Consider the following 72,089-nt stretch of genomic DNA (forward strand, 5'->3'; position numbering starts at 1 on the left):
AAGAGGAAGCTACGACGAGCACAGCGAAGGCGATCTCCTTCAGACTCAGACAAGTTCTCTAATGCGGAGGATGTGAGTTACCGACGGAGGTCAAGGACCCCCCCAAGTGAAACCTTTACCTACGAAAAGGAATCACGCCTTGTGCGGAAGTATGAGAGCACATCTAGTAAGGGTTCGGGAAACAACGCCATGAAGAAGGCGTTGGATCAGGTTTCAAGGTCCCCCTTCACGTATAGAATTGAAGGGGCTGAGCTGCCTCGACGGTTCAATCAACCAGCATTCGCCATCTACAGCGGTCGATTAGACCCGGTAGAGCATGTGAGTCAATTTAACCAAAAGATGGCGATCTACTAGCAAAATGAGGCCCTTATGTGTAAAATCTTCCCGTCCAGCTTGGGATCAATGGCGATGAGGTGGTTCAACGGCCTGAAGACAAATTCCATAAGCTCTTACAAGCAGCTCACACGGGATTTCTGCTCTCGCTTTATCACCAACACCAGAGTCCCCAGGCCCCTCGGTTCGCTATTGTCCTTGTCCATGCACGAGGGAGAAACTCTGAAAGCATACTTCGATAGATACTGGGAAGTATATAATGACCTGGATGATAACCACGATGCTGTCGCTATCAGCACATTCAAAAGCGGCCTCCCCACCGACCATGGCTTAAGGAAATCCCTCACTGGTAAACCGGTTGCCAACGTTGATCAGTTGAGGGATAGGATAGACAAGTACAAAAGAGTGGAGGAAGATCAGCTGCAAGGGAGGGGGAAGGAGAAGGTTATCCACCCCAAAGCAAATGATTTCAGGTCGGAACGGCACAATCATGGTCAGCCGAGGAGAGATTTTTCGCGACAGGCTGGGCAGAGTAACCCGCAAACAGTGAATGCCATATTCAGAGAGCCCGTACAACAGGTACTGGAGAAAGTAAGAGATGAACCCTATTTTAGGTGGCCGGGAAAGATGGCTGGAGAACCTTCCAAACGTAACCAGAACCTGTACTGCCACTATCATCAAGACCATGGGCACACTACTGAGGACTGCAGGAATCTGTGGAATCATCTGGATCAGTTGGTCCGAGAAGGAAAGTTACGTCACCTGCTGCACCCGTCGAGTGGCCACACCGGCCAAGCAACACAAGAGCCTCGAAAGGACGTGACCTTAAGACCACCCACCGGAACGATACATGTCATCTTCGCTACACCAGGAAGAACGGGACCACCCATCCCCAGGGTGTTAGCTGTTGATCGGCTCCCCTCCGGGAGCAGGCAGAGGGAACACAAAAGGTCAAAAAAGGGAAGCTCTTTGATACTGGGGTTCTCGGATGAGGATAAAAGAGGAACTATTCAACCTCACGATGATGCCTTGGTGGTCACTCTGAGGATTGGGGGCTTTGACGTGAAAAGGGTGTTGGTGGATTCGGGAAGTGCAGTAGAGATAATGTACCCTGATCTATACAAGGGGCTGAACCTGAAACCAGAAGATTTGGCAGTTTATGACTCCCCCCTTCTTAGCTTCGAGGGAAGAATGGTTACGCCAAAAGGACAAATCCGACTACCCGTACAGACTGGGACGGAGGTGGTGGAAGTGAATTTTATCGTCGTCGACGTTTACTCACCCTACACCGCGATAGTCGCCAGGCCATGGATCCACGCCCTGGAAGCCGTAACCTCCACACTTCATCAGAAGGTGAAATACCCATCCAAAGGACAAGTGGAAGAGATCCGAGGAGATCAGGCCGTATCCAGGCAGTGTATGGTGGCCGCCGTCTTACATCGGCCCCATGCCGAGTCCTCGGCCCCTGAAAGTTTATAGCAATCAGCCGCCTCGGCAGAGCAAGACGACGACCTGGCCGAGGAGATAGGGTGTGAAAGTTTAGAAAAAATCGCTGTCAACGACGACCCGGAGAAGTTCTTTTTGGTCGGCTCGGAATTGCCCTCTCAAGAAAAGGAGGAACTGGTCGGATTTCTTAGAGAAAATGTCGACGTGTTCGCATGGGAAGCCTACGACGCCCCGGGCGTCGATCCTAGCCTTATTTGTCACCACCTGAACGTCAACCCCTCTTCCGCTCCGAAGAAGCAGCCACCCCGACGCCCTTCAAAGGAACATGCTAGTGCCGTAAAAGACGAAGTGGCAAAGCTAAAAAAAGCGGGGGCTATCAAAGAGGTCTTTTACCCAGAGTGGCTGGCAAACACTGTGGTGGTAAAGAAGAAGACAGGGAAATGGAGGGTCTGCATAGACTTCACGGACCTAAACAAGGCATGCCCAAAGGACCCATTCCCCCTACCCCGAATTGATCGATTGGTGGATGCAACCGTGGGGCACCCCCGAATGAGCTTCCTGGACGCCTTCCAAGGCTATCATCAGATACCCCTTGCGCTAGAGGACCAAGAGAAAACGGCTTTCATGACGCCCATCGGAAACTATCATTACAAGGTGATGCCGTTTGGGCTAAAGAATGCAGGCTCAACCTACCAAAGAATGATGACTCGGATGTTTGAACCACAACTGGGCAAAATCATTGAGGTTTATATAGATGATATGGTCGTCAAGAGTAAAAGGGCTTCCGAGCACGTGAAGGACCTCGGAACAATCTTCACCATATTAAGGGAGCACCGGTTGCGGCTGAATGCCTCCAAATGTTCATTCGGGGTCGGGTCTGGGAAATTCCTAGGGTATATGGTCACCCACAGGGGAATAGAAGTAAGTCCCGATCAAATCAAAGCCATTAACAGCCTACAGGCTCCTCGGAATCCGAAGGAAGTACAGAAGCTCACTGGTATGATTGCGGCATTGAACCGGTTCATATCGAGATCGGCGGATCGATGTCGGCCTTTCTACCTCCTGATAAACAAGTGGAAAGAGTTTGCATGGTCGGAGGATTGCGTTCAGGCTTTCCAGCAACTTAAAGACTACCTGTCCCGACCACCCATCATGTCCAGCCCTGAGGCGGATGAGGTGCTGTTTGCCTACATCGCCGTAGCTCCCCACGCTGTAAGCCTGGTACTGATACGGGATGATAATGGGGTGCAGGGACCGGTGTACTATGTGAGCAAATCACTACATGAGGCCGAGGTGCGATACCTACCTTTAGAAAAGGCAATTCTGGCAATAGTGCATGCAACCCGAAAACTTCCTCATTACTTTCAGGCGCACACGGTCATCGTTCTGACTCAGCTTCCCTTCCGAGCAGTGCTTCGAAGCGCTGACTATACAGGAAGGATCGCCATGTGGAGTGCGCTCTTGGGAGCCTTTGATATAAAATACATGCCCAGATCCTCCATCAAAGGGCAGGTCCTCGCAGACTTGGTAGCGGAGTTTGCTGAGTCCTCCATAGAAACAATAACCGAGAAGAGGGACATGGATGGGAAGTCAGTTGGTGCGATTTCAACAGGGAGGAACACACATTGGAAGGTCTACGTAGACGGCGCAGCCAACCAGAGAGGGTCAGGAGTTGGGATAGTTTTAATATCCCCGGACGGTGCTACCATTGAAAAATCATTAAGGCTCAGATTCTCGGCTACGAACAATGAAGCCGAATACGAAGCCTTACTTCAAGGGATGACGATGGTTCAGAGGTTGGGCGGAAGAATAATAGAAGCGTTCTCGGACTCCAGACTGGTAGTCGGACAGGTGATGGGTGAGCTGGAAGCCCGAGATACTAGGATGCAAGAGTATCTGGGACAAGTCAAGCGGCTGCAGACGAATTTTGAATCCTTCAATCTGACACACATTTCCAGGAGTGGCAACACCCATGTGGACTCGCTGGCCACTCTCGCCACGTCCTCGGCATATAGTCTGCCGCGAGTGATCCTGGTTGAAGATCTAGCCCAGGCAAGTCCCATCAGTAGAGGCCCTGCCAGAGTCCACCAGATCAGAAAGAGTCACAGCTGGATGGATCCCATAAAGAACTTCCTGCAAAACGACGTCTTGCCGGAAGAAAAGTTGGAAGCCGAGAAGATACGAAGGAATGCTCCTCGGTTTTGGCTGTCAGAGGACCACAAACTATATCGGTGCTCCTATTCTGGACCGTACCTACTCTGCGTACATCCAGAAGAATCCGAATCTCTGCTTGAGGAGTTACATGAGGGGATTTGTGGAAGTCATACCGGAGGGAGATCGCTGGCGCACAGGGCACTTACCTAGGGGTACTGGTGGCCAAACATGAAGAAAGAGGCCCAAGAATACACTAAGAAATGCGATCAGTGCCAAAGATTCGCCCCGAATATCCACCAACCCGGAGGAGTTCTCAACCCCCTCTCGAGTCCATGGCCGTTCGCACAATGGGGCCTTGATCTAGTTGGACCCTTCCCCAAGGCCGCAAGGAACAAGCGATACATAATAGTCGGAACGGACTACTTCACTAAATGGGTGGAGGCTGAACCATTGGCCAACATTAGGGACGTGGACGCCCAAAAATTCATCTGGAAGAACATCATCACCCGCTTCGGGACCCCGCGTACACTCATTTCCGACAATGGACTGCAGTTCGACAGTAAAAACTTTAGGGAGTATTGCCGCGAGTTTGGAATCATCAACCGATATTCCACCCCCGCCTACCCTCAGGGAAATGGACAGGTCGAAGCCGTGAACAAGGTCATAGTGAACGGACTGAAGAAGAGGTTGGACGAGGCAAAGGGGAGATGGGTAGAAGAACTCCCCCATGTCTTATGGACTTATCGGACGACGCCGCGACGATCGACCGGTGAAACCCCCTTCTCGATGACTTACGGGGTTGAGGCCGTGCTCCCGATTGAGAACAACTTTCCCACACTGAGGTCTAGATTGTTTACCCCAAGCGATGACGACGAGTTATTGGAACGGAGTCTGGACCTAGCCGAAGAAAGAAGGGGAAAAGCGATGATTCACGTGGCCTATTATCACCAGAAGCTGAGACAAGGGTATGATGCTAACGTCAAACCACGGCCTCTGGGGCCAGGTGATCTCGTAATGAGGAAGATTCTTGGCAGCGCAAAGAACCCCTCTTGGGGCAAGTTGGGGCCCAATTGGGAGGGACCATACCGTGTCACATCCGTGGCCGGAATAGGCGCCTACTACCTAGAAGATTTAGATGAAAAAGCTGTACCTCGACCATGGAATGTAAATAACCTCAGAAGATATTATTATTAATGAGAATGGCTTAGCACACGTTTTCTTTCATGATTATTCGCTGCTTGCTGGGCTACTGACAACTATTCCTAGTTTTAAACAGAATCCAAGTCCTGCATGGCTCCTCGGACCACAGACTTGGGGGAAATTATTACTCACATAAGTTTTAAACAGAACCCAAGTCCTGCATGACTCTTCGGACCACAGACTTGGGGGAAATTATTACTCACATAAGTTTTAAACAGAACCTAGTCCTGCATGGCTCCACGGACCACAGACTAAGGAGAAATTAATACTTAAGGCAACTATTCGTAGTTTTAAACAGAACCCAAGTCCTGCATGGCTCCTCGGACCACAGACTTGGGGGAAATTATTACTCACATAAGTTTTAAACAGAACCTAGTCCTGCATGGCTCCACGGACCACAGACTAAGGGGAAATTAATACTTAAGGCAACTATTCGTAGTTTTAAACAGAACCCAAGTCCTGCATGGCTCCTCGGACCACAGACTTGGGGGAAATTATTACTCACATAAGTTTTAAACAGAACCTAGTCCTGCATGGCTCCACGGACCACAGACTAAGGGGAAATTAATACTTAAGGCAACTATTCGTAGTTTTAAACAGAACCCAAGTCCTGCATGGCTCCTCGGACCACAGACTTGGGGGAAATTATTACTCACATAAGTTTTAAACAGAACCTAGTCCTGCATGGCTCCACGGACCACAGACTAAGGGGAAATTAATACTTAAGGCAACTATTCGTAGTTTTAAACAGAACCCAAGTCCTGCATGGCTCCTCGGACCACAGACTTGGGGGAAATTATTACTCACATAAGTTTTAAACAGAACCTAGTCCTGCATGGCTCCACGGACCACAGGCTAAGGGGAAATTAATACTTAAGGCAACTATTCGTAGTTTTAAACAGAACCCAAGTCCTGCATGGCTCCTCGGACCACAGACTTGGGGGAAATTATTGCTCACATAAGTTTTAAACAGAACCTAGTCCTGCATGGCTCCACGGACCACAGGCTAAGGGGAAATTAATACTTAAGGCAACTATTCGTAGTTTTAAACAGAACCCAAGTCCTGCATGGCTCTTCGGACCACAGACTTGGGGGAAATTATTACTCACATAAGTTTTAAACAGAACCTAGTCCTGCATGGCTCCACGGACCACAGGCTAAGGGGAAATTAATACTTAAGGCGACTATTCGTAGTTTTAAACAGAACCCAAGTCCTGCATGGCTCCTCGGACCACAGACTTGGGGGAAATTATTACTCACATAAGTTTTAAACAGAACCTAGTCCTGCATGGCTCCACGGACCACAGGCTAAGGGGAAATTAATACTTAAGGCAACTATTCGTAGTTTTAAACAGAACCCAAGTCCTGCATGGCTCCTCGGACCACAGACTTGGGGGAAATTATTACTCACATAAGTTTTAAACAGAACCTAGTCCTGCATGGCTCCACGGACCACAGACTAAGGGGAAATTAATACTTAAGACAACTATTCGTAGTTTTAAACAGAACCCAAGTCCTGCATGGCTCCTCGGACCACAGACTTGGGGGAAATTATTACTCACATAAGTTTTAAACAGAACCTAGTCCTGCATGGCTCCACGGACCACAGACTAAGGGGAAATTAATACTTAAGACAACTATTCATAGCTTTAAACAGAACCTAAGTCCTGCATGGCTCCTCGGGCCACAGACTTGGGGGAAATTATTGCTTATGGTAGATTGGGAGATCATTACTTAAAGGAAACCATTTTAATACGTGCGCGCAGTCTGGCACCATCGCAACCCTCAGATGCGCAGCCCAAAAACCCATTTTTATCTTGACCGTTTATCTGTATCTACATAGTTGCAAATGTTCAAAGAAGAGCGCTACTGACGTGCATCCATAGTAAGCAAAACGAAATTTTATATTAATATTCCGAGTACATTAGAAGGAGAAGTCCTTACAAAAAAGCGGGAAAATTGGACGACTCTCGGTCAAAAAAGGAAAGAGTACAAAGATCAAAAGCCTAGAAGGCTAAGCCTCAACAGGAGGATCTCGTTTCTGCTCGGGCTGAGGAGGCGGAACCTCGATGGTAGAGTCTACGACGGGATCATTCGCCATATCGGGCACAAGTACAGCATCAGGCGTCGCCAGATCCTGCTCAGAGGCAGCTTGGACACCATCAGGATGCGCTCGGATCTCTTTAGGATAGAAAATGCTCTCGGGCAGTCTCAGCGCCGAGTCAGCAGGAACTCCTGCAGCGTCGAGAGCACGAGACCATGAGATATCGCAATACTCCCGGCATACCTCGGGGATCTCTTCGGATAGCCTGGCCTCCGTCTCTTCGACCCCGAGCTGGCGTGCGGCACTCTTCTCAGACTCTGTGGCCTCTCGGATCAGTTGGGCCTCCTCTTTGGCCCGTCGCAGCTCATCCTCGACCCTTTGCAGAGCGGTCTTGAGATCCTGCACTGCCTGTTTCTCGGTGGCAAGGTTAATCTGGGTCGAGAACAGTTCCTTGCACTGGTCCTCCGCCTGGACCTCAGCACTCTTCAAACCAGCCTCTGCAGACTTGCGCCGGTTCTCCGACTCCTTGAACTTGTCCATGAGTTCAGTGTAATCGTGCTGGAGGGACCCCAAGGTTTTCTCCACCTCCGCTCGCGCCTGGTTCTCGACCTCAGCCCGACTACTGTTACTACGGCAAAATTCCTCAGCCACGAATACCTGCTGGGTAATCTACAAACGAAACAAGATTGCTGTAATCTAAGGTCAAATAAATTAATGAAACAGTAAAAGGATTACTTACCATCGCGAGATCCCTTTTAAGGGATAGGAAGATCTCGGGCTGAGAGAACCGCCTATAAGCCTCCATATCCCGAGGAAGGAGTAGGGGCTGCTCTAAGGCCTCGGCCATGTAGCCCGCCCGGCCCCGATTGTACTCTCGGATCGAAGCATTGTAGGGAATGGCCACCCCATCCAGCTCTAATCTGGGGCCCCATACACGCGGGATAGCACGTACATCCGCAAGAGTCTCCTCGTCCCGACTCTCCGAGGAGTTGCCCCTTCTGCTCCTTGGCGCGCGAGTAGTTTTTTGCTGCTTGGTCGGCTGGGCAACCACCTCGCCCTCCTCAAGAGTGTCGGCCGGCCTTTTCTTCTTCAAGTCTGGATTGACCTTAAGGCCAAGGTCTGAGGTGTCCGTAGGAGCCACAGGAGGGAGGGTCTTGCCCTATGGTGGAGTTGGCGCCTTCGAGGACTGTCCTTTCGACAACCGGCCTTTCCCTCGGGAGGCCATCAGCTCTTTTAGAGTTTTTCCTTTTTCTGCCATGGTCTCTATCTCCTCGTCCGAAGTATCGTCCGAGCAAATAACGATAGAAGGAACACCAACTGCAGAATGTCGGTCCCGCTCTCCTTCGGGATCAGAAAATTCCACCAGGGGGGTCTGTTGAACTTCCTCCTCAAAATAAAACTCGTCTATCTCTGCCTCAAGGGAAAGACGAGATGATTCAGCTCCCTCTTCGGCCTGAGTAGCAGCACCAGGCTCGTTTGGCGGAGGTAACTGCTCTGCTAAGTAGGGATTCCTAACACCGGGCAGCACAACTGGTGGCAGATCGTGTTCAGCTAGGAACTCGTCCCTGGACACGTCGATCCTAGCCAACCTCGGACTGCCCGCCCTTATAGCGTGACCGATAGCCTGGAAAGAGCTGCTCAGAGGTTGATAGCCCAGAACCAGATGGGCCGCACGCAACTGTCCGTCCTCGGAAACGTAAATCTCCGATCTAAGAAAGTAGTTCAACGCTGGCACGTTCACAAAGTTTAGCCGAGGAGCGACGTGAACTTTATCTGCAAGCAATCAAGGAAAGCGGGGTTAGTTCATAGAGTTTCCTGATTACAAAGAAAGCAAGAAAAATAAACCCTCAATACTAAATCCTTTCCCAAAAAATGATCGATCCTAAAAACGCCGCACCTGGGTTTCCTGCCCGAGTTGGACAATGAATACCGTCGAACCACTCCCCAGAGGCAATCAGGAAGTCATTCTTCACGGTCTTATTGGATATTGGGAGACAAGAGAACAACCTAACATCCTCGTTCCGGGATTTAAGATAATACCCCTCATCCCCGAGGCGGTGACATTCGTACAAATAGGCCACATCATGCCAAGTAAGGCCTAGATTCATCCGCTCGTCTAAGACATCTACACAGCCTAGTATCTTGAACATATTCGGGGCACATTGATACGGCGTCAACCTATGGTTGAACAAGTATTCTCTTGTGATCTTACGCATGGGAAGTGTCATCCCTCCCTCTATGAAAGCAATCATGGGGATAACGACTTCTCCCTCACGCCTATCTGTCAATATTCCTTCAAGAGGACAGTACCGTAGCCCAACCCCTGGGGGAATGTGATATTTAGCCCTAAAGGCCTCCATAGTGGCTGGAGTGTTTACTAACTTCTCAAATCTACCCATCTGGACTTACCCGGGGAACAAAAGTAAAGACTCAGAAAAAAAAAGTAGAGTCCGAGGAGGAAATTGAAACAGCAAGATGAACGAAATGTACTGGTACCTTCACAAAACGTTCAATGAGACGCCTGGGAATCTCTCGTGGACGAAACGCTTCACAAAAACGACTACGATGGCGTAACGGACGCAAGTGTTCGTGTATCTCTGGGGTTCGATGGAGTTCTCTGGAAGCCTCTAAGGTTTATGAAATGCAGATAAAAGAAGAAACTGAACCCCTATGACGTCTTATATAGCCAGGAGGAGAGAGAAAAGATCACTCCTACCTGAAAATACAAGAAAAAACGATAGCCGTTCGATCTACGCCACACCGTTGGATGAGGGAACATAACGCCTCCAGAAGTTAATGGCCGCGCCTCGTAAATTGCAGCGCGTCAGAAGTAACGATCCGCACGCGCGCCACACGCTCTCCTTATTTCCACCCTCTCCCAAACGTCAAAACCCCGTTTTTATCCTCGGACAGAGATAGAAACCGGAGTTTTGAGGGGCTATTGTGGGGCCCGGCCCAGAAATAATGGGCTATTCCAAATTCAGGCCCGTCCGAGGAGCGTCCTGTCCGAAGAGAAACCACGTATGAAGCATTACTCAATCCCAATAAACGCCAAGGAAACCTGTCCGAGGAGAAACTCCTCCTCGGACATCACGAAGCTCAGACAAAGAACTCTCCCCAGCCACTTCAGTTCACCCTCTCAACATATAAAATGAATAAAATCCAAAATATCCCATGGAGAGCTACCACCACATTAATTGCGCCCCAACCACCCTTTTGGCCGCATTAATGAGGAAATGACCCCTGAACAGTACCGCCTTGGCCTCTGCAACTCACATGGGGAGAGATGAAGGCGTCTGATGGGACAGCCACTCATGTAGGTGCTTAGATAGTCAACAAGTGTAGGGTTGAGATGAGAGAAGGGAACTATATAATGTAGTAGAGTCCCTTAGAGAAGGGGACGAAAAATTCTGTATGAGAACTGAAGAAATAAACTTATACGTGAGAGATCCATTTTCGTGTCTTTATTTTCTGCAACCATATTGCCCATGCGTCAGACTGAATAGACTCGCTGAGGCCAAGTTCTTTGACCCATCCTCTACAAATATTTATTGTGGGTTGCGCTTTGGGCCAGGGCCTGATCAATCGAATTTGGGCCAGGAAAATCGTGCAACTACAATAGGGAAGCATTTTCTTAATATAAAAGAAAAGAAAAAATGGCAAACCTCAAGAAAAGTGGGCCATAAACATTGGACATATGGAGGAAACAACAACAGCAAAATTGAATCTTCATTCTGTTGTGGGTCCAGACCATGTGAAAGCTAAATTAATAAGCATGGTTGCCAATTTTAAGGAAGAGTCCTATGTCAAGTCACGTTTGGAGTCTGAGAAAAGAAGTGAGGCGGCTGAAAAAGTGACAAAGAATAGCCAAGAGAGAGTAAAGCACTGCCGCCTTTGAGAGCAAAGAAAACAATGATATTTTCTTTAATCATGAAACATACACAAGAGAATTGATTTTTGTATTTTAAAACCGAAACCGAACTGGAATCAGAGAAACCACCCGAAACCCGAAATTTCGGTTGGTCAGTTATTCTTACACCCCTACACATTACAATCCTATATGTCATAGACCAGGGAAAATAAAATTACTATTTGCTTACATGTCTTTACGAGGAATAATTTATGAATAAGTTTACAATCAGTAATTCTCAGTGAGGCCACTACATTTAATTAACTTATCCAAAAAAAAAAAAGATACTACAATAAAATATATTAAAGTAATTCTCCTTATTTTATTCTGCAATATTGTTTCAATTCTTGTTTTCATCATGTTCATATTCAGTCATCACCATCACAAAAGCTTCACAAGGATTACAATTTGCTAAAATCATTGTATTCTGCATCATCAACATGTAATCAATATTCTCATTAAGCATTTGGATACTGAAAATATTGAACACTTTGGCAAGAGATTCAATACCCAGAAGGATCTCTAATGTCAATAGGGTGGCTAATTGGAGGTTGATTGGCCAAATACCGGCCTGCTGGGGAATTATAAATTGAGTGATGAAGTTTATTTTCATCAGTTTGACTTTTTGTTGAGCAGTTGATTCAGAGAAGAGTGAAGGTAAAGGTTACTTAGTGGCAACAATAATTCCTGAGTCCAATAATATATTATGCCAATTCTGTAGTCCATATTTGTCTCAAACATCCACAAAATAATTTATTTCCATTGGAAGAATCATATGTGATAGTCCACGAATGTATTGACCCCTTTGGTAAATTAATCAATTAATTAGCCAAGTAAATTAATTAGATTCAATTACATGCAATAAGCGTGATAACACAAACAAATCACCAACTAAGCTAACTGCAGCGGAAAATAAATTTGACACAAGTGATTTGTTTACGAATGGAAAAAACCATTGAGGCAAAACCCTACAGGGTGAATTTAAGGTCACCACTCTCGAGAATTCACTATTATCAAAACAAGCGGTTACAAGTAAAAGAATTCTAGTACTTAATACCAACCTATAGTTGAACCCTTACCCCAATACCCAATTAGACTTGTAATGTAGCGGCAATCTCTCCTTTCAATGCACGACTCTCAGTACATGATTAACCAATGATGCACGGATTCCAGTACGTGACTAACACACTAACTTGAGGAAGATGTTGGCTACAAAGTTCTTCAATTTATCCAACAATGAAGATCAATAAGCTCCTTGGTTACAAAACCCTTAGGGAAAAAAACGCAGTAGCTTATAAAGAGAATATGATGAATTAGGGCAAATTGTCTCCGGTTACAATATGCATATATTATCACTTTGCATCAAATTGCATCCCTATGACGGCCCTTAAAATAATCCTTATATATGTCTAGAGTTATGAGAAAAGAAACCCTACACAAATACTCATGGATATGCGTGAAATCAAATCTAAAAATTCTAATTTCATGATTCTCGATAGATACAGCTTCTGTCGAGCTTCAACATTAAACCTCGATAGATATGATTCTATCGAGACATCTGTTGAGCTTTAGTAAATAGCACTTCTTCACTTGTTTCTTGGTCAAACTTGCATGACTTCAATACTAAACTTGAACACTTGTTTCTTGAAATACTAAACTCATCCTAGATCTACCCAAATACAAGTAATGTGCATTTTATCAAAAGATTAGCCAAATTCCATAACATATGTCTCTAACAATCTCACATATGTCCCTAACAATCTCACATATGTCCTAACAATATGAACAAGTTTACAAATGGCCAACTTTAATCTGAAAGTCAATAATCTATTAAGACATTGATGATGATTACAGTAGACTCTGAGGACTTCATCAAATTGCACATTCATAAATCATAACTCAGTCATCAATGTTACAGAAATAAAATATTTAATTAAAACCTAGCTGAGTTTGTATTGGTCCTCACCTTCTTGATAATAAAAAATTAAAAAAAAAAGGTTCTAAGAAAAGAGAACACACAAATTATCATCAATTAAAAACAATTTGCAGTAGATAAATTTTTAAATATAAATGGGGAAGCATTTACTTAATATAAAAAGAAAACAAAAAATGGTAAACCTTAAGAAAAGTGGGTCGTAAACATTGTACATATGGAGGACACAATAACAGCAAAATTCAATCTTCATTCCTAATTGTCCTGAAATTTAACAAAAGGGGAAAAAACTATTAGAAACATAAATTGTATCATATGATAAACTGAAACATTCATATAATACTAATTAAGATAGTATACTCAAATGGGTATCAATTAGTCCAACTAGTAAAATCTCTAATGATTGAATAAGAAATCTGGGGTTCAATCCCCACTATCATCAGGAGTGGACGTCATAAGTTAAAACTCTCTCTCAAAAAAAAAAAAAAAAAAAGATAGTATACTCAAGGCATGTTTTATGAACACAAGTATAATGACATCAAGTGAAAGAACTAGGGTTGAGCTAAACCAAACTTTATGGACAAATATGGATTGGATATGTGAAAAAATAGCAAATTCTGAAATTCTAAATCTTTCCTAAGGATCAAAATATGGGTGGCCCCTAGAATTTCCAAAAAGGGGTTCATTTATGTAAAATTATGTATAAGAAAATCAGGACTCTTAGTATAAATAAACCCCATTACAACCCAAAATGCACATTTTGGAACTTAGCATATCAATATTAATTGCTATTTTCTTTCAATCTCATACAGTTTTTTCTATTTAACTATCAAAGAAAACAATGACAAGGCAATCTTATTACAAAAGTTAAGAGAACTTCAAACAGACTTATCTTTATGAACAATTAATGAAATGAACAAATGGTTACCTGAGGTGTTATTAGCTCCCAATGCAGGAGATGAAGAGATGAGCGTTGGTATGGATTGTTAATTAGTGGTGGAATGGTGGATGAAAGAAAGGTTGAATGTTAGTAGTACGTACCAAGATTTGCAAACATATCTAACTCTCACCGCAGACTTGGCTGTGGAAGTTTTGGGATATATCAAAGAAGATGATATAGTTAAATTTTTTTTTTTTTTTTTTGAGTAAAGGTTTTTCAAAAGAACCCTCTGAGAGTATACAAAAGTCAGGATATTATAGACCCACCCCTTTGACATATGGGGTACAAATAACGTAAAATAATAAAAGGAAAACAGTACAACAATAGGACGTATAATAGTAAAGGGGGACAAAAACAACAAGAGCTGGTCACGGAGCTTCCCTGGTAGCTTGTCATGGTTCAGCCAAGTCTCTGTTCCAACGCTGATAGTCCCGTAATAGAGTTGACGCACCCTGAAGTATGTCCTTTGGCTGGGATTGTTTTTCCTCAAAACAGAACCTGTTTCTGGCATTCCAAATGGCCCATGCCACCGTCGCCCAGTTCTCCATTTCCTTCCCTGTGAACTTTTCCTCCAACTACCGAACTAGACGATAGAAACTCTGTACTTCTATTCCACATTTCTGCAATCTTCCTTGCGCAACCGCCCACACGTTTCTGGCCATAGGGCACTCCCAGAGTGCATGGCCAACCGTTTCATCGATCTGTCCACAAATTGAGCATAGTGGGTCAATAGGTATTTTCCTGCGGTAGAGGTTGGCTCTGGTTGGGAGGATATCAGTGCACGCTCTCCACACAAAATTCCGGACCTTTGGTGGTACATTCACCCTCCAAATCCTGTTCCAAAACCTCTTCTCCTCGCCCACCGTCGAATGTTCAACTCCTACCTCTCGGTGCAAACGCAAGGCCACCTGATAGGCTGTCTTAACCATAAATTCTAGGGCTTTGTTTTCTTTCCAGTAGAGTTTGTCTCTTGTCCGTGTGTTACTGAGTTGAAGACGCAGAATATCATTTTATGTAGCTTGCATGAAAGTGGTCTGTATCAGGGGACGATTCCATTGCATGGAGTCATGGTGGATGAGGTCCCCCACTTTCAAGGTAGGGTCAGCACCTGGCTTGAAAAGAGGGGGGTGTGGCAGCCACTTATTGATGGTAATCTTTATGCTCTGCCCATCTCCAATCTTCCACATTGACCCCACCCGAAGAACATCCCCTGCACCAAGCAAACTACGCCACACAAAAGAGGGATTGTGGCCTAATTTTGCATCCATAAAAGAGCACCGAGGAAAATACCTGGCTTTGTAGACCTGATAGAAGAGGGAGTGGGATCCGGTAACCAAGCGCCATGCTTGTTTAGCTAGCATAGCAAGATTGAAGGCATGAATGTCCCTAAATCCCATTCCACCTCTATTTTTTGGCGTGCATAGTCTCTTCCAATTAATCCAATGGATCTTTTTTTCATTCCGTGTTTGCCTCCACCAATATTTAGCCAAGATTGAGTTGATGTAATCACATACACATCTTGGGATTTGGAAGATGCTCATAGAGTAGGTGGGGATTGCTTGAGCCATGGCCTTGATCAAAGTCTCCCTCCCCGCCTTTGATATAGTCTTTTCCTTCCACCCCATCACCTTTTTTGTTATCCTCTCTTGTAGTTCCTTAAAAGTGCTCACCTTTGATTTACCCCTAATCATAGGCAACCCAAGGTATTTTTCACAGCTCGTCATGACTTGTGCCCCCATTAAATTCTTAATTGCTTCCTTATCTCTTCGGCTAGTATTTTGGCTAAAAAAGAGCGTGGTCTTTGCTCTATTTATAGCTTGCCCCGAGGCCTCCTCATATTGTGTAAGGATATCAAGTAATTGGCGGCATTCTCCCATCTTTGCTTCACAAAATAATAGGCTATCGTCTGAAAAAAGTAGGTGAGAAATACGAACTCCACCCCGACAAGAGTAAATACCCTTCAATCTATTTGTATCAGCTGCCTTTCGGATCAAGGAGGACAAACCCTCAACACATAACAGAAAGAGGTAAGGAGATAAAGGGTCTCCTTGCCTAATGTCTCGGGTTGGTGTGATGAAGCTCTTCGGTTCCCCATTAATAAGGATTGATTATGTGGCTGTTTTCACTGTTTCCATGGCCAAATTCACCCATTGTTCAGGTAGCCCAATCTTTAGCATAATCTATCGTAGGAATTCCCACTCCACTCTATCATAGGCTTTGCTTATGTCAAGTTTCACTGCCATGTGACCCGTCTTTCCTTTCCTTCTATGCCGCATACGATGGAGCATTTCAAATGCAACAGTAGTATTATCTGTAATAAGTCTATCAGGGATAAAAGCACTTTGGGCATCAAAAATAACATTGGGTAAAATGGATTTTATCCTGTTAGCTAGAATTTTGGATATAATCCGTGAAACAACATTACACAAACTTATGGGCCGGAATTCCGTGATATATTATGGATCATTCTTTTTGGGAATAAGAACAATGTGTGTAAAATTCATTTTCTTCAAGCATCTACCAGAGTGTAGAACAGATAAAACAGCGAGTGTTACATCATGTCCCACAATATGCCAATATTTTTGGAAAAAGAAAGAAGACATACCATCCGGACCCGGTGATTTTGAAGGGTGCATACTGAAGAGGGCCACCCTTACTTCCTCCTCGATATAGGGTTGAGATAGTGAGTGGACCATGTCTTGAGTCACCACCTTGTCAACTGCCTCCAAGACTCTTACCATGTTCCCTGGCCGAGTTGTGGTAAACAAATTGGTGTAATATTCCTCAGCAATATTGCTAATTCTATTCATGTCCAACTGCCATACACCCTCACTATCATACAACCCATCTATGTTTTTCTTCATATGTCTCTAGCTTGCTCTTTGGTGGAAGAATCTAGTATTCTTATCCCCTGCCTTAAGGCATATGGACCTAGACCGTTGCCTCCAGTACACCTCTTCATGATGCAACAGAGTGTTGAGCTCGTTCTTCAATTCATTAATACTCTGTAGGTTCTGCTCGTACCCTTGCTCCATCAACTCCTCAAGTTCCTGCTGTTTTGCATTGAGACGGGTCCGCGTGCTGCCAAAGGTATGTCGACTCCAAGATACCAAGGTTGATCAGCATTGTTTTATCTTCTCAAACAATCGGTTCATGGGGCTACCCGAGGCTTGTGAATGGGTCCAAGAGTCACGGATTATTTGTTGGCACTCTGGATGTGACACCCATTTTTCTTCAAAGCGGTGGAGTTTTTGCCGTCGGTGAGGAGTAGGAGCAGCATCTGGTGTAGTGTCTAGTAGTATCGGGTCATGGTCAGAGTAGGAAGCCGTCAGATGGGTCACCTTTGCTCTTGGGTGTAATTCCGACCATTCCACCAATGCGCATGCTCTATCCAGTCTCTCCTCCACGAAAGCTTCTTCGGCTCTCCCATTGCGCCATGTAAACCTGTATCCATTGTACCCAAGGTCTATTAGTCCACAAAAAAGCAAAGCACTTTGAAATTCTACCATGGGAGGCAATGGCTTAGGCAGTCGGCCATTTTTCTCACTAGAGCTCAATATCTCATTATAGTCACCAATACACATCCAAGGTAGTGTAGAGCAACTGCGAAGGTGTCGAAGTAACCTCCAAGTCTCCGGTTTCTGTTGCTCATTGGGATATCCGTAGATGCCCGTTAATCTCCATGGTTGTCCTGAGGGAGGGAGGACCCGTGTGTCAATATGATGAGGGGAGTAAGTACTCGTGTCAACAACCAGTTCAACCTTCCATAACAATGCCAAGCCACCTCTTCGACCTTCACTGGATACCGCTAACATCCCTTGAAAACCTAGCTCTGCCTTTATTGGTTCCATCTCTCTGACGTAAGTTTTGTTTCCATGAGAAACAAAATAGTGGGAGCTTTATTTCTCACCAAGTTGGCAAGAACGTCAACTGCACGACGGTTCCCAAGCCCCTGGCAGTTCCAATTGATGATGATCATTGTGGTCGGCGAGGCTGTACCACAGCCTCCACCGTTTGGACATTAGGGTGTGTTGTGCCAACCTCACCCTTAAACCGTTTGTTTTTTTCTTCATCAACTTGGCCATCATGGCTGTTTGCATGGATGGAGTGTCTTTTTTTCCCCACTGGACTCGTACATAATGACGTGGTTGAAGGTTTTTTGGTTGGAGGTTTTTTTGGTCTTTCAATTTTTTTCCACATGGCTTTAAGTTTACCCCGTGAGTCCTCAGCTGGTGTACATGGCATTACAGATGGGAGCGTTACTGTAACATTGGTCTTCCCATAATTGACAGGCACACAATAGAGCGTCCCCTCATGATGATTAGTTTCCATGTTTGAATGGTTTTGATTTGACGTGATATTTTTTTCCGTAAATATCGGGTCAGCTGGTAACGTATAAGGAGAGAATAATAGGGTGATAGATTGCATTAAATGTGGTAACGTGCGTGTCGGGCTAGGCTGGGCAGTTTCCAGCTTTTCCGCGCTTTCCCGATCCGTACTGCATGTGTTTGTGGGGTTCACTGGCTACGTCACTGGTTCTATCTCAGCGTTTGGTTCTCGCCGGAACCGTTCCAAACTCCTCTGTTTGTTTCTCAGCATTTCAGGCTTGAGCCAAGTACCAGCTTTCAACCATTCTCCATACGGTCTACTGCTCTTTTCCGTATCGTTTGCCGACTCGCACTCCTTCATCTCATGGCCAATTCTCCCACATGCGAAACACCAACCCACTAGGCGTTCGTATCGGAAAGCGACTTTGGCTTCGTCTCCCTCTGGACTGACAATAGGACACCCTCTCCGCAACGGTCTGTCTAGTGGCACCTCAACACGTATACGAAGGAAGCAAGCTTGATCTGTTTTGATGGCTTTGCAGTCCACTTCAATGACTCTGCCCAGTCCCTGTCCAATGTCTTGTCCTGCTTCTTCAATTGTTAAGTCAAATGGCAGCCCCCAAACTTGGACCCACATAGGTAGGTGGGTGAAGTTCACCGTTCTCACTGTCATCCCCTTTTCCCACCTCCGTAAGGCAAGAATTTGGTTGTCAAAGCACCAAGGACCATTGTTCCAAACCCAATTTAGTTGGCTCTCCATAGCGAATTTAAATTGTAATAGACCATCTCCGACTTCCACCACCTTCAAGTCGTCTCCCATTTTCCACGTCGATCACAATAGATTCTTGGCGGCTCTCATATTAATCGATCTAGTTGTAAGGAATTTTCCAATCAAGCTTAGAGAGTATTCTTCCAATATCTCTTTTCTCCTGACTGGTCTTATTGTGATGGCTTCATCTTCTTCCGTTGTTAGCTGCAATTTTTGAATACGATCTAAGAACTCAGAGTCCATGGTGCTCCGCCTAGGATAGGGAAGCTCCAATGGCAATGGCTCTCTAATCCCATAGGTACAAGCCTAGGAGAAAAGAGAGGAAAAAGACTCACTCACGGTGAGAAGGAATACTCCTACGCTGAGGAGAAGAAAAGTCAAATTCGGAGTCTTAATTTTTAGTTAAAATTAGTAAGCCGTGTCTTTTCTTTTTAATTTTTTAATTTTTATTTTTTGGAGTAAGCTCTGTCTTGTTGATGTTGTTGGTGTTCTCAACTTCTCACAACTTTTCCTCCTTTATTCAAATCCCTCCTCCAACCATCTAACACTTTTTTTTTTTTAAATACTATAGATTTTTAACCTATAGCATTGTTCCATAAACGATTGTTATATATCGGCCAATACAACAATTAATTTTTAGAATAAGCAAGATTCCTACATTTTTTGTTGGAGGGTGGAGACTCGCAACAAGAGACTTTTCCAGATTTTTTTCATTTTTTATTTTTTCTAATGGCACATCGATAGAGCCTATGCAAACTAAAATATTGTGATATAAAATATGGATATTGGGTCAAATTTATGCAAAAACACAAGAGCCCAAGCAACTTCTTGGGCATATTTCCTAGCCCCAATTCCTTGTATACGTTTGAACTTCCCCATGGTACCAATTAATTCACTTCATGGGCCGAAACCAAGAACCCCAGGATTTTTCTTCACAATATAGGTAGTAATGAAATTTCTTTACCTCACACAAAGGTTCTGCAACCCTATTTCTCTTTCCTGCATGAATTTATTCTTTTTTTTTCTTTTTTTGAGAAAATTTCAACTTATGGTATCAGTTCCTGATGATAGACAAAGACTGCAATTGGTTTTTGGTGTAGACGGGATTAAATACCAGATCTCTTATTCAATTATCAAAGACTTTATTAGTTGAGCTAACTAGAACTTATTACATGAATTCATTCCTAAACACAAAAGGATGAGATCTTTTGTTACCTTTATATATATATATATATATATGTTTTAATGGGGTATAAGTATTTTTAGTACAGAGAATCTTTTACTCTTATGAGTTCAGTGGATGAGTTACATAAGTGTGTTTGGGAAAGGTAAAAAAAAAAAAAAAAAACCCTTTTTGTGTAAATAATTCAACTTTTAATTTGTTTTGGAAATAAGTTAGTTGCTATTTGTCACACGTGCATATAACATAAAAAAAATTACTAAAACTATATTTTTTTAATAAATATTATGGAAAAAGGCTACTAAAAACTGCAGGGGAATAACCTTCTCATTCTTGGTCAAAGTATATTTGATTATAAATCTCTTTAGAAGAATTTCCCAATTAATGAGGACAATAAAGGTGAGAGAGAGCGACTACTCTATTAGAGAGTAATCATAGTAGTTCCTTACTTCCATTACCGGTTAGTAAACAAAAATTATGTTCCACTTGTCTTAAAAGTATGATGCCATATTTATTGACATGATTGAAGTATAGTTCTTTTGATATTTTTCTTCCATAACCAATAATGTTCCTAATTTGTTTTTTTAACGAGACTGTGGGGCTCGAAATCTGAGGTCCCAGCCCACTTTGTATTCAGGGCCCAAAGCCCAGGCCGAGGAGCCCTACTGCTAAGGACGTATGATGAAAGCCCCTCAAAAGCCCAAGAACGTGGCCGAGGACGATCTCACGCTCAACACCTCACAAAACGCCTGAAGAAAAAGACAAACTCAGTATAAGAGCAGTACAAGGGAGAAAGTTGCCAACACCGTAATGTGGAGCCCTGCGTCTGAGAAGCCCATACTCCAGACCTTGCTATTTAACTTTTCCCAACCACCCACAACCACTCTGACGTATGGATTGATAGGACGAGTCATTACTCCAAAAAGGAAAAACTGACACGTAGATGAAAAATGGGAAGTAAACGCTGGTATAAAAGGGGAAGAGAGCCAGGGGAGAAGGGGAGAAAAAAAGATCCTACAAAAAAGGAAGAATGGAGAGAAGGTGATGCTCCTCGGACTAAGTCCGAGGACTCAAACCCTCCGAGCTACACCGATGTAAAGCCTATCTATTCTAGTCAAACCTACCTTCGTATGAGCTTCTATGAAAATCATGACTAAACCGCCGTCCAACGACCAAGGTCCAGCCTTTCTATCCCACTCTCTATGAATTATATTGTTCGGGCCTTTTACATACGAGCCCAACGTCATTCTTGGGTCGTTAAAAATTGTGTCCCTACAGAGACCATATAATGTTCTTCATTAAGTAAATTAATTTTCTAAGTTCACCATTTTCACAAAGTATACAAGTTACGTTAAATTCTCTTATTAAATTTAAGGGTAAATTGCAAATTACACCCTTAAAGTTTGGAGATGATTGGATTTTATCCCCTGAAGTTTCAGAATTTCAATTTTACCCCCTGAATTTTGGGGTGTTTGGATTTTACACCCTGACATTTCAAAATTTGGATTTTACCACCTAAAGTTTAGGGTTGTTTGGATTTTACACCCCCAAATTCTGATACTTTAGAATATAAAATCCAAACACTTCAAAAATTTAGGAAGTAAAATCTAAACACTTCTAAAATATAGGGGGTAAAATCCAAATTATGAAACGTTAGAGAGTAAAATCCAAATATTACCAAACTTCAGAAAGTAAAATCCAAATTCTGAAATTTCAGAGTGTAAAATCCAATTACCCCCAAACTTTAGGGGTGTAATTTGTAGTTTACCCTAAATTTAAACACATGATTATAGTAAAAACAAGGCTCAGGATAGAACTTGTATCAAAACTTTTATCCTTTTCACTTATTAAAGTGACATGTTGTAAGTGGTGAAAAATACAAATAATGCTAGTAGTGAGCTCATGTGAAAAATAATTAAAGTGATTTTTCATCTCTTGTAACTTACAATCTCAACAAGTTGTGAAACAATTATAGTTGAAGTTGTATTTATAGCAAAGTTGTAAATGTAACAGTCCTCTCCTCTATAAAGATAAAATTGTTTGAACTTCATTAGTTAATACAATCATGTGTTTGAATTTGATTGGAGACCTTAACATATAGCACCTAAGAAGCTATAACTAACATTTACAATTTTTTTTTTTTTAATTTACAAAACCAAACCATTTAAGATTCAAATGGTTAATAAAAACAAATCAACTGGAATTGTACATTTAATGACATCATTTGTGGTGGCCTGTTTGTAATTCCATACTCAATTTCTCTTTTCCCATTATCTGCCTAATTTTACCCCCCCCCCCCCCCAAAAAAAAAAATTGCACTTTTGATCCATAAATTTTAGGGATGTTTTCATTTTGACCATTTACTTTTTAACATTTTCATTTGGAGTTTTTTCATGCTTAATTTTATTAGTAATCTAATTTTTAAATGTGCTCTATATTTAACTATTTCATGAAGTCCTAGCTCTAAAATTCGGTAAAATAAAGAAATTTTAATTGTTATAAGTAGAAAAACATATTATGAATAACCAGAACAATAATAGAAATGAATTGTCCCACAAATATGAAAGCAAAGTCAATATAAATTGTCAAATGAAAATTTTGGAAAGTAAAGGGTTAAAAAAGGGATAATTATTGGTTTACATTGCACTATTCATGTAAGATTTACATTTTAGATTAAAAAAAAGTGGACAACATTGTACTCATTTGCATAAGTGTACACTATTGCACATATCATGTACTATACTATATAATAAAAGTTGGGTCTAAAAGTTGTGATTGTGCCAACTGCCAAGTGACTACTCTCATAAATTATTAAATTCATTTTTATTGTGTTAGGATATATTTCCTCAAATTAAGGGATAAAATTTAATAATAATTTAATTCAAGTAAAAATTTATCATTTAAATTTTAACAAATTTAAATTCTATTCAAATTAAAAGCCTATTATCAATCATTTCTAAACTTAAATACCATATAACACCTCAAATTTTCGTGTTTCTTTTCCTCAAAGTTGCATCCTACATTTTATTAAAGTAAGTTATTTTATAATTAATTATTACTATTTATTTAATAATTCAATTTTAATTATGTTAGTAAATTTTTTAAATTTACATATGAATCTTCTAAAAATTCAATAATGCTACATTCCTGTTGAGCAACATCAACGTAGCATTTCGATCCACTTCAATCCATTCATTCTATTGCACCCCACTTCAATTCATTTCAATCCAGCCAATCCATTCAGTCTATTACAATTTGTTCGATCCAATTTGATCCACGACAATCCATTTAGTAAAGTCTTTATTTTATTTTAATTTTTAATATAAGTGATACATTTACGTATAAGTTATATATGCTTCCTCTTTAAAACAATCAAGACATATAGAGAATAAATTATTTGTAAGTAGTACTATAAAGTATAAACAAATTACAACCATACATTACATTATTTACAAAATATCTCAACTTATATAATAATTGAATGTAAAATGCATTATGTTTCCTTAAAATAAACATGCAAAATTTAAAATACTTTCCAATAACAAATATAAATAGCTTAATCTAGAAAATAGAATATGTTGTATGATTTGTATCAATTATACTTTGTCATAAAATAATCACATTGTTTTGAGAAGAGTTTGAAACTAACAAGTCTCATCTACTTTTTACTAGTTTTTTTTTTTTTTTTTTTTTGAACAAAAAAAGGATCTCACGCATGTGATCATTGACCCCACCCACTTGAACTTGTAGAGCTCATGGTGTGGGGCAACCCTAGGTTTGTAAGGGTTATCCATGTCGTTACACAACATTTTTGCGAAGCACACGACTTGAACTAGACAACTCTTGTACCTAGAGGTGTGACCTAATCTGGAACTCTTATCAATGCACCACACCCACAGGGCTACATTTTACTAGTTTGGATAAAAGTGTACAATATTGTACATATTTATTGGTCTACCTTAATAATTTTCCTTTTGAAAAAAAAAATCACCTACTAAGGGTGTGTTTGTTTGGAGGTGAAATAGGGTAGATGGAAAACTTTAGAGAGAAAATAGAAAATAAAATTTTTTTGAGCATGTTTGGTTAGGTGGGGGAGGAAGGAAAATAAATGATGGAGTCATGTATTTTCTACCTGAGTCTACCAAAAAGTTTTCTACTCAAAATGAAGAGAAAATTGAATAAGGTTGAATTTTTTCTTAATTGAAATAAATACCCGTACGTACATTCTTCAAATTGTCTTTATTTATTTATTTTTTTTTTCTTTTCCACTGGACAGTACGTTGCCTCTTTTTTCTTTTTCTTTTTTCACCGGGACCGTTGCCCTTTTTTTTTTTTTTTTTTTTCCTGGGCTGTTGCCCCTTTTTTTTTTTTTAGTTTCTTTTGGTTTTCAGTACCGTCCCCCCCCCTTCTCTTTTTTTTTTTTAATTATTATTTTTATTCTTTTGTTTCTTTTGATTTTTGTTTTTTTTTTTTTTTCCTGGCAGTAACATTGCCTCTTCTATTTTGGGATATTATTTTATTTTTTAATAAATTTGAATGATGCTTTTTTTTTTTTTTTTGCGGTTATTTGTCACTTTTTTATTTTAATTAAGCATTATTCTTTAACAAGGATATATAAATAAATTTATTCAAACTCATTTTTTTCATCTTTTTACTTTTCCACTTTCAACCAAACAAAAAGGGGAGAAAATAAGATCTTTTCTACCCTCATACTTTTTCATCCTCCTACTATTTTCTATCCTCCCACTTTTTCATCTTTCCAACCAAACGAACCTTAAGAGTCTATTTGGAATTCACTTATTTTGCTGAAACTGAAAATTTTTTGTTAAAAATATAATAGATAAAAGTAAAAGTTAACTAAAATAGTACAATAAAACTTATAAATAATATCAAAAATTACAATAATACCTATAAATAATAATAAAAATAAAATAAATAATAAAATAAACTAATTTTTTAATTTTTGCCAAACCACGCTAAAAAGTCACCAACTACCTTCAGCTCTAATACAACTGAAAGCCTACCACTTTCTTCCTTTTGTCTTTCTCAAAAGGAAAAGAAAAAAAATCTAACATCATCAGTCATCAGATAAGGCAACAACATGCTCTCTGTAACCGTAAACCCCCTGAAACCCCCATTCTCCTCCACCTTCTTCAACCCTCTCAACAACCACTCCCTCCACTCTCCTCTCCCTAAAACCTCCCTTAAACCCATCTCAGCCGTTTTCTCCCCATCTGGCCAATCCCACCAACCACCCCAATACCAAAACCAAAACCAAAACCAACAACAACAACTCTATCAACCCTTCAGGCCACCCCCCTCTACCCCCCTCACCTCCCAATTCCACTCCCTCGACACCGCCAACCGCATCGACATCCTCGCCAACCGCCTCGGCCTATGGTTCGAGTACGCCCCATTAATCCCCACCCTCATCCGGGAAGGCTTCACCCCTTCTTCCCTCGAAGAAGCCACCGGCATTTCCGGCGTCGAACAGAACAGGTTAGTGGTCGCTGCTCAAGTTCGAGACTCTCTCGTGCAGTCCACTTCCAACGACCCTGAATTGCTCGCTTCGTTCGACCTCGGCGGTGCCGAATTGCTGTACGAAATTCGCCTGCTCAGTGCCCAGCAGCGTGCGGCCGCGGCGCGTTACATCGTTGATAATAAGCTTGATGCTAAGGGTACTCAAGACCTCGCTCGAGCGATGAAGGACTTCCCTCGCAGACGCGGCGATAGAGGGTGGGACAGTTTTGATTACGGTATTCCAGGTGACTGTCTTTCGTTTATGTATTATAGACAGAGTAGAGAACATATGAACCCGTCTGAGGAGAGAACTTCTGCTTTAGAATTAGCATTGGAAGTTGCTAAGAGTGAGAGAGCTAAGAACAGGGTGTTGGAAGAGTTGAAAGGGGCGTATGAAGGGAAAGGAGGGGAAGAGGGTATCGAGAGTGGGGTTCGGGTTCCGGTTGTCAGGTTGAAGATTGGTGAAGTGGCGGAGGCGAGTAGGGTGGTGGTGTTGCCGGTTTGTAGAGATGAGGAGAGGGAAATTGGGGTTTTGGATGCACCGAGGGAGTGTAGGAGTGAAGGGGAGTTTGGTGTGGTGGTGGCGGAAAAAGGGTGGAAGAGGTGGGTGGTTTTGCCGGCGTGGGAGCCCGTGGCCGGGTTAGGAAATGGGGGAGTTGTTGTGTCGTTTGTGGATGCGAGGGTATTGCCTTGGAAGGCGAATAGGTGGTATAATGAGGAGGCTATATTGGTGGTGGCTGATAGGAGTAGGAAGGAGGTGGCTGCAGATGATGGGTTTTATTTGGTGGCAATTGATAGTAATGGTGAGGGCTTGAAGGTTGAAAGAGGGTCGGCATTGAAGGAAAAGGGTGTGACGGAGAGTTTAGGGACTGTGGTGTTGGTGGTTAGGCCACCAAGAGAAGAGACTGATGATCAATTGGCTGATGAAGATTGGGAGTGAGGTAGAGTAATACTATGTTAGTATCGGTATTACTAGTGGAGATTGAAGCAAGTCTTGTAGAATTTTAGCAATGGTGGAAGCTTGAAGTTCTGTCAGATGGACTTCAAATTAATGACCTCTAGAAGGGGTTTTTTGTTTTCTTTCTCCATTGTTGCCAAAGATGGCTCTTGTTTAACTTAAAATCTTGTTGTAATCTTCTATTTTATTTTTTAATAGGGAATTTTGCCCTTTTGTATTCTTGCTTCTATTTGTATTCATAAAATACAATATGATATATATTCACTACATTTTTCTTTTCCTTTTACGTTGTTGCAGACGTGCTTGTTAGTTATATAATGCTTGCCTTAAGTATTCACAATCTACAGCAAATGTATAATCATCTTTTTGTTAACCATTAGGAGTGTGTTTCTTGTATATACTACCTAGCAATACATTTCTTCTGGTCTTTCAATTGTAATGGAAAAGTTCATCTTCTTGTATTTCTTTGTTCGTAATGCAATTTTATTGATTGAGATATCAATGTTAGATATGCAAACTACAGAACAACAGACAGGACCCCAGAGCTCTTTCAAGTTTATAAGACTACAATATCAGTACTTGTATCTTTATTATAAATTGATTCTGTGCCTTTTGTATAAATCTCATGATCGTTTGATTTGCATAACCTTTGTTTACCAAAGATCAGAATGTAGTTTATTTAGCTGTCACTACCATTTAATTATAGCTGTCGTGTTAGCTAGAGAATGGAGTGGCTGCCAGCAGTTTGATGAGTCATCCATATCAGTTTTTAAAGGGAATAGCAGTGTCTTGAGAGGTTACCATAGATCATGTCAGGAGTGAAAAATTACAATAACCTCAATAGATGTTGCCACTGGCCTTCTAATGTATGAAAGAAACAACTTGAGAAGCTTCCACTAAGGTCATCAATTAGCCACATCAAGAACAGAAAGAGAATACCACTACTTCAGTTGCTGTGAGGGAGGGGTTGAATAACCATTTCAGTGATATAAAGGACACAAGATTGCTGTTCTCTGGCCCTTCTCATCTGTTGGCAGAATCACTTAACAATATCCAATCATCAAGGTAAAACAGGCGAGTTCTTGTATTTTCTCTCATTTAATATTTCTACTAACTACATTCTCAAGTACAACATAGGGTACTATATCAGACGACCATGTTTATTTTCTTGTGGAGTTGACTAATTGTGTTGTAGACTTGTAGTCTCAATGTTTAATTAGGGGAAGTGTTTTATAGGCAATGTATTTGTGGAAGATGTGATGAAAAGCTTATTACCATTCTTAGCATTGATGGTGGGGTACTGAGAGGCATCGTTCCTGTGATAATCCTTGCCTTTCTTGAATACCAGCTTCAAGTTTTTGTGGAATCTATCCATGCTTATGCTTTATGTTTAATGGTTATGTAGAACCTGATTTAGAACGTTAGCCTAGTTTCATTATCTGAAATAGACCACGGGGATTTTCTTCTTTCATTATTCTCCTAAATAGAAATTAGATGATGAAGATGCTAGTATGGCAGACTACATTGACTCCACTACTGGGACTAGCACAGGAGACGTTGCCATAGCTATGCTTGGCACACCAAATGAAAGCAACTGACCATTGTTCACTGCGAAAGATTTTGGACAAAGTTTGGCTCCAAACTGGTTTTGAGCTATCTTTTCTAATCCATTACATGATGATTTATAAGACAATCCATGTGCAGTATTTAAAAAAATCACATAACTCATTTGAAAAAGTCATATGACTAAAACTACAAATGGATGGTCTCTTCAATCATACCATGGGTAGCAAGATAGCTCCAAATTAGTTTGGAGCCAAACCTTTTCCAAAGATATTAACTAACTTTTATCTGGAAGAAAGTCCACTTGTTTTATCCCCAGAAATCAAAACATGATCTACAGCTTGTCAAAATGTAGGCTGCAAACTGTAGCATTTTGTTTGGAAATAATATCAGAAACTTATTTTTCCAAAGTTGAGAGAGAGCCTATGAGAAGGAAATCATTTGAGTTCTTTATATTTTTCAGGTATAACTTCCACTGGTATGACATGATAACAAAATGGGTCAAATCAATATGGAACAGTCATGGTGCAGTTGTGTACCCTTAAGTGGAGTGGACAGCTTCATCAAATGGGTTAAAAAAGTAGCATATCGTCTCAAATATAATGGCAATTATCTGCACAGATAAGTCAGATATGATCAGAGGAAAAAAGTATATTGAGAAGCCAACCAATGTGATAACTCCCTGCGAAATTCAATGACTGCTATATAACATGATTGAATGATTTAATTTACATTTCATAATTTGCTTGCATTGTGAGAGGTGACCAGGGAAATATCTCAAAATGATACATTCTTTAACAAAATGGATCATGGTAAGCTTCATGTTCTCTCCCTCGGTGCCTTAAGGGAAGTGGTACGTTTGATATTCAATTTTTTTACCACGAAATTCAGGGTGCTCCTGAATCCATCTTTCCATGGAAGGGTCTTTGGAAAGTAAAGGTTCCTAAAAGGGTTGCTTACTTTGTGTGGATAGTAGCTTTATGTCAGATTCTTACTTTGGATAACCTCATGAGAAGGGGTTTGCTTGTAGTAAATCGATGTTGTATGTGCCGCTTTACAGGGGAATCGATGGACGACCTTATTCTTCATTGTGATGTAGCTCATGCTTTGTGGGTGAATATGTTTCAGATTTTTGAAGTTCAATGGGTCATGCTAGGCAATTTTGTTGGAGATATTAGCTTAGGAAGTATAGATCAGATATTTGGAATTTGGTTTCTAGTTGTTTGATGTGGATTGTTTGGATGGAGCAGAATCGTCATTTGATTGAGGATCTAAAAAATCATTGGAGATCAATTAAGATTTGTTTCAGCGAACTCTGTCTGATTGGTCTCAATGTTGGGGTTCCTCATATTGTTCATCCAACACAGAGTTTCTTGTTTCTCTTAGATCTCTTAATTTCTTTTAGCAATAACACTACTCTTATTACCTAAATAATAATAATAATAATAATAATAATAATAATAATAATAAAAGAATTAAAAAAAAAAAATTGTTCTCTCCCTTGAACTGGATCCTGCAGAGGGATGAAAAGTATGAAGCTGGAGATGGCAAAGGTTCAGGACTCTTCAACTGGTTTACCGGCGAGAGTGAGACAGTTCAAGCACTCTAATTGATGTTGTTCTGGCTGCAATGATGATATCCCTGACATATATGTCTGTTTTCTTCCATGGCTCAGGTTTTAAAGACAACTATCTTCAAAACCAGTAATTAATCACAACCATGCAACAACCATCTCAAATTACTCTCCCTAATCAATAGGGACCATTCACATAATGTCTACATAATGCATACCTTTCAGTTTGTTCACAATCCATGCCAATTCCACAGCCATTTAATTACAAAGTGTTAAAAGAATATATGATCTCTTGTTCTGCCAATTTGCCTATATCAAAGAAGCACCTAGCAGCGTAGCACTTGTTTCCACAGCCATTTTATTTACCAATCAGTTCTTGACAGCCAACCAAGCAAAAGAAAATTTCCACGGTTTTACGCCGTCTGTGGGGATCGAACCCACGACCACGTGGTTAAAAGCCACGCGCTCTACCACTGAGCTAAGACGGCTGGCTTGCTTTGTCATTTCTTCTTTTAATATAACATTTGACTCGAAACTAAAAGCGTTCAAGATAAGTTCCAGCACTTCTCTGGCTAAATATATATATATAGATGCTACATCTACAACATTTTTACAACAAATCTCAGGTAGTTAGTTGTTATTGGTTCAAATTTATAACTAACACTAAGATTACTTTTTTGCCCCAACAATAACAACCAGTAACAACCTGCCACTTAAAATTTGTTGTAAAAATGTTGTAGACATATCATTTCTTATATATATATATATATCTCTATCTATCTATCTATCTATCTATATAGAGTAACTGCAAGCATAGTTAATATAAACCCAGGTAGGTCCAATTATAAGTCCGAGTTTTTTCTCAAAAAAAAAAAAAAAAAAAAGTCCGAGTTTTTTTTAATTATAAATTTATTCATATAATCCAACAAATAAGGTGGGTTCTTTGTAACTTGTTCAACCCGGACGGATTCTTAAAAAAGTACAAGTTTTTTCATGTGCTTCAATCACTTATTTGTCCAATTTTAAACTTTAAGTTTCATTAATATTTTGAAATTTTGTTCTTTTCAACAAAAATAAAATCTACCCTTTTCAGTCAAAACAAAAAATGCAATATTTAGGAAAGAAATCGATGTATACAGTTTATTTCATGATTTATTTAGTATTATTTCCACAATGTAGATTTATTAGGAAGAAAATTGTGGGTTCCAATCAGTTTAACTAGTAAATTCTTTGATGGTTAGATCTGAGACACAATCCCCACTTACATCAAAAACCAATTAGTGTCTTGATGATGATAAAGAGCTATCATTAAGAGCGGACGCTATAGGTTGAAACTCTCAATAAAAAAAATAGGAAGAAAATTAAAAACTTTCAAAATAATTTAAATTATTTCATTTCATAATTTTTTACTTTTTTCAAAATTTTTTTGACTAAATAAATAATTTCTATTAGAAAAGACAACTTTAGTACAGTATCTTAAGTGTTGTTTCTTAAGTTTCCCTTTTAAAATTTAGCCATGTGGTTCCATCTCATAAAAAAAAATTGTCATGGCAAAATCTTAAAAGGGGAACTTAAGGAACAACATCTAAGTACTATACCTAAGTCTTGCCCTTTCTAATAGAACAAAGCTTAGGTACAGTACTTTAAGTGATATTCCTTAAGTTTTTCTCTTAAAATTTAACCATGTGGTTACTCAATTAAAAAAATATACTTACATCTTACGAGAAAAAATTCACATGACAAAATCTTAAAAGAAAACGTAAAAAACAACCCACAAGTACTGTATATAAGTCTTGCCCTTTCTAATATGAATAATGCTAGAGATACACACTATTTTACAAAAATTTTTACAAACTACTGATGTGATGAGTGATTATTGATAAATGAAAAAGTGATATTAATAGTAAGCTTAAATAAAAACCAATAAGAGATTGGTCACATCGACATTTTATAAAAAAATTTGTAAAATAGTTTGTAACTGTAGCATTACTCTTCTAATATATGTCAAATTTTTTATTCATAATTGTATCTTTTGGTTATATATCTTCTTAGACTAATAGTGCCTAATAGTTAAATTAGGGGAAATTAAAGATTCCATTAACCACTTCATTCCATCTCCATTCCATTGTATGTGTTTTTAATAAAATAAAAAAGAATCTATTACTTTTAAATTTTCTTAAAAATAAAAATAGTTGAGCTCTTTATGTGTACAACATGACTTCATCATCGCATGTGAATGTTTGATGGACTCGTGTTCATTTGAGAATAGAGAAATATCACATGACCCATAATGGTGAAACACGAATATTATCGACATGAATCAAATAACTTGCCTTTTAGCAAGTTCATTTCTTTTTCTGAAGTAACCAAAGTACAAAATCATGTCCAGCATATTGTATCATTGTAACTCAGGGAAGATCCGGCCACAAAACAGTCTTTCTTTCTAGTTAATAAATTGCAAAGAACAGAACTAAAAGCTAAAGGAGAAAACAGTACCGCAAAAACCATCATCCCAAAGGACCCAAACCCCTGCAATTCACCTCAAGTTAACTTGGATTGCACAAAAATAAACTTCGAAAAGTGGGAATATTTTTATTTTCCTTTTTAGGAAGGGGGGATTAAATTTCTGATTTGATTGGTAATTAAGATAACAATAAGCTACGAGAACACAAATAATGTACAAAATCTAGCCTTTGACTATAACCAATTGCTAAACTTTTTTCTTAAATTTCTGGTTTGATTGATATTCAAGATAACAATAAGCATTGAGAACACAAATACAAATCTACAAAACTATAAACTGCAGAAGCTCATTCACAGATTGATCCAAAACAGATCCGTACTTCTTATTGCAGTTAGCACAAGTTTGATATCTCTTTACAAAAGCATTCACTTCTCTTCTAAAACTACTAGGCTTCCGAATATATCAACCGTGCAACTTCTCTACTCTGAAGTAATTAATATTGAACATACACAACCTAAATAACAATGACAGACAAGTAAATCATGATCAATTCTCTGTAATCTGACCACAATCTTCAATTACAACCCGCTCCCTAGTAGTCCCCCCGTCCGATCCCACCTTCTCCATTTCCTTAACCACACTGTAGCCATCCACAACTTTACCAAACACAACATGCTTCCCATCAAGCCATTGGGTCTTCTCAGTGCAGATAAAGAACTGAGAGCCATTGGTGTTTGGTCCAGCATTAGCCATTGATAAAATTCCTGGCCCTGTATGCTTCAACTTGAAGTTCTCATCCTCAAATTTCAGGCCATAAATGGACTCTCCTCCAGTCCCATTTCCCTTTGTGAAATCCCCTCCCTGACACATGAAGTTTGGGATTATGCGGTGAAATCCCGAGCCCTTGTAATGTAATGGCTTCCCAGATCTCCCAATCCCCTTCTCCCCTGTGCAAAGTGCACGAAAATTTTCAGCAGTTTTAGGTGTAACATCAGCAAATAGCTCCATTACAACTCGTCCAGCTTTCATCTTTCCAATCAGAATGTCAAAGAAAACCTTTGGATTTGACATCTTGTTTTCCCAATTAAAATCCTTATAAACAGTACTCCAATTTCAGACAACAGATTTCTGTTCAAATTAGAAAAATGTGAGCATTCTCATTTCTTTAAAATGATGTTACATATTCTACAAAAATCACAACCAATACCTACGAATTCAAACATAAATTCTACCAATGTTCTGTTTTACATTTCTGAATCATAGATTATCACACATTCAAGAGACAGATTTTATATAACAGAAAAGTTATAACTCTATATAATCTGTAAACTGATTAATCTTAATCCAAGCTTTTCAAAAGTCCAAATTAGCTACTCCTAATAATCTAATACAAACACTATTGTAAGTTCAGATTCCTTCCTCTTAATCCAAATCCTTCAAGAACAGACAAGAAAGTTCCATATCAACCACAAATTTAGATCTTTTAATCATAATTAGATCTTGACTTGTTACTTATTACTTTGACCCATATATTTAAACATTGTAAAGTCTATAAAGACAAACACACTACACAAACGTTATCCAACAACCAAGCCAGTAAAACATCAACCCAGAACAACCAAAAGGGCCCATCTTTTTAACAGCCACTCAACAGGTCCATAATTAACAGTCAAGACTCAACACTAGGAACAAAAGGTATTAACCATTGTTACCACATCACCATGTAATGTCCTAATTTCAACACAAATCAATCAAAAACATAAAATGAGCAAAAGGGTCACTGGCAAAATTGTTTCTTTAATTTTTCTTCGTTGAAGAAAAAAACACCCACAAATTTTAGATTGTGCAAATGGGTCAGTGACAGAAAACGAGTTGCAAAAACCAAAACCCCCAAAAAGGGAAAATGGGTTATAGAAATGTTTCATCAATCTATAACAAAAATAATCCTCAGGCAAACATGAGAAATTAAATCATGAGGATATAGAAGATGATTCATGATCTTGCACAAGTTTTGAGCTCAACGGGTTTTGATAAAACCACCCGCAAGCCTTCGATATGTGCTATCTTTATGTGTGAAACAAAATAACAAAAAATAAAAATGCATGGATTGTGAGAGATTACAGATATAAAGCAGAACAGAAAGAGATGGAGAGGTTGTACAGAGTGTCTAAGTACCCGTGGGTTTAAGATTGGCGTTGGAGAGGCTGTGAGCGAAGCACTGTGAATCTGCTTTAGTTTGTGTTTATATAGGCACAACCTCGAAGGGGTTAGGGTTTTAGTCTCTGGTTTTTTTTAACAAAATAGTCCCTTTTCTTTGGCATATTTATCTTGTTTTCCTTTTTTTTTACCCCAACAGTTTGTTATTTACTTAAATTACAATAACCTCCCTCGAGCCTTTTGGAAAAGTATATATTTTGTTTATATAAACGATATTCCACCTGTTGAGATTTCAATTTATATGACAAATAACCCCTTCGGGCTGCTATTCTGTGAAGTCAAGCTATAAACTCCTTTGCGAGCTTCATAACCTTGACTTGAATCGGCCACAAGTCTCGAACTCACAGAAAGGTTTCTGGAAAACATATGGAAGCTGAAAGTTCCCGGTAAGGTCAAACACTTTCTTTGGAAGGCTTGCACTAATTCGCTGCCCACCAAAGAAAATCTTCTTAAACGAAAAATTCTCCATGAATCGGGTTGTTCTCGCTGCTCTGGTGACTCGGAATCTGTAGTGCACGCCTTATGGAGTTGTAGTTGCATCAAAGAAGTTTGGGATCCGGATTTCGGATGGGTGGACAGGAGCTCAACGGCTTCTAATTCTTTCTCGAACGTTCTGCAAAAAATCCATGTCAAACCGGCTTTGTTACCGTTATTTGCAGTTACGGCTTGGTCAATCTGGTATCAAATAAATAAATCTCGCCTCCAAGAAAATCTCCTACCCCTTCGCAATATCGTTGGGTTTGCTAAGAACTACCTTTGCGAATTCAAGGGGCTAGACAGTCACCATTCCCACAAACGTCGGGCTACTCCTCCTAGATGGCTACCTCCTAGTGCAGGTTCCATGAAGACTAACTACGATGGTGCAATGTTTAGAGAATTAGATATGGCGGGAATTGGTGTGGTAATCCGTAATTGTGAAGGTCAGGTGTTAGCGGCCTTATCCGAGCAGATAGTGAAACCTCTATCGATGGAAATCCTTGAGCTCCTCGCTACCCGGTGCGCTGTAAGTTTTACTGCAGAATCGGGTTATGATCAGTTTGTATGCGAGGGCGATTCTGAATCTGTGGTCAACTCATTAAGGGGATCCGGTATGGAAAATTCTCGAGGTGGGCATCTCATCAAGGATATTGTATATCTATCAAACTCATTTCTGAGTATTTCTTTCGCTCACGTACGTCAGCAAGGCAATGCAGTTGCTCATGCCTTAGCCCAGCGAGCGAGATAATATTTTTCCTCTCAAATCTGGTTGGAGTGTGTTCCAACAGATATTATGTCTTTTGTATTGGATGATTTTCCCTCTATTGATTAATATATCAACAAGTATCCATTTCTCAAAAAAAAAAAAAAAAAAAACCCTACAAATATTTTTGTCAATTAAAATAGAGTCAAATACATAATTCATGTTTCTTAAAAAAATAAAAATACATAATTCATGTAAAGGATACTAAATTACTAATTAAATTGGTTATATAATAAGAAAATTAAAAATTATAACATATAGATTAGGGTTGTCCACGAGTTGGCTTGGGTCGAGTTTGTGCCCAACTCAGAACCGACTCGACAACTTCGGGTGGCAGAACAGTTGACCTGTTGTCGACTGTCGAAAACCAAAGGTTGAGTTGGTTTCGATTCGAGTGGGCAGCGATCAGTTTTGATTGAAATTGATGGAGAGTAGCAACCTTTAAACGTCAATGAAGATTTGGTCAAATCTCGACAACAGCGGTGGAGATCTTGCTGGATCTCGTCGAGATTTGGGCGAATCTCAACGGATCTGTGTCTGAGAGAAAGGGGGAGGTCGGTTGAATTGGTTGGACTTGGTTTTTCATGCGAAGACCCACCAATTGACCTGTTGGTTTTAGTTCCTAGATATAGAGATATGCTGCAGATTGTTGCCGACTTTTGATTGAACGGTTTTTGGTTTGAGCTGGGTGGTTTCGGCAAGTGGATTGATTGCGGGTCAAACGTGGGCACCCCTAATTATAGACTCCTCATTCTGTAATCTCCATTTAATCTAAACCAAGAGTAAAATGGCAATCTCACAACATAATGGTACAAATGACATTTGGACTATTAGATTAGTAAGTAAGCTTTTTTATGTACTTTCCCCCAAAAACAAAATTTTTTGCATCTTCTTTTGAAGATTTAAAAGTGCTTCAATTTTTCACCAATTATGTGACATAACTTGTGTGTGTGTGTGTGTATATATATATATATATATCTTTTGTTGAGAAAATACTAAGTATTTTTGGTCTCTCAAGTTTTGAATGAACGCAATTGGTTAATAAAATTTAAAAAATGAGTGTTATTAATCAATCAATTAACTTATGTTAGTTTTTTTTTTTTTACCTATGTGTCTAACAGAGCATTGATGTGGCATTTTTTTTGATGACATGGTAAATGCAATAGTTGTATGGTATCACATTAGTTTTTTGAAAATTGAACTGCCAGATTAGATTTAGTTTTATTAATTCATTTTAGTATTAAAAACTAAACACCAATAAGAATTTAAAAATAGATTGGGATTTTTTTTTTTTTATAAAGATATAGTTGTTTGAGTCTTTTTTTTTCTTCTTAAATTCTTATTGGTATTTAGTTTTGTAAAACTAAAATGATTAAAAAACTAAATTTGATGGGGCAATTCAAATGTGGCTCAATTATAGAATTTGCCATGTCATTAAAAAATGTCACATCAATGCTCTCTTTGATACATTGGCAAAAAAATAATAGAAGTTAACAAAAAGACTAATAGTGCTCATTTTTTTTAACTTGAGGATCAATTATATTATGCTTATTCAAAACTTAAGGGACCAAAAGCGTTTAGTAGGTAAACTTTAAGGACCAATGCTGTAGTTTTGCCATATATATATAAGGAGAGAGAGAGAGAGAGCGCTTTTTAGGATAATCTACACAACCCTCTTTCGAGTTTTATCAAATGACAATCCTCCCAAACATTTGTATAAATGGCACTCCTCCTTATGAGACTTGTAAAATGCAAAAATTAAGACCATGTCCTTTTTTTATTTATTAGAAATTAAGGCCATGTCCTTTTAAACTTTGAAGTTATTGGCAAAATGTTCAATTTTTTTTTTTAATTTTAATTTTCTTACTCAAACTATGAATGAATTGACACTCGCTTTTCTTTTTCTTTTTATTTTTTTATTTTTAAGTTTATAGATGAATGACATTCCCCTTACAGTATGTATAAATTCTAGAAATCTCTTTTTAAAATAGAATATTTTGTTATTGGAAACTTAATTTGTATATTTTTACAAACCCCATGGGGGAGTGTTGGTCCACGATTTTTTTTTTTTTTTTTTCCTTCTTTCGGATGGAAATATGTGTTAGTTTGTGAGGTAATTGTAATTTATCTAAGTTTTAATCATTGTTATTAATTTAGTTCCGTTCCGGCCGAAACGACCGGAATTTCTCGTGCTAGTGTGCAATCCAGAATGGTATACCACCCATTCCATCTCGAGTCAAATTCCGGCCTGTTTCGGGGTGTTTTGGCCGTTTCGGTCAATTCCAGCCAATTTTGGGTGGAATGGGAATTTCGGCCGGTATTGGTTTTGCCTTAAAAAAAAAAAAAAAAAAAAAATCTATCCTACAACTATGTTGTTTTACATTTCAAATCAGATGTTCTCACACATGTAAAGCTTCTATTTTGACAAGATCTAAAGCTTTAAATTCAGAAGAAAATAATCACAACCCAAAAAGAAATTAAGAAGAGAGAAGGAAATTAACAACAATGACAGAGTCCAACCTTCATCTGCATGCTCGATTTTTTATTTTCCCTTTTCATTTTTGGCTTTATTTTCTTTCTGCACTACATTTTTTCGCTTGCTTGTTTTCACGTTTCGTCAAACCTTTAGAGTAAGAGCTTGAGACTTTTTTCTTTGCTAAGAAGAATGCTAAGACCATTCCCATCAAAAATCTTAAAAATTTTAGCATTTAACATCTAAAAAACCAAATTTGTGACATATAACACATCACTTTACAATATACCTTACATCAAAACTTTTATTTTTTTTTGACACTTCATTTAAATATTCTTTTTGTATTATTTTTTATTCTTCCTCTCTCTCCTTGTCTCTTTCTTGCTGAAACCTACTATTCTCAACACTGCCGACCACCACACTACCAACAGTCACCACAAAACCCACCACACAACCACCCGCCAAAAACCCACCACCCATACCATAACCACCACAAACATACCACCCATGCCACAACTAACAAAAAAAAAACCAACCTCCACCATTGTCGCCATTAGTCAGATCCACCCGCAACCACAAACCATAACAAAAAAAAAAGAAAAAAAAAGAAACCTCCACAATCACCGCCACCAACCAGATCCACGACCATCGAACCGTCAGACACATGACCCACGATCCATTAAAAACACCGCACTGTGACCCACGACCCATGACCATCAGACTATCAGATCCACAACCCACAAGAACCAAAACCACGACCATCAGACCCACGACCCATGTCCATCGGACCACAATCGATGACCATCGGACCATCGCCACCACCACCCACGACCATCGGACCATCAGACCACGACCCACAACCTAAAATCAAAACCACAGTCATCAAACCCACAACCTATGACCATTGGACCACAACCCACGACAGCCCACAATCGCCGGACCACAACCATCAGTGTACCACAATAGCCGAACCATGGGAGAGAGAAGAGAGAAGTGAGAGAGGAAAGAGAAGACAAATGAGAAAAAGAGACGTTGGGCGGAATAAAAGAAAACTTTTTTTTTTTTTACAATCCAGCTATAGTGAGCCGTTATTGATAATAGCTCACTGTAGCTCAATGCTAAAATTTTTAGCATTTAGCATTTTTGTTGTAGATGTGTTTTTATGATTTGAGGTGTTAAAAATGTTAAAAAATAGCATTTAATATTTTTAGCACATTTGATGAGAATGCTCTAAGAACCTTAGACTTGTTATTTCTTAAATCTAATTTGGTAAAGTTTTGAATGCTCCTACTTCCAAGATATAATTGTCTTTTAGTGAATCTAAAAATTATTATTTTATTTGATTTTTTAATGGTGCAATGGGTTATTACTTATTAGTATCTACCTGCCTATTGAAGTACATTGGATACAGAGTGTAGGCGTGGAGTTTTCTTTATCACACAATGTGAGGGCATTAATTTATTATAATAATAAGTATGAAAAAAATTATATATATTTTTAATTTTTTTTAAGAATCTCAAAATACCTTGAAACAGTACACTAAAATAGACTGGTATCGAAATATTTCGTTCTACTGGACAAACCGAAACGGGTCCGGAACGGAATTAATAACATTGGTTTTAATTACCTATAAATAGTTGAGCTTTTCATGTTCTTTAAAAGTGGTAGCCTTTACACAAAGTGGCCTTTAGTTTTCTAGTAGAGCTGCTTCAACCATATAGGTTCCTACAATCAACACAAAGACAAAAGGTAAACTGGCCTTTAGACATGAAATTTCCTACCATCAACATGAAGACAAAGGGCTTTGGGGAGAACTAGTACAAGTTCATATTGGAGATGTTAATTCTCCAATATGGGATTCAACAATCTCCAATGAGCCGGTCAATAATGAGATATTCTGAAATATAAATTTTATTATTAGATATTTTAGATTAATTTGAAATTGTCACAGTGCATTATAACTGAATCTTTCAAACTAAAATTGAAATTTCCGAGTGAAATGGGTCAAGTTTCTTAAGTGGGCCCATTAGTTTTAATTGCTGGAGAAGGATTTGATCTTAGTAGCGTATATGAGTTTTTGTCGAGTATTTGGGCCCGTTGGGATCTTAGGAGTTTACTGCTTTGTCAAGTTTTTATTTGATTGACGTTACAATCTTCCATGGGGACTAATTAGGGCCGGCCCAACAAAATTTGGGACCTAGGGCAAAAATTTTATATGGAACATTTTTATATGTAAACATTAATTAAATAAAATTATATAATACTAATTAAATTAAGACTAATCTATATATATATATATATATATATATATAACCGAAGTTTTTGAAGCTTCCACAATTTTTCACGTTAGCACAATTTTTAAATATAATATAAAAACAAATTAAAAAAAGATCTTTCTGGTCTTCAAGTTTTTAAATATTACGTTTTTATATATTCCACAATTTTTATATACTAAAAAACGTAAGGACTAATCTCTTCAATTAATAGTAATATATAAATCTCTTAAAACCTAAACCTAAACCTAAACCTAAACGTAAGGACTAAATATTTATGTGTCTTCTCTTGCTTTCCTGGTGTATTTGGTTTATGGACAAAGGTATATAGGTTTTGGAGTTTTTGAACTTCAGCCAGATAATAAGATCTTTCTGGAACTGATTCCAATTTTTCCCAAGGTAAGGATGTGTCGTAGGTTGACTGGTCTTCAAGTTATAGTATACTAATTGAATAGTTTTATTTTACTAATACTTCTGTCATTCTTTGCAGTCTCATGCTTCACAGATTCTTGGTTTTAAATTTCAATATGAACCAATTCCAATTTTTCCCAAGGTAAGGATGTGTCGTAGTCTTCGAGTTATAGTATACTAATTGAATAGCTTTATTTTACTAATACTTCTGTCATTCTTTGTAGTCTCATGCTTCACAAATTATTGGTTTTAAATTTCAATATTATCAGCGTATGGAAGTAAATAGTCCTATACCATTTGGGCTATATAAGCTTACAGCTTTGTTGGTGAAGGAATATATTTTATGAATTGGTAAGTTAAACAATGATGATCAATGTCTTTGTAATTTTCTCTTTTTAATAAGTGTTTTTCAAATTCATGGTGATGGGGTTGGCCTCTCTTCAAAGAGATATTGATTTTTGTGATTATGTGAAAAGGACTTTTGTATTTTCTCAATGATTTTCTATAGATTATGCTATTTTACGGTGTTTTCTTTTCTTTTGTAGCATGTAGCTTATCCAAATTTGGACAATTCCACCTTTCTTTGGTGTCTATGATAGTCATGGAGGTTAGCATATGGCTTTTATTTATTTTTCCATATTTTCCTCCCATATCATTAAAAATTTCTTCCAATTAAAATTCCTTTTCGAATTGAAGTTTTTTTTGGAAGCCATTGCAAGTTCAAGCAATGGCTTTTTCATCAAATTGTAACACAAATTGAAGTCATACAAGAGCAAATCATGCAATGGTGTAGTTTCTTAATCAATTTAAGATTTTAAAAATTATTTTAATTTACCTCACAAATAGGTAGGTTCCCGTGCATAGCACGGGTTAGCGACTATTATATGTTTCAATTGCTTCTTAGTTATTTATTCTTGAGGTTTGGATATCAATTATCAAGTACTAAACAATTAAAATTCAACAATAAAACTCATAGATAATATTCTATGTACTCAATAGTAGATTTTAAATCGCTTTTGAAAGAACTGGGATTTGTCTCAACTTTTTTTTTTATTTTTTTATATGAACTTTTGGTCTCAAATTTAGCCATTTCTTTGTTTTGGATTACAGGTTTGGCCATATAGTGGATCTCACTAGCATTACATCAATTCTTTATCTCAAATATAAGGCTTTTATTTCTACCACAAGAACTATTTAGGTATGTATCCCTTGCCAGCACACATGAACTTAAATTGTCTTTTAATATATGCATGCTTTATTATTTTCCAATGCTTTAATATAGGCATCGCACGGGTTAGCGACTAGTTTGATATAAATACAGAAATTGATGAATAATACTAGTTAAACTAAGATTAATTTCATATAAAAGATTGAATATTATAGTTGAATCAAAAGGAACTCACTTTAACTTGGATATATGATTATGCATAAGTTAAGTACAGTTATAATCTAAATTTTAATTTTATATATTCTTTTTAAAAGAAAGAGATAGATAGATATTATTTGGTGTGTGGCTTAGTAGGAGATTAGTCATCATTAATGATTTATCACATTTACTGCATTTTATTTGAAACATCTTAGGGTTTCAATTGGGTTAAATTTTTATTGATCTCCTATTTTAAAAGCCTTGTTAGAAATGAAAAAGAAAAATACTAAAAATACTACAAAATGTTCACAATAAATGTGATTATAACTGTAATGGATGAATTTCAACAACTTAATTTATTTGTATTTGAATTACTTTTTTATGTGATTGGTGATATGTCAGTTAAATCTATAGTAAAATTTGTGGTATCTTTAGCATTACTCTTAAAAAAAAGTACCAATTATTTAAAAATGTTATATTTTTATAAAATTTTGGGCCTTCTACTAAGGGAGATTGGGCCTTTTTTTAATAGGGAAATTTTTTATTTGTTGTGTGGCCTTAGGCCTAGGCCTTGAGCTGGCACTGGGACTAATTAATCATATTTTTTGAAGTGATGTGATGGCTTAGGTTTATAAGAGCATCCGGAGTTGAAAATTTAGCTATTTGGCACCACAAAAAGTTATTTTATTTATTTTACCTACTCATTTTACAAAATATCCAGTAGCAATGGATTTATTTTAGCTTTCAACACAATAAAATAATATATCTACTACAATAAAATAATATATCCACTATAATAAACAACAATCATAACCACCGCTACTGCTACCACTACCGCTGCCGCCGACTCTTCCACCACTGCCCCCACCGTCGCCGCCACATGATAGCAAATAATCATCTAGTGTAACAATAATATTTTGTTTTAACCCCAAATTATATATATACAAATTTATCTTTTGACTAAAAAATATTTCTCAATCGTTATGATAGCCTATTATTGTCTAGTATAACAACATTATTATATTTTTTAACCAAATTATATATATACAAATTTATCTTTGACTAAAACAATCGTCTCAATTGTCTAGAAGCAATCTTGGAACAATGTGAACTATGAAATGAAGAAACTTTATAAAAAAAAACATATAAAAGAGAACACATATTATAACTGGAACAATGTAATCAATAGATTATTCATATACATAACTCAAATCAAATTACAATAAAACTCACACACTCGCACAAGTTCCTATGACTCATGCTTCTCAAAATATAAAAAAAGAAGTTCCTATGACTCGCCTTGCAATTGACATAATGTACAAATTTAATTCTTAAAAAGATACTCACTAAGGCATGATTAGTGAGATCTGTTTGTAATCTTTTAATCGAATCATTTTCCTATCCTTTCCTTAATAAGTTCAAGCCTAATCTCAATAGGAAAAGTCATTTCAACCAACAAAGAAAAAAGATGTGCTTCAACACTCTTTTTCATGTAATTTCAATCACTCTGGAAAAAGAAATCTCTCAATATGTTTACATTTTGGGTTAAACACTAGCTAATGTTGAATATTGAAGTTACTTGTAGTTCAGGTTGATTTGCCACCTTATGCCAAGGGAAAAATCTTATGACAAGAGTTTCCTTTTATCATATTCCTCAAACTAGCATCATTCAATGTACACAGACTGAAGAGAGGAAAGCAGCATAAAACGCTTCAGGTCCGCTTGATCTTTGAATTCCACTGCCAAGCTGGTGGGCATGAGCCTGCGGGTTACTGAGCTCTATGCCCTGTAGAGAGAAATGGCAATTAACATATCATTGACATGAATATGCGACAAAAAGATTAGACAAATTAAAATAGCAAAAAGGTTATGAGTAAATCCAATCAGTTTAGGATAGCAGAGAAGTTGAGCATTTAGTAAGGAATCTATTAAACATCTAGGACTTCGTTCAAAAATAAAGCTGCAGCAAATTTGAACTTGACAAACTCCCACTTAAAATAGATTCATTGCACATCCGCTACATTGGCTGGTTAAAAGACCAACTATTTATATAGGTTTCATGCAACATAGTACCATGAACTAATTAGAAGAAAACTATACTATCCTATCCAGAACAACTTTTCCTCAGCCATTTAGTAACTTCCATTTTTGCAACATCTTACTGACCAGAAGCTTATCACTGACCATACAATATATATCCTTATCTGATTCAACCTCTAATAGAGATTAACTCTAGGAACTTGTAACGGTTTAAATCAGTCTAAATGAGGCTCATCTCCACTTGTATTTGAACTGGACAGAAACCAGTTCATGATCAATTGTTCAGATACATGGTGCATAAAGCATCATCATTCCATATTCGCTGAGATTGTAAAAAAGAAAGTTACAGAATTTGAAAAGAAACAAAGAGAACAATAACAAACCAAGAGAGAAGGAGAATGGCATTCATGTAGCTGTCATCAACCATGAACTAAGACCTTGACCAGTATGTGTTTAAATGAGTGACGCGTTTTACACCTCAGATTTTTTGAAATAAGATATTGACCATGAACTGACACCTATTAATTTGAAATACAATTGGAGTGACAAGAAACCCTATCCTTAATTCAATTGCTAAGTTATTATACCTTGTGAAATTGAAATTTCATAGTTGACTAAGAAAATAAGCATGCCAACAAACACTATCCTGAGGTATGGTCAATTTTGGCATAAATTCTTATAGCAGACCTTCGGGCTTCCTACAAATGAAAATTTTAAAACAACTCAAAACTCCTGATGGTTGTAAAGCCCTCACACTCTCAGTTTTCCTATTTATATGCAAGAACTATGGAATTTCATGATATTGAATAAGAGAAAGTTTGGTCCAAAGAGGGGCTAACTTAATTACAGCAACATATGATAATGTTAGGGGAAGAGTTTCATTGAGATTTGTTTACTTTAAAACATTACTTTAAGTCATACACTTGCTTGCATTAATCCTGACCCTTCTCAACTACCCTGACCCCTTGCAATCAAAAGACATTCCTTAAAATTGAGTATATAACCATAAAACTTTAAACTGAGTGCCTATATTTCCCCTTTACCAGCATTTTCTCAGCAGCCAACCAAAATGTTTAAACTAACTAAACATCTTGATAAAAACCCAGCCAAAAAAGTTCTAACACCGAATTTCCCCCAACATACCCATTTGATTCACATGCAATTAAGTGACTTAAAGCCTCACAAACTGCATAAACGAAAAGAACACAACCAAATCACAAGGATCCCATCACAGAACAGAGTGATACCAGAACAGAGTGAACAAACAAACCACACCATTTTAATCACGAATTTAAAAATACACAAATCACTACTCAAACCACAAACCACATATCTTAACTCGTATGTCTAAACCACAAATCATATCGCAAAAATCATTATAAAAAAATAAAATAAAATAAAAAAAAGAAGAGAGAAAGAATAGAGTGATACCTAAGATCGGCAGAAAACCAAAGCAATGGGCTGAGAAAGGCAGCGGCGGCTTCGGCAGAGATGAGCTGGGCTTCGAAGTGGGTGAGGAGGATGATGAATCGGGTCGGCGATGGTGCGTGGGTCGGCGATGATGCGTGAGCTTCGGCAATGGTGCGTGAGCTTCGGTGGCGGCGGTGAGGAGGTTGATGAATCGGTGAGAGCTTGTGGATGAGGATGATGGGAATCGGTGAAGCTAAGGCCTTCGTGGAGGATGAGAGTTTGAGCGCTGTCTGTGAGAGCTGAGAGCTCTGTCATTGTGTGATAAACGGAAGAAAGAAAAGAAATAGAAAAAGAATTAAATAAAGAGAGAGAAGAAATATTATTTTAATATTCGTGGGAATAAAAAATTGTTTTATTTTTTTATTTTTTAAAGCTTCAAGCAATCATATGCAGCCAAAGTAGCTGCATACTGTAGCTCTGAGGCTAAAATTTTTAGCTTTACCTTAATTATTGTAGAGTATTTTTTGTATTTTGGTTAAATTAAAATAGCAATATAGTTATTTAGTTTCATTATTGGTAGCGCTCCAATATAAGAAAGTTTAAGGATACAACTTTTATGCCACAGGACCTATCATAATCATGACATATGCAATTTGAATTATGAAAAAAATGCGGTAGATCTAGTGAAAATTATAATTCACCAATCACATGTGCATATATCATCAAGTTGTGACAAAAAAAAAAAAAAAAAGAGAGAAATGAAATCACTTCTGCCATAAATACCACATTGTCGATCCTAGTTATCTAAAATGGTGAAAATATAACGAAGACTCTTAAATATGCTTGTTTGTTTGATGTCTTTTTTATATTCACTTTCTTTACAAATGTAGGTGAGAACTTTTCAATTCCATTATTCAGTCATTGTAATGTACAATGGTTGTTTCTAGTTTTCAATAAAGTACTAGTCTTCAACATTTTTTATTTATTTATTTTTGTTGAGAAATAAGTCTTCAACATTAATCCTACTATTACATAAGCCCAAATATATGGAGTCCACTGTTCTTAAACCATAGTTGCAAATTTTATTTATTACATGTAAGGTAAATGTGTTCTGCTACATCCCTCTTTGCTTGATAATTGGAGTTGGTAGTTTTGAATTTTATGGAGGTCATGGTGACTTAATGCATAAAAGATCAAAACCTTCTCTTTTCATAAGGTCTGGGTGCCGGCTCAACGCTAAAAGCAATTGAGGCGGTCGCCTAAGGCCCCAAGTAAAAAAAAAGCTCCCAAATTTCAACCAAGTTGTAATTTGGACGCGCAGGTGCATGCGGTTCAGTGCGATTTGAACACGTATTTGGAGGAACCAAAGGAGGAGGATTTGGAGGAGTGGAAATTAGGGTTTGTGTTAGAGGAAAAGGGGAAAGAGATTGAGGATTTGATCAGAGAGAATCCTGTGATTGAAGAGATTTATGAGAACATTGTTCCGACTAGGGTTGACAAGGAGAGTTTTTGGATTAGGTATTTTTATAGAGTACATAAGCTGAAGCAAGCCGAGGAGGCGAGAGCTAAGCTCGTGAAGCGAGTGATTTCCCGTGGTGAAGAAGAGGATTTGAGTTGGGATTTTGATGACGATGATGATGAAGAAAATGGCGAGAACAATAATATTAGTAATAATAATAATGTAGTTTCTCGGAATCAAGACAATGTTGTTGAAAATGTTGGTGTGAAATTGGATGAGAAAAGAGGGGATAGTGAGGAATCAAGGTGAAACGTGTCTTATTATAGCTTCTTTATGGAGCAAAGTCTTCAACTCACCTCAAACAACACTTTCCTTTTGGACATCCTCCAAAGATGAAATTGAGTTTTGTGGAAACTGCAATTGGAGTTTTTTCTAGTAAATCTCATGTTCTAATCTCCCAAAGACCTCCTTATTCCATGCGAGAAAATATTTCCTAACATTTGACAACTTATTTCTCAACTGAAAGGCTCTAGATCCAGTAATTTGACTATGCCATGCCTTTTGAACTACACTCTTGCAAGAAGGATGAAGCAACCACATTCTTTCAAATCTAAAAGGCCTTTTTCCTGAAAGGTTGTATGAACTCAAAGTCAAGCAGAATAGGCCCATGGTTTGATCGAATGATCAGAAGGTTCCTAAGGGCATATCTAGGGTATGTATTCACCCATTCAACACTAGCAAAGGCTCTGTCTAATTTTTCCATGACAAAATCATCTTTTTCCCTACTATTCATCCAAGTAAATTTTTGGCCAGAAGAAGCTAGTTCACATAAGGCCAAATTAGCAATCACTTGATGAAATGACTCAGCCCCTGAAATTGTTCCTTGGTGAAAAGAGAACTTATCATCATTGTTAAATATTTGGTTAAAATCACTAATACAGAGCCAATTTGGATGAGCTAGTAATTTAAGATTCCTACGTTTGTTCCACACTTCCTCTCTTTTAGAAAGGTTAGGATTACCATAAACAAAAGTGATAGAGAGTGGGTTACCTCGGTTGTCCACTAAATCGGTATGGACAAGATGGTTTGACTCATAGCAGATATGGAGCTTTTGCTGTGGCATCCAGGCAAGAAGAAGCCCACCACTGAGACCTTCTCTATGTAATTCCCATGTTTGTTTGTTTATAAATAAATCAAGTTTGAGCCTAAGTTTTAGGCTTGTTTAATAAACCAACTAAGCTTAAGAAAAAAAAAAATTTGTTCTTGAACAAACTCATGAGTTATAAGGCTTGATATATAACAAGTTAAGCCTAAACTCATTTATAGGCTTGACATGTGTTTACTAAATAAACTCATTACGCCTATCTTAGTTATGACATGTCCAACACATCTTAATGCGACCTTTTCAAATAGATTTTAAGTGCTAGAAAATATTCCTCAACACACCAACTTTTGCCCTAGTTACTAGACCTTCCTCATCTAATGTGTATTATCCTCCTTTTTTTTTTTTTTTTAAAAAAAATTTTTTATTTCCTGAATCAATGTGTTATCCTCCCAAGTGCCTAGATCTCCATCTTATGTATCTTCCTTTTACCAGCACTAGCCATCCAGATTTGACCAGCCCATCAAATCTCATTATTGTCATCGTCCATTTTTCATAATAGAACCAAAATAGAATCTTAATTTGATCATTAGAAAATTATCCAGAAATGTCTCTCAAATAATTGGCATTTCTTTTCTAGCAATTTCAAAAAAAAAAAAAAAAATTATGAGCTCAGCTTAGTTGACAGAGACTTTAAAATCATTACCCATAACCTAGAGACTAGTGACCAAACTCAAATATCCCACGTAAGTGTACAATCAAAACAATACTTAGTCCATCCCTCTAGGGAGACACCATAAAGAAAAAGATTTTCAAGAAAATTCGATCCTCAATTTTACGATTACTAGGAGTACATGGATGCATTGTTCAAAGTGTTTTTTTTTTTTTTTTTTTGATACGATGTTCAAAGTGTTTTATATTCAAAATAAAGAAATGAGCCATTCTTGGTTCTACCATTTCGATTCAAGAATGTCTAAAATTTGCCTCTTCCTAACTAGTTTCTTGAATGGTGGACTATTTTTGCCCCTATCCAAAAAATTCTTGACCATGTCCATGATCTTAAATTAATGAGGCTTTTCAGAAATGGGCCTCTAGTTCATTTAATCTATCATCAATTTACAAAAATCTCCCATCTCTTTTCAAATTTTATTTGAACTTTAATCTCCCACGAATTCCCCATCGGAGTTATGTAATCATTCCTAATTCACCATTAAATATTATTCTCAAGAGAAATTCATGGTAAAATGGTGGGATACATTCAAAATTGCTAGAATAGTCAATTTTATTTAACAGCCAACAACTTCGCAAGCCAACAATCTCAATTTTTAATTGAAAGATCAAATATTCAATCAGAATTTTACCAAACATTATCCAAGGAATAGGTAAAGTAAAAATCGAAGGATGCCCTCTCTCAGTTCAATGGAGAAAATGACAAAAACAGTAACCAAGAAACTGAACCCCCGGCTAGGCTATAGATTCACATTCACAAGATCCAAGTTACTATTGTTGAGTAACTGACTATGAGCAATTCAATCAATCAAAATGTGGCCCCTACCACTTTGGAAAAATGTGAAATAATTCAAAAAGGAAGTAACATTATCAGACAACAGCACATGGGAAATTATGACTAACAGAAAAAGACATCAATCAATCAAAATGTGGCCCCTACCACTTTGGAAGAATGTGAAATAATTCAAGGGTACCACTATGGAAAAATGTGAAATAATTCAAAAAGGAAGTAACATTATTCGACAACAGCACATGAGAAATTATGACTAATAGAAAAAGACATCAATCAATCAAAATGTGGCCCCTACCACTTTGGAAGAATGTGATATAATTCAAGGGCATATATTAGAAAACAACAAACACAGTTTCCAAGTAAAAGCAATTTATCGAAGCAAAATTTGACAAAAGTGATCCCCGTTCAAAGAAAAAAATACGAATTAAGATATTACTGCAGTTTTTGTGTTTTTCTCCTCTCATTTTATTTTTCTCTACTTCTTAAAAAAATATATTAAAAAAGTCAGATTCTTCGTTCTTACAACTTTTCATCTTATATAATTCCCACAAAAAAGAAAAAGAAAAACATTTTCATCTTGTATATTTATTTAAAAAAAAAGAAGAAGCTTCATCTTAATTTCAGTTGAGAGTTGTTCTTCAGTTTGGTTTTTCTTTTGCTCCATTTCTCTCAAAAAAGGAAAAGAAAAGAAAGAGCTTGACGCTTCCAACTTTTCACTTTGAAGGCTAATTCTTTACATTGTTAAGTCAAGGGGGTGCAGAAAATGTGAAAAAGAACTTGCAAACTTGTGGCACAAAGGAGAGAGGTACTTTGTTTAGTTTTTTACTTTTTTTAAAAAATTTATATTTATTTAAAATGTTGTTAGATTTTGGATTTTTTGTTATATTTATTTATGTGTGATGGAAGGAGTTGGAAAAAAAAATCCAACTGAAAATGGCTTCTGCCTCGTAAAATGTGGTCCCTAAAGAATTAGAAATTTTTTGTCCTTCACGTTTATTCACCAAATTGACTGTCATTTGTAGAGTTGCTCAATGGTCTGAGTGGAGCTTTTTCTCATTTGTTGCTTGATTTGATTCTTGCTATACTTTTATTTATACCACCCATAAAGACAAAGGCTTTAAGACAAAAAAAGAAGAATGGAAGTAAGAATCGTGATCCTTGTTCCTAAGGCATTACAAGAATCATCTCTATCAGACTTAATAGTAATACTAACTAATAAGCGATGATTCAGTGAATTGTATCTTAAAAAAATGTAGACTGTTTCCTTGTTCTTGTGCTCTCACTTTTTTTTAAAATTTGATATTGGTTGTATCAAGAGGTACGGGTGTCCACAGGTTTGGGTTTTCGCACAACCCGCAATCAAACTGATTAATTAGATTGGTTGGAGAAGTTCCAGACCCACCTCCAACTACATATAACCATGGGTGGAGTTAGATCCAGCTTCGGTGGACAACGATCAACTTCAATTTCGATTGAAATACAATGATCAAACAATGAACTCTAAAGTTAGAAGAACATATATTTTAATAAACCCAAAGAGCAATAAACCACAAATCCAAAGAACATAGACATAAATAGATAGAGTTGAATAGCACAACCTACCAAAAAAAAAAAAAAAACCAACAACAAAAGAAAATCGTGCCTTAAATTGTGAATTTTTGATCACCAAATTTGACTAAACCAAAAAAGAAGACTAGGAACACAACAAAATGTTATAATATTTTCAGAATACCTTTATTTTCCGTTGTGCGGTAAATTTCGATTTGATATATTATTTTTTATTTTATAGAAATGTTATCTCTATAATATTTTCATAACAAATTCTAAATGGGAATTCGTTACTAATTTTAAAATGGACCAACAACTGATATCACTTTTTTATCCATCAATAATAGATTACTACCTATGATTTGTAGTGAAATTAATGTGAAAATATTGTGGACTTATAGATTTATTGATCAATCACGTTGGTTTTAAAGTAATCAATACAGATAAAAAAAAACCAATTACAGTAATAAAAGACCAATTCTAAAAGCAACATATTTAATGCAAACAACCAAAGACACAAGATGTGGTTTCAAAGTGGACAACCAAAGAAGAATTTCTTCCATGCAAAACTCAATACAAGGGCCCAATCCCACAGAAAAAAAATCAATACAAGTTAAGTATTTACAATAGTACACTTAACAAAATCTTTGAACAACTAGATTCTTTGCTATAATTTCTACAAATTTCCCCCTAGCATTCTTACTACAATAGCCCCAAAACCTCTAGAATCTCTCTAATGAAATTTTTTGCATTAACTCTTTGTCCACATGAATCAAAACCTTTGGCACTCCAAGAAACCTTCTTGAAAATTTTTCTGTAGTGAACCTCACTTGGAAGTCTTAGAAAATTTTTATCCCAATGTTGATTTTATAAAAGTATTAATCAGTTTAACCAATTATATAATTAAATTTTTACCATTTTATTACCACAAAATATATAATTCTACAATTAAAGTAGTGAATAAAGAAGACAACAATATGATAACAAAGTGAAAAAATCAAGGAAAAAAATCCAAGAAAAAACTACTTGGAGGATCCTAATCCCAAAGAACAAATTCGCTTACAGTTGAAACATCAGTGTTAGAAATAATGAATTCAATAGTATTGTATTTCATAGTAAAGGAATATACATGAGTACCTTTATATAGGAGGCAAATGTGTGCAGTACAAGTAAGAGTTTAGTGCAAGTATATGTGTGCTATACAAGTAATCTAGGTGAGCCTAAAGCCCACAACACTATACACGTTAACAGTTCCCCTCAAACTCAAGGTTGGTGTGAGACCAACTTGAGGTTGTCAACCAAAGCACGAAGGCGTCCCTTAGAATGTGACTTGGTGAAGATATCTGTAAGTTGATCTTTGGAGGAGACTAAGAAGAGCTTGAAAGCACCATGGACAAGATGATAACGAATAAAATGACAATCAATCTTGATGTTTTTAGTCCGTTTATGGAAGACATCATTGTGAACAATATGAATGACACTCTAGTTGTCACAATAAATATGAGTAGCAAAGGATGTGGACATACCTAAGTCCTTAAGAAGCCATCGTAGTCAAAGAAACTTAGATATGGTATCGCAAGGGCACGATATTCTGTTTCAATACTGGAGTGGGTCACAAGGGTTTGTTTCTTGTTTTGCCAAGAAATCAAAGAAGAACGAAGGAGAAAGCAATAACCATTGTATAATAGAAGACAACAAACACAGTTTCCAAGTAAAAGCAATTTATTGAAGCAAAATTTGACAAAAGCGATCCCCGCTGAAAGAAAACAATACGAGTAAAGATAATGCTGTAGTTTTTGTGTTTTCGTCCTCTCATTTTATTCTTCTCTACTTCTTAAAAAAAATTAAAAAAAGTCAGACTCTTCGTACAACTTTCTATCTTATATAATTCCCATACAAAAAAAAAAAAAAAAAAAAACTTTTCATCTTGTATATTTATTATAAAAAAAAAAAGAAAGAAAGAAAGAAAGAAAGCTTCATCTTAATCTCAGTTTGGTTTTTCATTTGCTCCATTTTACTTTGAAGGCTAATTCTTCACATTGCTAAGTCAAGAGGGTGCAGAAAATGTGAAAAAGAACTTGCGAACTTGTGGCACAAAGGAGAGAGGTACTTTAATTTGTTTAGTTTTTTACTTTTTATTTTTAATGGAAGGAGTTGGAAAAAAAAAAAAAAAAATCCCAACGTGAAATGGCTTCTTCCTCGTAAAATGTGGTCTCCAAAGACTATAACCAAGTCTCAAAGAATTAGAAATTTTCTGTCCTTCACGTTTATTCACCAAATTGACTGTCATTTGTAGAGTTGCTTAGCAATCCGAGTGGAGGTAGCGGAAAACAACCTGTTCCTACTTCATTCATAATTTGGTATCCTAATGAGAAGGTATGTATGACCTTCTATATTTACCTTTTCTCAGTTGTTGCTTAATTTGATTCTTGCTATACTTTGCTTGTAATAATCAGTCCCTTGTTTGGTTTTCATCTGCTTATACCACCCATAAAGAAAAAGGCATTAAGACGAAACAAGAAGAATAGAAGCAAGAATCTTGATCCTTGTTCCTGAGGCATTACGAGAATCATCTCTGTCGAAATTAATTGTAATACTAACTAATAAGCAATGATTCGGTAAATTGTATCTAAAAAAAGTGTAGATTGTTTCCTTGTTCTTGTGCTCTCACTTTTCTTAAAATTTGATATTGGTTGTATCAAGTGGGTAGGGGTGTCCACAGGTTTGGGATTTTGCACAACTTGCAACCAAACCGATTAATTAGATTGGTTTGAGAGAGAGAGAGAGAGAGAGAGAGAGAGAGAGAGAGAGAGAGAGAGAGAGAGAGAGAGAGAGAGAGAGAGAGAGAGAGAGAGAGAGAGAGAGAGAGAGAGAGAGAGAGAGAGAGAGAGAGAGAGAGAGAGAGAGAGAGAGAGAGTTTATTTGGTACTAACGCACAAATAACATAATAAACTAATGTTTCTTTGCTCAAATAGCTACAGCTACTCATTTCAAGACCATCTCATTAAACAAATAGGTTTTATAATTTTATTCAGGCCATTGAAATTTTCTTAATTTTGTTGTTTTGCTTTTTGCAGGTTTGAATTTCTAGGTTTTAGTGTGCTTATTTCTATGTTTGTTTCCTAAAAAAAAACAATGGAAAATGAAAAAGCTTTTAAAAAAAGTTGTAATATATATATTTTTTAAATTCTGCCAAATTTGGATATGAGTTGCGTAAGCATACTTGATCTCATATGTTAGAATTGAAATCTTGTGTACGTAGTCTTAATGATACCTATGCATCCTTACACGAAAACCAGAATTTTAGATTTCCAGATTTATCTAACCCCAAAATTTAAATACAGAATTGCATAAATAATATGAATATAACACTAAGAAATAAACAAAAACTAGATCATGGTCAAATTAACATTAGAAAACTAAGATCATGACATCAACCAAATCAAATAAGAATACTCAATCTAACATCAAAATTTGAATTACTTAGATTGTTCCTAACAAGGTAGAAAATCACGAAATAGGATATTACCTTGCTTATGGACCTACTTTGAAGATTTTAACTGACATCTGAGTGCATACAACACAAATTTAGTTTATGATTGCAAGAGCAATGGAAAAATACAACAGAACTTTGGTATCATAACTCATTAACAAAAGATTTTCTAAAAGGGTTTTGAAAATGGCATTAAAAAGAAGTTTCTGCCTCAAAAGACTCCTAGAGAGAGGTTTTTGAAGATAAAAAAAAGTGTTCTTGTGCTAGTGAGAAAGAGACTAGAGAAGAAAAAGGGAGTTTTGAAATCATATAGGCAAAAATAAATTCTCTATTTAAGTGATTTGTAATTAAGGCATAAGGTGGGTATTTATGTGTGAAAACTAGGATTTTATAGACCTTTTAAAGGGTTGTAGAGCTCCCTAGAGGTTTGGGAGCACCCCCACCAAGATTTAAGCACTTTAGGGCCTATATATGGAACTTTAAGACTGCTGAGGTGAAGCTGCAAACACGGCTCTGATCTTGCATACGTAACATTGAGCTTACGAATTCAGCTTGGCCTAGAACCCTAATTTCTTGATAGTATGTCTACCTGAAACCTTGAAAATGTGTTAAAAACATAAGAGCTGTTTAGACCCCAATTAAAATTATGGCTAGATTGCTTTTACTCTAACTTATCTAAGTGCGGAAATAAGGGTAAATGAAGTGCAATAAACGGATACTGCTCTAGTGCATAAACATGAACAACAAACATTAAAAGTAAAGCACAAGAGTAAGGGAAGAGATAATGCAAATACAAGATAACAAGTCGATATGTTATCGAAGAGGAAATCGAAGAACTCGGCGAAAAACCTATCCGCTGCCCTCCAAGCGGTAATCGATCCACTAGACAATTAGTTGGGATACATGGGTTAGTAAGAGACCCTCCAAGCCTAATCTACCCGATGTACCTAAGCCCTTTAAACTCCTACTCTAACAAGGCTTCTCGAAACCATGTCTTGTTTAGCTCTCCGAATCTCGCAACAAGCTCCATGTTGCATTTGCCATCCTTGGCTTCTTCCAATGCTTCCCAGCAGCACCAAATGATCATTTGACACTCTGAAAGGGTGTGATAAGTGTTTGGGCTATCAACCTCTCAATGGTATGGAAATAGAGAGGTAGGAGTTGAGGAAAATCCACAAGCTATTGTGTAGAGGATTGTGGGTATAACAATCTCTAACTCTTAAGGTGTTTGGCTAGGGTTTTCTCTCAGAAACACTCCTTAACATTTGTGGGTAATGTGGGTATATATAGTGAGGGTACAGAAAATGTGTATCAGATAGTACAGTCTGGCAGAATAGAATGTCTCGTGGGTGTCTCGCGAGAAGGCCTTACCCGCGAGATATTCACGAGACACAGCTGTCTCCATCTGTACTGATTCTTTGCATTCTAGTCATGTGTAGGGCACATGCATTACTTTGAGGGATGCTAAGTCGCGAGATACCCGCAAAAACCTCTTCAGTCTTCAATAGCTTGAGTCTTCACACTCTCTCTCTCTCTATCATACAACCCTTACAATCAAATCCCACAATAAATACAAGGTACAAAAGATTGATTAAAATTACAATCAAATTTGGCACGGAATTAAAGCCAACAAAACACATAGTTGTAAATCACAACTTTACATTGCCTAACTTGAAACGGCCAATACTTACTCATTGTAAATCCAAATTACGCAACATTTGTGTCCATTTTGAAGTCCTGAATGTATAATTTTTAATGGAAAAATCCTCATTAAAAAATTTCGCTTGGGGTCAACAAATATTGGCAAAAGTGTGAGGAAAAGTTCTTTTTAGCATCATTTCCTATTTGTTGTGATTACCTATGGACTATTTTGAATACTTTAATGATCTTTAGTTGACACATGTCAAGCTCCTCATTAGGGTTGGCGACTAAAGATTATTGGCTAGTGCCAAATGTGGTGTGTACAATTGCTTCATTATTGGGTTGTCTAGTAGGTCTAGGGGTTTGTTCTTCTACTTAACCTTCCTAACTTTGAGAAATTCTCTATATTTCATCGCAACAAATGTCATGTTCTCATCATTTTAATAATTATGGAATGCTCTTGTACAAACCCTCCAGTAGGCATTGGAATAATTAAGGAATACTCTTGTAAAAACATAAGGGTATTCAAGACATCGAGGATCAAACTCAGGAAACTAAACCCTTGTAGAGTGTACCCATGCGTTAATACTACTTAAAAAACTTGTTAATACCCTTATGTTTTTATATTAGAATTTATAGATTTGTTGATCAATCAAACTAGTTTTAAAGTACTAGAATTCAGTAAAAATAGTCAAACCAACCATAGTACTCAAGTACCAAATCTGAAAGCAACATACTAAAAGAAAACAACCCAAAACACAAGATTTGGTAACGAAGTGGACAACCAAAGAAGAATTTCTTCAATGGAAAACTCACTTCAAGGACCCAATCCTGTAGAAAAAATCACTACAGGAAAATTAGTTACAATATTATACTTACAAAATCTTTGTACAACTAGACTCTGCTATAATATCTACAAATTTCCCGCTTGCATTCTTACCACAATAGCCCCAAAACCTCTCTAATCGAATTTTCTCCATGAACTCTCCACTCAAAAGAATCAAACACTTTGGCATTCCTAGGAACCTTCTTGAAAATTTTTTCTATAGTGAATCTCACCTGGAACTATTAGAAAATTTAGATCCCATTGTTGATTTTACAACTTGATTAATCAGCTTGACAATTTAACCAATTATATAATTCAATTATTACCATTTAATTACCACAAATTTAATGAGTGACTGATTAAAGCAGTAGAGTGGCGAATAAAGAACACAACAATATGGTGACAAAGTGAAAAACTGAAGGAAAAACAATCCAAGAGAAAACCACTATGAGGTTCCTAAACCATAAGAACAAATTCACTAATAGAATCGAAATTCTTACAATTGAAACCTACACACGTTCCAAATTGCTACCTCTATTAGTGACTTACTCATATGACCATACGTAGCTCAAATTCAGTTGGACTCTTCTATTTTGAATTCCTTCTCATGAACTTCTGGTTCTTGACTCCAAGGACCACCTTGAAAATTTGATCTAGCAGTAACAATTGGATGACTCTATGACTTCAACCTTGATTTGTACTGTAACAGTAACAATACCATGGATGATGGTTCTCAATTTACTTTTGAGCTCACAGGTTAGATAGGCAAAGACTAGGGTTTTATTCATTATTGCCAAAACTCAACAAGACTTAAAATTTTATTCATTATTGCGAAAACTCTATAAATATGAACCTAACAAAATTTTCTTTTGTAGCAAGAGATGAACAAAGAATAAGGTTTTTAGTTTAAGGTTTCCCTACATAGCATACAAAAACACACAGGGAAAGATGGTTTCATAGCAATCAAACTTGACATGAGCAAGACCTATGATAGGGTGGAATGGCCTTACCTTGAAGCGGTCATGAAAAAATTGGGATTTAATGATAGATGGATTAAACTTCTCATGTTATGTGTTACCATTGTATCCTACTCCATTCTGGTTAATGGGGAACCCAAAGGTTTAATCCATCCATCAAGAGGCATCAGACAAGGAGATCCCATCTCCCCATTCCTATTCCTATTATGCACGGAAGGGTTTCATGGCCTAATCAGTCAAGCAGCTGCACATGGTGATATTAGAGGCTATTCTTTATCTAGAAATAGTCCTCGCCTAACCCATCTCTTTTTTGCAGATGATAGCCTCCTGTTTTGCAGGTCCAAAATTCAAGAATGTCAAAAAATCCTTGAAATTCTTGATACTTATGGCAGGTGTTCGGGTCAACAGATTAATAGAAATAAGACTACTATATTCTTCAGCAAATCCACTGATGAGGACACAAGGAACCACATTAAGCTTGCATTGGGAGTGGAGGAAATAAGACAATACGAGAAGTACCTTGGTCTTCCATCTCTTGTTGGGAAAAATAAAAAGGCCAGCTTCAACTACATTAAAGAAAGAGTATGGAGGAAAATTCAAGGATGGAAAAAGAAGCTCTTATCATAAGCAGGAAGGGAAATCCTAATTAAGGCCGTGGTTCAAGCAATTCCAAGCTACACCATGAACTATTTTAAACTCCCTCTGGGTCTATGTGCAGAAATTGAAAGCCTAATAAGAAAGTTTTGGTGGGGTCAAAAAGGAGACAGGAGGAAGATTCATTGGGTCAAATGGGAAACTCTTTGCCTCCCAAAATCTGAAGGGGGTATGGGATTCAAAGACTTGGCCCTATTCAATGATGCACTACTTGCAAAACAAGCATGGAGGCTTTTGCACAATCAGAATTCCTTATTTTATAGGGTATTCAAATCCAAATTCTTCCCGGATTGCTCGATTTTGGAGGCCTCAAATTCTCATTTAGGATCTTATGCTTGGCAAAGTATCCTAAAAGGGCGGGATGTTTTGTTGAAAGGTGCTAGATGGAGAGTAGGAAGTGGGGAGTCCATTAGTGTGTGGCTTGATGCATGGCTGCCATCATTGGAGCACCCACGGATACAATCACACATTGTTGAAGGATTGGAAGATATCAAGGTAAAAGACCTCATAGAACCGGAGACACACAGTTGGGATGATAATCTCATTCAAGGTTTGTTCAACAACCAGGAGGTAAACTTGATAAAGAGTATTCCCTTATGCACTACCCCTGTTACGGATACAATCACATGGCCTTTCAATGCTTCGGGTTCTTACACTGTGAAATCTGGAATATAAATTCTTAGCCAAAGGTGAGCTCCACAATTAATCACCTACCCCTTCAGACCATAACAGTGAACTATGGAAGCTAATATGGAGTCTTGAGGTCCCAAACAAAATTAAAAATTTTTTGTGGAGGTCAAGCAGAGATGCAATCCCAGTAAAGAAAAACCTGAAAAAGAGAAAGATTTTGAATGATGACATCTGCGAACAATGTGGACAAGCTGAAGAATTAGTGCTACACGTAGTCTGGGAGTGCTCAAAACTATCTCCAATTTGGGACGCTATACCTGACTCTGCATGCCGTCAAACTCACTCATTTGCAAATATAAAGGACCTGCTTCTTTATGTCTCAAATGCGGGCAGCAAGGTGGATTTACTGGTGGCCATCGTGTGGAACATATGGTATCGCAAAAACCAGCTGAGGTTGAACAAGGATTATCCCATATCCCAGGTACTTCAAACTGCTCAACAATGTTTGCTGGCTTACACAAAGGAAAACAGAGTGTGAAGAACTCAGATGAACTCCCCAACACCAACCCGAGTTGCTTGGCATCCCCCACCTGATGGATGCGTGAAAATTAACTTCGACGGAGCAACTTTCAAGGACATCAATAAGGTTGGTCTTGGAATCGTTATTCGGGATGGTTTTGGACAGGTAATGACTTCCCTATCTGAGCAGATTCAACTCCCTTACTCATCGAATCTGGTTGAAGCGATGGCAGCGGCAAGAGCCATCTATTTTGCTGCAGAACTTGGCTTCTCTAGTTACGTGTTGGAAGGTGATTCAGAATTGATTATTAAGGCACTAAAGAATGAGGAAGACTCCCTTGCACCCTTTGGTCACATCCTAGCTGCAGTCAAAACCTCAACAGATGTCAGTTGTATTTCATTTTCCCATATTCGTAGACTTGGCAATTCTATTGCTCACAACCTTGCAAAACATGCACGACATGTTGCGGGTTTAAAGGTGTGGATGGAGGATGTTCCTCCACACCTCTATCATGTATTATTAACCGATCTTGGTTGATTTTCTTAATGAAATTCCAGTTCTGTTTCTCAAAAAAAAAAAAAAAAGCACAAGGTATTCTAAAAATAGCATAGAGCTTGGCGGCCTTTTTCTTGAAGGAAAATCGTGCAAAGCATGGTTTGTATAGGTCCAAAATGTAGGGTAAAAGACAAAGCAAAAAATCCTGGTTCAAATAGGAACAAGAAAACAAAGTTTGACAATCTTGCTTGAGCAAACCTTGAGCGTGGACAAGCAAAGTCTCGGGTTGAATTATTTTTTGTTTTGAACGAAACTCACTTTTGTTCTAGTGAGACTCCTTTTTTTTTTTTTTTCTCGAATAAGATACACTTTCACTCGATCAAAATCTCCATAAATCAATTCTTTGAGCATCTTCATGGTAGTTTGTGGCCAACTTTAACAAGGAATGAAATACACCTAATCACGATATTTGATTACATCCATTGTCACAAAATTGGCCAACACTTAACAACTTTTGTGTTACCTACATAAACAAAAGCTTTTCTCATTCGTTTCATCTATATGTCGTTTCTTTCAGTCATCTTTTGTTTCCATCATATTTATTCTTCAATTGTTCAAAAAAAAAAAAAAAAGCCTTCTTTGGAATTGAAGATAATCTTTTTTTAACAAAAATTTCATTTTTGTTTATATTTGTTCTTCATATTTGTTTGTGATCAATTCCAACATGAAATGTAAATTATCTACTTTATGTGTGGCTATTTGGTTAAAAATTACATGATAATTTACTAAATAGTGGATTTTATACATATATTTTTATTTGATATATTTAATGATGACTAGTAAGGTTTGCACATGCAAGGCATGTGTTACCCCTTGAGTGAAAAAATTTTAGATAGAATTTTTTTTTTTGAAGTAGTATCATATCATGTATTTAAATTTAGAATAGTTATTTAACATGTGGCTATCTATTTAGTATGATAATTTTTTAAAACCTATTTACTAAAGATAGTATCTACTCACAAAAAATTCTACTAAGAATAATAACAAATGTTGTCATCTTCTAACAATAAACAACTAAGTTTTGATAAAACATTGTCACAATATTTAAATTTTTGCAATAAATGATGATATATACTACAATTGAAACTCTTCATCAAATTAAGTGCTTACAACCATTTGCAATGAATATTTTGTTATTTATACTTCCTTCTTTATCATTTTATTTTATGAGCCTAACTATGACGCTTAACTTAATTTTTAATGAACACCTTTTTAAGAAATAAAAAAAGAATAAAATAACAACAGACATATGTCATTGAAGTTTCTATTATATAAAATTATAAATCTAGAAGATTTAAACCTCTAATAAATTAGTGTTCTGTAGGTAACAAATAAAATACTATAAATCACCATTTTTACTTTTTTAGTATGACTAACACATAAAACTCAAAATACATAGAAAATTTTTGGGATATTAAACTTTAGTGAGACATTTTAGATATTGCATAATGGAATATTCTAGGAATCATAAAATTTTGTTAGGATTTAACTAAGAGAGTAAAAGTAGGGACTATATGTTTGTGTACAAAATATAAATGAGGAAATTATTCAACTTTAAAGTTGGGGATGAAACTACTCCAAACATAAAAGGGGGAAAGTACTTTTTTCTATAATTTTTTTTTTCTGCTAGTAAAACTATGTGTTTTTTACTTTAAACAATATGTTAAAAAAACCCAAGAAAGTTGTCTATAAAACAGTAAATTTTGGCTCAACAAATTGGCTAAAAAAAAAATCAGGAATACAATAAATGTCACGATATTTTCTCAATACCTATATTTTAGCTATGGTGGGCCTTGGTATGATATTTTATAATTTTATTTTAGAGTTATGTTATATCCACAACATTTTCACAATAAATCCTAGAGGGTAAATTATTATTGATTTTTATTTGGGACAACCACTTTAAACTATACATTAAAAAAAAAAAAAAACCAACAGAAGAAAATTGTGTGAAGCAGTGAATTTTTGTGCACCAAATTTGACTAAACTAAAGGAGAAGTCTAGAAAGACAACAAAATGTTACAATATTTTCACAATACCTTTATTTTCAGTCGTGGTAAATTTTGGTTTGATATATTATTATTTATTTTATAGGAATGCTATCTCCATAATATTTTCAAACAAATTCTAAATAACAAGTTGTTACTAATTTTAAAATGGACCAACGACTAATATCACTTTTTTATCTATCAGTAGTAGTTTACCACTTATAATTTGTAGTGAAATGTTGTGGACTAATTTGTTTGATTTATAAGAATTTGAGATCTCAAAAATTATGATAACAACAAGTGTTACAACATTTTCACAAAAGATTTATTTTCAGTTGTAGTTGATCAGAGTCTCATATTTTACTATTTTATTTTGACCTATAAAAAATAGACACCTCAATAATTGTGTATTATGAAATTTGTTGTCTCAGTATAACAATAATATATATGCTAGCTCATATAAATATTTAAAAAAAGTGCACAAACTGATGATTGAAGAAAAAAAGAAAAGAAAAAAAAAAAGAGGGCTAATAAAGTGATGAACAATACATATATATATTGAATAAATAAATAAAAAGTACTATAGCTACTATAGTAGCTTTTACACATTTACTTACAACATTTTCACAAAATATTTATTTTCAGTTATGGTTGGTTAGTCTCATATTTTATTATTTTATTTCTATTTATAAGAAATTGACATCTCAATAATTGTGAAAATATTGTGAAATTTGTTGCGTTAGTATAGCAATATTTTTATTTTTAGTTGTGGTTAGTTCCAGTATGATATTTTATTTTGACCTATAAGGAATTAACATCTCAACAATTGTGACAATTTGTTGTGGTAACTAACAGCAATACAAAAAAAGAAAAGAAAAAAAGAGTTGATTAGGCGATATTACTGAGAAAAAGATAGTGAATAGTTCAAATTGAACAAACCAAAAAAAAAAAAAAAAAATGTAGCTACTACTATAGCTTTATATATTCACACTTTTGTTATGAAGTTGTCGTGAAAAATATTGTGGATATAACACTTCTTTTTTTCACAATACTTTTATTTTTAGTTATGGTTGGTTTTAGTATGATGTTTTATTTTCACCTATAAGGAATTAATACCTCAACAATTATGAAATAGGACATTACTTCATTATCCTATGTCTATGGCAAAAAATGTGTTTGCATAATTTTTGTTTTCCAATTTAACAAAATGTTCATATGATTTACTCCATTATATACTATTTTGATAAAAATCTTATACCAATTCAAAAAAAGATGCTCACCACCGTACACCCTTAATGAAATGATCATTCCATAAGTATAAGTGTTTATAGGGTGTAGGGGACAAGGGCTGGAGTTCAAGTTTTCAGGAAGAAACTTTACACATATATACACTCAGATTAGGTTAGAGTAGAATTTATATATTGTATATTAAAAAAAAAAAAAAAAATGCTCAATTTGACAACTATGAATATGTCCATAAAAGTAACAACTCACATGTAAAAAGTGGGAAACGTGGAAATAACAAATTATCAAATGAAAAAGTGCGCCACCCAATCGATAAAGTAGATGGATTCACTCTTATGGGAAATAGTCCGTTGTTTCATAGTTTACCATAACCTGCCACTGTGCCACATTCCATAAACTCCAGAAGATTGCTAAAATATAAAACGAATTTTATAGATTCAAAATAAATAAATAAATAAAATAAAATAAATTGGTTTTTGTTTCGTTTTATTATTATTTTGATTATATATGTTTTCCCTTTTTCAGAATTCTCATAATGCATCACAGTCCACCATCCACTTAGAAAACCCGATCGAAGAGAAGTATGTTATTGATTTCTTCCCCTTCCTAGACAATCACCAGCTGTGAGAATGAATTTTCTAGACAAAATCGAGCATAAAATTTTCGATTGGGTGCTTGCAGCACTTGGATGTGTGCTTGCAGAACTTGGATGCTACCTGATTCGCTACAAAAGTAACGTTGATAATCTCAAAACCCAAGTTAAGGAGTTGCGAGGGGCCAGATATAGACTGCAACGTATTGTTGATACTGCTAGAGGGAATCTAATGAAAATTGAAGATGATGTTAAGAGACGGCTTACCGAATCTGATGACATAATAGCAGTGGCAGGGATAATCCTTGAAGATGATAAGAAGGGATGGTGGCTCAATATTATGTCCCGTTATCAAGTGAGCAAGAGGGCAGACAAGGCAGCATTGGAAGCCAAGAATTTGAAGGATGAGATATTAAAGTTCGATGGCAATAGCGTTGGCTATCATGAGCCTACACAAGTGGTAGAGACTGCGACATCAAATAGAGGGTATGAGGTCTTTGAATCAAGAAGGCTTATATTAACTGATGTTCTGAAAGCACTTGAAAATCCTGATATCACTAGGATTGGGGTGTACGGGATGGGAGGTATCGGGAAAACCATGCTAGTCAAAGAAGTTCTAAAACAAGCTGAGAAAGAAAAGTTGTTTGACAAGTACCTTTTTTTAGTTGTATCCAATGATCCAGACTTGAAAAGGATTCAAAGGGAAATTGCGGAGCAATTAGATCTAAAACTTGAGGTGGAGAGTGAACTAGTAAGAACAGATAAACTGCGTAAGTACCTGGACTTGGAAGTACCTGGACTTGGAAGCTCTTGGGATTTTCTTTGGAGATGATCAAAAGGGGTGCAAATTATTGCTGACGTCCAGACTTCAGAATACACTACGCGATATGGGTACCCAAAAGCAGTTTCCAGTTGAAGTTTTATCAGATAATGAAGCGATAAGCTTGTTTGAGAAGATAGTTGGGTATTTAGCCGGTGAATTCAAATCTAAGATGCCTCAAATTGTCAAAGAATGTGCTGGATTACCAATTGCCATTACAACCGTTGCAAATGCGTTGAAAAATAGAAAAATTATAGATGTTTGGAAGTATGCACTCAATCAGTTGAAAAACTCTCGCCCAATAGAGATTGTGGGAACGGATGAGAAGCCCGTGTACGAAAGTATAAAGTTGAGTTACGATTTTTTACCTGATGAAGAAAAGTCATTATTGTTGCTTTGTAGTCTACATGGAGAGGATTACGACATAACGATAGAAGACTCGTTGAAATATGCTGTGGGTTGGGACTTGTTGAAAAACGACCATAAAATAGAAGATGCTAGATCTACGGTGCACAAATCGGTTGAAGGACTCAAAGATTCTTGCTTATTGTTGGATGGTAAAAATAATGGAACAATCAAATGCATGACGTAATTCGTGACGTCGTCATTAATATTGCAGCTGAAGAAAGGCATATGTTTACTATAAGAACTGTTGATGAATTGCAAACTCGGTCTAAACGTAAAGATACAGTCGCAATTTCGTTGCCTTACATTAATGATGATTTAGACCTTCCTAATCAGTTTGAATGTTCAAAGCTTTAGTTACTTTTGTTGTTCAGGCAAAAAGAGGGTTTCAGTTTCAGGCAAAAAGGTTTCCGTAAAGAATCTAAAGATACAGTTGCAATTCCAGATTCATTTTTTGAAGGGTTAAAGGATCTCAAAGTGTTGAAGTTATCTGAAGCTGGTGTAAGCGACTAAATTTCTAGTTTGAAATAAATCAAACAAGTAAAATAGTTTCACAAATGCGAATTTGTATTGATGATTGTGTGGTACAATTCTCTGGAATTACAAAAGAGTGATCCTCTGATTCGATCTCCTTGCAAAACTTATTGATTAGATTTGTGGTAATGTGGTTTTGAATTGAACACAAAATATCCTTCAATTTAGTTGAGGGATGGATCGAAGATTGCTGGAACGGAATTACAATGAATCTCTGGCTATGAGCTTGTTTAGAAATCCTTTGTTCTTCGCGTTCTTCGTGTTCTTCGTGCGTTCTTCGTCTTCGAAGGTTTGTGGTGGAAGTTCTTCGGAGCTTTAGAGGCTTGAATCCATTGAGCTTCAATGATTTGTGATTTATTGATGTTTTCGGACACTTTTGGCTTGATTCCCGTGAACTTTAGGATCTAGGCAGATGATCTGGATGATTCTGCTTCGAATGTTCTCCGATTTTGGGGTTGAAGTTCTTGAAGTTCTTGAAGGCTTTGAGGCTTGATCTTCACAGAGCTTTTTCACTTCTGGATTTTGGGTCCTCCTAAATGTCTCAGGAAGGCTTCTATTTATAGGAGTTTTGGGGTGGGTGAGCGATACGTGGCGGAGCTTGATTGGTGACACATGTCACAGCTTGATTGGTCCGCTTAAGTCATCGCTTACACGTGCGAGGTTGCTTGAGTCATCGCTTACACGTGCGCTGATGCGTGATTGGTTCTTACATGACACTTGGCAAATTTATATTGGCTTCTGAATAGTGATAGCAAAACCTAGCAACAATACATGGTGCTCTGTAATTGGCTGTATTTTGTGGACTTGATAATGTGACGTGTCAGCTTGTGATAGGTCGGGAATTTTCCCTTTCTACAAATGCCCCCTCGAGACTCGTTCACGCACACAGGTCTCGGAGTGTGGTGTGGGAATGAGTTTCGAAAAAAAAATGGATTTTTGGTACTTGACTCTTTAAGTGAAGTAGTTGAAGGTAGTGGAGCTGATGAAGGTGGTGAAGCTTTCAGAAGGATGAGATAATTTCCGAAGAGTAGACCCACCCATGTGAAAGGCTTTGATGAGACCGAAAAAGGGGTCTGCAAGTATTTGATCGTACTTGCGTGATGGAGCCTTCTTAGCAGAGATTAAGTTGAAGTACTTTCAGAAGAGTATTTTGGATCGTTGGCGGCGATCACAAGATGTTGAAGATGGGGAAGATGAGAGAATGGTGGCTAGATACAACATGCAGGGTCATGGAGCTAGCCTCGTGTTCTTAAGAACTTCTGGTGAAGTTATTTCAGAAAATCATGCTTTGGATTACAACGAGGACAGGTGGGAAAGTGGTTGAATGTGCCTGTGTAATTGTATCACTCAAGTTAAGTTGAAGTAATTTCAGAAGCTTATGTATTCTGGGTATGCTGGTAGTGGCAATGAAGAAGATGGAGATGGAGCAAAGCAAATGAGCAAAGCATACACCACCATGGTGCTGGCCCTGTATGCTGGGATCCTTCTGGTGTAGATGTTTATGGGAAGTACACCTTTGAATATGGGACTGACTGTGTGCTGAATGAGGTCCGACAGCAAGTAATTGAATGCGCCTGTGTAGTGGGACCATGCCGACGGATGTTATGTTGAAGTAATTTCAGAAGAGTACCTTCTGAAATTCTTCAAGCTGATTTTAAGTTGGAGTAATTTTAGAAAATGAGTTTTGAGGTACCAGCAACAATGATCTTTGGGTCCCATAATAGTGGGGACATGGAATAAAGCTTTGATGACCATTTACCAGCATCAAAGGCTGAATTCTGATGAGCTGGCGCCTTGGAGGTTGTTTTAAGTGTTGGATGGAAAACAATTTGTAGGATACCCCAACACTTTTTACCATCTTCATCTACTGCCACTTGTTGGAAAAGCACAGAAAAAATGAAAGATGGAGCTAACTTGTGAACCTGGTTTGGAAACCAGACAAGTTGCTGTTTGTTCCGAACCACTGCTTTTGCTGGAAGACCAAGCAATTGAAAAAAGACTACAGGAGCCCTGAGGTTAGGAACAGATGTGTCTGCTGGACTTGGATTTCCTGGCCAACCAAGTCCAAGGAAACATGGAACCAAAATGCAGACCTTGTTACGAGTAATTTTATGGACAAAGGTGGTTGTTAAGTGGAGAAACAAAATTTGTTTGGATCTCAAAACTGCAATGATGTTGTAAATAGGGTTTCGACCGAACCATGGGAGGGTTGATCTCAAACCGATTATGAAGCACAATCGGTTGCTAGGTGTTGAGAATGATGAGATCATAGTGAGAAATGGTTGTGAAAAGGAGGATTTGAAAATCTGAAAGAGGCAAATCTTCATTTCATGATTCAGTGTTTTTTTTTTTTTTGGATGAGTTTTTGATGAACCCGGCCCTCCTATTTATAGTAGAGAGATGAAGAATGGTAGGTAGGTAGTTAAGAATGGTAGTTGAGAATTTTTGGTGAGAATGGTAGGTGGGAACGGTAGATGGAAATGGTAGGTGGAAATGGTAGGTGGGAACGGTAGGTGGGAATGGTAGGCACCGAATGAGAACGGTAGGTTGAATTAATGACCCAGTGTAACTTCAAGTTCCGACACACTTGTGAGAGTTCATTTGTACTTGTAAAGAGAAGTCTTGATGAAGTCTGGAGAATAACCCTGAGGAGATCCCAATTAAGTGGATGAATCTCAAATTTTGATCTCAGGAGTTTAAGTTTTGGACATCGTCAGTACTTCAAAGATGTGGGTTTGATTGGTGATCACCAAGTCCAAAACCAATAGGTGGATTTCAAAATCAGAATCTTCGTGAAAGTACGAATAGAACAAACTTTGCTCGAATGTTTTGATTCTTGGTCAAAGTTCACTTCAAAGCCAATAGTTGTAGAATCACATTATTTGAGAAATTTTTGGATTCGCAAATGAAGAAATAGACCCCAAATTTGGAATGTACACGAAAAATTGAGAAAGGCAAGTGTGACTTGAAAATTTCGACTTTAGGTTGATTTCAACATCAAAGTCAACTGTCTTGGAATTTGAGCCATTTGTGCAATTTTCAAGTTTCAAATGATGAAACGGACACCAAAATCGGAATGTACACGAAAAATTGTGCAAGACAGGTCCATCTTAAAAATTTGACGTTTGGTCAACATTTGCACAAAAGTCAACTTTTTGGAAATTGGACGTTTGCACAATTTTCGAGCCTCGAATGAAGGAATGGGTCCCAAAATCAGAATGTACTCGAAAAATTGAGTGGGACAGGTCCGTTTTGAAATTTTTGACTTTTTGGTCATGGTCAAAGGTCCGCTTAATCAAAGAAAACACTTTTTTTTTCTTTTTTTTTTTAATTTCAGGCTGTTTTGATCCGGGTCAAACCGGGTCGGTCCGGGTCAAACCGGGTCAGACGGTGTTGGTGATGACGTCATCCATGACGTCACAGAGCTGAGGACGCGTGTGGCACGTGTGGATGATGATGTCATCCATGACGTCATAGGGCACGTGTGGCACGTGCGAGTGCCTGGCCGTCGGTGTCGGCGCGTGTAAGCGCGTCAAACTGAAGGCAGTGCTTGTCGGAGCTTCAAGAGGCGCGTGGAGGCACGTGGCTTTGTTTCTGGCCTTGAAATTTTCAGGTTTTGTAGTTCTTTGGCCGTACAAGACCCCTGTATGGTCAGTTTTGTAAATTTCTGAGCAGGTTTGCACAAATTTGAAGGATTAGGCCGTGGATCGTCGCTAGCCTGTGGCAGCGCGTGGAGGCGCGTGCCTGGTTTTTTGGACCTGAAATTTCTGGGTTTTGTAGATCGTGGGCCGATGGATCTAGTGATGGCACCCGTTTTGTGAAAATTTTCTCAAACTTGTGCAGATTTGAATGAGAAACCCGCGGGACGTTTAGGAGTTTGTGGCCGCTCGTGGTGGCTCCGCTGCTGAAGATTTTTCTAGGTTTTGTACACCAAAGTCCTTAGAAGATTTCTGTGGGTTGATTTCTTTGTCAAATCTTGTCAGAAACTTTAGAAATCCAGAATGGAGTCCGCACACATTGTTGGATTTGTTGCCACCTTGGTCTGCTTTGGCGGGGGCCATTCTGACAACGCTTGACAATCCAGGAGGGGAGTGGTTCCAGAGTAACCACTAAGTGTCTCTGTTTTCCTCAAGGAGTTGGTGACACAGTAGAACAAGAAGCTTCCCTTCGTCGGTCTAGGATGGGAGACTGAAAGCATCGCTGGACTTGTTGACACCTTGGTCTACATTGATGGTGGCCGTTCTGACAACGTTTGACAATCCAGGCAGGGAACGGTTCCAGAGTAATCACTGAGTGTCTCTGCTGTTCACAAAGGAGTTGGTGACACAGTAGAACAAGAAGCTTCCCTTTGTCGGTCTAGGACTTCATTCACAGTCTAGTGTCATAGTTTCTGAGGTCTAGTGTAATTTTTTTCTTTCTGACAGCATGATACATTTATGGGCTTTGTCATTTCTGATTTTTCAAATGGGTACGTCACCCTTTGAAAATATGGCACTTTTAACTTTTTTACATGTGTTTTTTTTTTTTTTTTCTGCTAGCTTCTATGGATCTCTATATAAAGCCACTCAGGACATGCACTAACTCGTACAAATGTAATCTCCAATAACAGAATACTCTATAGTAACATAATACTCTGTATGGAGAAACCATGCCCACCCCCCTTTCTTTCTTTTTTTTTTCTTTTTTTTTCTTTTTTTTTAATTAATTAATTAATTTTCTATTATTTGATTTTTTTTTTTAGTACACAACTATCATGATGCTCTTTTTTAAGGATTCGAAAATTGGTGAAGAACCAGCCTTGTTTATTTATAAGAAGAAAGATGACAAGGATGTGAAGCCTACGACCTTGATTGTTCGTCCGCCCACAATTGGAAAATTTTCAGAGAAATGGGGTTGTAACTCTTATCCTCTCAATTTGCCGAAATGGTCACAGGTTGTTCCTTCTAATGGCGGCTCTAACTTGGAAACAACTATCCTTCTTGCCTCGCATCACAAAAATGTTGCTAAATCAAAGCCGTACAACACTTTGGGACGAGAGATAATTGCCAAACGTGCGGATTGGGATTTTTCCTTTAACGTGAATGGAGGATCTTCTTACTTCTTCCTTTATTGGGATTGGCTAGAAGATGTGCTCAGCCGGTGTAAACAGCTCGTTGATGTGACCCACCTCTACAGTGCGGTCTTTGCTTCCTTGTTCACATATGATTATGTTGAGAACCTCATGAAAGCATTTTGTGAGTGTTGGAGTCCATCCACTAATACCCTCCATACCTCCGTTGGGGAAATTTCCATCACACCATGGGATCTTTCCATTCTCGGTGGACTTCCTTGTACCGGTGCATTTTATGATGAAGTAGTACCCAATGCACAAGAGCTAGATGGAATCAATGACCAAGGACGACCCTATCTACCGTACAGCTGTCGCTACCTCTTCTTGGTGTATCATCATCTTCAAAATCGGCTGAAGAAACAAGGGAAAGTAAGTGTTCGCGACTGGATTACTTTTTGGTATAGAGGAAATAGCAAGTATTCGGCTCCCAGAAAACCAGCGAGACGGACAACCATTCCCAAGTATAGTCAAAATCCCTCGGGTGAGATAAAGGAGCGTGGGCCATGGCTTGATAAAGAACACGGGGTCTTTGTGGATCTTCAAGTTGAAGGTGATTTAAAGGAGGAGACTTATTTATCGGCGCTTCTTTCCTGTTGGCTATGCATATTTGTCTTCCCTATCAAGGATCAGAATAGCATCCGTCCTGGCACTTTCAAAATTGCTAGTTCCATAGCTAATGGTCGTTCATTTGGCCTTGCTTCCCCAGTATTGGCTAGCATTTAT

At 37.6% G+C, this 72,089-nt stretch overlaps 5 protein-coding genes, 1 long non-coding RNA gene and 1 other non-coding gene across 7 annotated transcripts; 3 read left to right on the forward strand and 4 right to left on the reverse strand.

Annotated features, from left to right (window-relative positions):
- Positions 1–18,484: 18,484 nt before the first annotated feature.
- On the reverse strand, positions 18,485–19,108 carry LOC115980747. The gene has a single exon (XM_031102968.1). The coding sequence runs from the start codon at positions 19,106–19,108 to the stop codon at positions 18,485–18,487; it is 624 nt and encodes a 207-aa protein (XP_030958828.1).
- Positions 19,109–25,249: 6,141 nt separating this feature from the next.
- Positions 25,250–27,001, forward strand: LOC115982337 (rubisco accumulation factor 1.1, chloroplastic-like). Its single transcript, XM_031104913.1, has one exon. The coding sequence runs from the start codon at positions 25,339–25,341 to the stop codon at positions 26,695–26,697; it is 1,359 nt and encodes a 452-aa protein (XP_030960773.1). The 5' UTR covers positions 25,250–25,338; the 3' UTR covers positions 26,698–27,001.
- Positions 27,002–30,267: 3,266 nt separating this feature from the next.
- TRNAK-UUU lies at positions 30,268–30,339 on the reverse strand. The gene has a single exon. It is a non-coding gene; the product is annotated as a tRNA-Lys (tRNA).
- Positions 30,340–32,567: 2,228 nt separating this feature from the next.
- On the reverse strand, positions 32,568–34,588 carry LOC115982505 (peptidyl-prolyl cis-trans isomerase CYP19-3). The gene is made up of 2 exons (XM_031105117.1): positions 34,491–34,588; positions 32,568–33,443 (listed from the first exon to the last, which is right to left on the reverse strand). The coding sequence occupies exon 2, from the start codon at positions 33,384–33,386 to the stop codon at positions 32,862–32,864; it is 525 nt and encodes a 174-aa protein (XP_030960977.1). The 5' UTR covers positions 33,387–33,443; positions 34,491–34,588; the 3' UTR covers positions 32,568–32,861.
- An 8,842-nt stretch (positions 34,589–43,430) lies between these two features.
- LOC115979052 lies at positions 43,431–46,094 on the reverse strand. Its single transcript, XR_004088932.1, has 2 exons — positions 45,767–46,094; positions 43,431–44,081 (listed from the first exon to the last, which is right to left on the reverse strand). It is a non-coding gene; the product is annotated as an uncharacterized LOC115979052 (long non-coding RNA).
- An 832-nt stretch (positions 46,095–46,926) lies between these two features.
- Positions 46,927–47,943, forward strand: LOC115980748 (BSD domain-containing protein 1-like). The gene is made up of 2 exons (XM_031102969.1): positions 46,927–46,961; positions 47,048–47,943. Exons 1-2 carry the CDS (start codon positions 46,927–46,929, stop codon positions 47,511–47,513), a joined length of 501 nt encoding a protein of 166 aa, XP_030958829.1. The 3' UTR covers positions 47,514–47,943.
- An 11,051-nt stretch (positions 47,944–58,994) lies between these two features.
- Positions 58,995–59,642, forward strand: LOC115980749 (uncharacterized mitochondrial protein AtMg00310-like). Its single transcript, XM_031102970.1, has one exon. It carries the CDS (start codon positions 58,995–58,997, stop codon positions 59,640–59,642), a length of 648 nt encoding a protein of 215 aa, XP_030958830.1.
- Positions 59,643–72,089: the final 12,447 nt, after the last annotated feature.

The sequence above is a fragment of the Quercus lobata genome, chromosome 3 (genome assembly GCF_001633185.2).
Source record: "Quercus lobata isolate SW786 chromosome 3, ValleyOak3.0 Primary Assembly, whole genome shotgun sequence".
NCBI classification, from domain to species: Eukaryota; Viridiplantae; Streptophyta; class Magnoliopsida; order Fagales; family Fagaceae; genus Quercus; species Quercus lobata.

What these genes read in the sequence shown, in the direction of transcription:
- LOC115980747 (XM_031102968.1), bottom strand. Translation starts at nt 19,108, where the DNA reads ATGGGAGACGACTTGAAGGTGGTGGAAGTCGGAGATGGTCTATTACAA.
- LOC115982337 (XM_031104913.1), top strand. Translation starts at nt 25,339, where the DNA reads ATGCTCTCTGTAACCGTAAACCCCCTGAAACCCCCATTCTCCTCCACC.
- LOC115982505 (XM_031105117.1), bottom strand. Translation starts at nt 33,386, where the DNA reads ATGTCAAATCCAAAGGTTTTCTTTGACATTCTGATTGGAAAGATGAAA.
- LOC115980748 (XM_031102969.1), top strand. Translation starts at nt 46,927, where the DNA reads ATGCATAAAAGATCAAAACCTTCTCTTTTCATAAG. An exon ending in AAACCTTCTCTTTTCATAAG is followed by an intron (nt 46,962 to 47,047) that starts GTCTGGGTGCCG and finishes ATTTCAACCAAG; the next exon opens with TTGTAATTTGGACGCGCAGG.
- LOC115980749 (XM_031102970.1), top strand. Translation starts at nt 58,995, where the DNA reads ATGAACTATTTTAAACTCCCTCTGGGTCTATGTGCAGAAATTGAAAGC.